Here is a 72,089-nt window from a genome sequence, read left to right on the forward strand (position 1 = left end):
ATGCTCAGGGACAGGGGAATAATCCAATCAAGATAGAGCACCATGGAGGACATAGATGGGCCTTGGCTAGGAAAATTCGTTCACCAACACAGAGCTCAATTTCTCCCACATGAATTGCTTTGCTGGTATCCTAGGGATTTGTCTCCTGTACTTCACACATAGTGTTTAATTTCACTAATTCCACACCTCTACCAACCCTTTGGGAATTCAGAATGATCATTGCTGACGATGGCAGGTCACACATGGACAAAAATATACAATGAGATATTTTTGCAAAATTGATTGGGCAAGGGTGTAGAGATTTGTAGAGGTATAATGAGTAATGCTGGTATGATACTACTAAATTTCATCTATGCTAATTGATCATAAGATGTTCCATTATTTTATGTATCATTAAGTAAGAAAAAACACTGTCGGTTAAACTATGATATAATGACATCCTTTAAAAAAAAAAAAAAAAAACAGTGCGTGTTCAGCAGCCTGACAAGCCAGGGTTTATATGCCAGCTCTTTCGTTTGTAGCTGTGCGGCTATGATCATGTGACCTAACATCTCTAAGATTCAGTGTCAGCTTTTGTAATAGGAACACAGTAATACTACCCGCTAAATAGGGCTTGTATGGGGATTAAATGAGATTGTAAATGCAAAGTATTTAGCATGGTATCTAACACATACTCAATACTTGAGATATATTAGCAATTTTAGGATTAACAGAAAGTTTGTAACAATACTATGGAATGTTCTCATGGTATAACAATGATAAAAAAGCAAGATAAAAAATTACTATTATTTAACCTCAACCATGTTCAAAAGAAGTAATGCATAGAAAAAATGCTACAAAGGAAATATGCCAAAATGTTAACATGTGTTAACGTATATAACACACATTTGAGGCAAAGCTATGGGTTATTCTTTTTACTTTATTTTTCTGGCTTCCTAAATTCTCTATTAGAGTCATTTTAATGGTGAAAAAAATTGATTATTTTTCGATTTACTCCTAGATGCTTCTTTTATGCTTGAAAGCTTTTCACATTCTTCACTGAATGAGTAAGGAAATGCACTTTCCTTAGCTTGTAGAGCCAACAAATGTCCCTACAAAGCATCTGTCCTATGATGTCTCATTCCAGCCCAAGAAGGACAGTGCTAATCAAGCATAGCCTCCTGTGATTCTCCCCCGGAATCTTACCCGAGATTACAATCCTTCTCAATACAATCATACCACTCTCTCTTTCTAATCAACTGAAAGAGCACAGTGGGTAAAGTGTGTCTTGGTCTCACGCATCATTCCTCCCCAGGATATTTACATGTTAACTGTTGACATATTTCAATACAAGATCAAAACTTTAGGCCAAGAACAAAAAAACCCAAGGTGCCCAATATTTAGGAGAGGAGATTTGGAAAGGAGGGGCTTTCAATCCCAAGAACTTCATTTCCGTTTACCAAAAGATGTAGAATTAATGGCTGAGTCCCCTGTCTTGAGCCTATCACAGAATTCCAGATTTTCCTAAACAGTCATAATGCTGAATATTCTACTACTTGTGCTGGTCAGGCAATGTGTTCCAACCTCGGTTTTGTCTCTAAGTTCCTATCCCTTTCTGTATTCCAAGCACCTGGCTCTCAACAGGTTCTAACTCAACTGGTTGTCTAATGACCAATTTCTCCAAGTGAAAAGGAGACCTCTTTCTTTCCCAGCAAAGCCATGAATTCTTGCTTTCATACTTCGCTCCTCACCTCTTCAGATCTACTCTACCACGACGGCACAGCTCAGGTGACGGACACATGAATGAGTCCTCCCAGGCATGTTCTAAGAGCCCGTTTCCCAGGAGACAGGACAAGGGGTCGGGCCATGCCATGCCCAGGCTTTGGAAGTGACTGTTGGGTGAGTCACGTGGCTGTGTCACTGTGTTTGTTTATAGAGACCAAAGCCACATTGGTGTCCACGCTTGTAGTTTCAGAGAAGAAACAACCTCATGAAACAAAACAAAACAAAACAAAGGCTCATATTATTCCAAATTGCCTGCAAGAGATATAGAGTGTTAAGCTGCCCTCAGAGGGAGGTAGCATAACCTTGAAACTCCATTGAACGGCTGCAAGGTCCAGTGTAGTGAGTAGTTTACAAAGAGATGTTTACCTCTGAAGGAAAGAGGAGATTTTGTCCTTCCATCACCCCGAGTGGAGATGGGAAGCAGTTCTAGGACAGCCTGTGGAATTGTTCATTGGTACGGCAGAAAGAACACGTGACTTGGTTTTAGAAAACCTGCATTCAAGTTCCACTTCTGTCGCCTAATGACAGTATGATCTTGCATGAATCTGAACTCCCCTGAGTCTCAGTTTTATCATCTGTACGATGGTGGCCATAATTATAGGGTGTCCATATGAGCAATTGAGATAGCTTATATGGATCTCCTGGCATGTAGTAAATGCTCAATGATCATTTCATTCCTTATCCAGTTTTGTCAGATATGGAAAGTAGGGCTTGGAGAGATTTTATAATTTGCCAAAGGCCTCCCACATCAATGGTGAATGACACACATTGTTTTCCATCTGGAAAGTGGGAGAACTGGGACTTCAGTTACTTTTCTGATTTAAAATCTAATTTTCTGAAAATTCTTTTTGCATTTGTGTCTATCAAGGCTAGCTGGTGGGGACCTAGAGGAGAAAACCCATGAGGAAGAGCCAACAGAGAAAAACCCTTGAGCTCTGTGGCAGCATGGTCCACCCCAGCCAGAGAATTGGGCAGAGGCAGCACGTGGGAAGGTACAGTCAGCACCATCGCGTGTGGGAACTCACTATAGTCACCTGGCACTGCTGACCTAACACCGTGTCACTGTAAAGTAATAACCATATAATGACAACTCCCACTGACTGATTGCTTCTCAAGGAGCCAGTCATGGGCCAAGTATTCCCACCTCACAAAGTTGTTGTGAAGCTGCAATAAGGCAACTCATCTGAAAACACTTAGCAGAACTCATGGCATATAGTAAGTGCTCAATAAGTGTAGCTGCTGGTACTTTACATACACGGTCTCATTTCATCTTTCCAACAACTGATGAAACACGTATCACTACTCTCTCTGTTTTACCAATGAGCACAGATGAAAAAACAAGATTAAGGAACTTGCTCCCAGTCAAAAAGCTGCAATCAATGGAAAATAGGACTTAAGCTAAATATATAGGAGTCCAAAGCCTGTGCTTTTAGTCACCAGGGTATACTGGCTTTTAGCTTGCTAGTGGGAGTCATGACCTGCTAAATAATCTCACTTTAAGGTTGCCCAGTTTTCCCATTTCCCATAGGACTGAGCCCTGAAACTGAGCATAGCAGGAGGGCAGCAAATGCTGCATTGAGCCAAAGGAAGTCTGGATCCATACTCATTCTTCCTTACCAGGAACCCCCAAGACTGAAGGCTGATGGTTCAGAGGGAAGGATCTGGAGTGGGTTTTTATAGTAGGGACCTTAGAGGTTACCTAATCATTAAGGTCGGTGGACCTGTTCATTCCAAGTGGACTTCATTCACTTTGGAAAGGCTTTGCTTAAATGAATATTATAGGAAAGTCCAAAGTGTAAAATCAACAAAAGTAGAACCCATCTGTCAAAAATGATGGGGAGACCCAGAGCCTCACCTTCTCCAAGGAGCCCTAACATATTCACCCCTTAATTCAAGATCGTTGCCAAAGATGGTGGCTAAAAGACTGTGTCATCGGCGTGTGGGTAGTGGAACGTGTATGGGGCTTTGAAATCCTCAGTTCATATCTTATCTCTACCCTTTCTGATGTATGTGGCTTTGGTGAAGAATCTTCTGAGTGTATCTCCTCCTGTGTAAAATGGAGTTCTGATCCCAACTCAACAAAGCTGAGAGAAAAAAAATGAAGTCATAGATAAAAATAGCCTCAGATGGTAAAAGACATACAGAAGAAGAGAAACAACTGCTAGCTATTAGATCACCAATCTGAGTTTTAATTTTTTTTTGTGGTATGTTTTCTTTTGTTTTTGCAGAATGAGGAAGAAATTTTTAAGGGTTAAAATGAATAAAGAAAACATGTCTTAAAACAAGCATACGTAGTCTCTGAAGCTGAAAGATGCACATCATTGCCTTCACTCAACATTTACCCTGTCCCTAGAACTGTGTGGTACTGACGAGGAATACACAATATGACTCTTACCTGCCCTGGAGGAACTTAACGGTCCACTGTATGCACAATCGTACACACACAATCACACACACATACAGGAAATTTCCAAACTCTTCTCAGTATGGCAAATCATGACAGCACAGCAGCTTGGAGTACTGAACCCTGGGAATCTCTATCCTGGTTCTCATTGAAGCAGGAAAAACACCAGAGGCTTCTCACATAGGTTTTCTTAACAGGCTGTACTTTTTCCTTGATCTGGTTTGACCCTAGGATTCACTACCAACCTCTGCCTTGATTTTTCCCAGGTCCTGGTGTAATGGGATGACTTGAAAAGGCCTTTTTTTGGTTCCCACAAGTGCCTCTTCAACCCCAGCCTACCCTCTGGAAAGGAATATGAAGATCAGAATGGAGTCATTTTAAAATGGTGCTTCCTTCAAGAGCTCAGATATAAGATTTCTGTTAATGTGTTGAAATTTGTAATGAAAACAAGCCCAGAGGGAAATAATTCCCATAGCTTCTGGATGCATAAAAAGGTCAGGATTATTCTCTCTTAAGGAAAACAGGGCCAGTCATTGCAGTGGATAAGAACCAACCCAAGTCAAAGGACCCACCCACAGTCTAACCATCTTGCCATCAGGCTGAAAGCAGCAAAAGCAGTAGAAAGACCTGAGGAAATGCCATGACCAAGAAGCAGAAAGATGATTCACTGGTATGGAAGAGGCAAGTGTGGTGTCTTGAGAAAGTTACTTAATACATTGAACTTAGGATGAGAAACCAAATACAGGTGCATTAAATTACTCCACAAATATTTATTAAGCATATATAAGGGTGTATTAGTATTTATTGCTGTATTAATCTAAAACTTAGCATCTTAAAATTAGAAACATTTATATTGTCACGTGGTTTCTGAGGATCAGAAGTCTAAGAGCTGCTTAGTGGGGTAGGTCTGGCTCACAGTCTCTCATGACATTGTAGTCAAACTACATCATCTGAAAATCTTGACTGGGGCCCAAGGATTCACTCCCAAGCTCATCAAGGTGGCCATGGTCTAGAGACCTCAGCTCCTCACCATGCAGGCCTTTCTGTGAAGCTGCTCACAACAGGGCAGCTGACTTCTTTTAGAGCAAGGAGTTCAAAAGACAAAGAAAGAGAATGCCCAGAAGGGAAGGCTTGATATCTTCTGTAGTCTGACATTAGAAGTGACGTACCATTAATCTGCCATTTTCTATTGCTCCCACAGACCAAACCTGGTAAATTGAAGGAGTCGAATATGCAAAGATGTGAGTTCCAGGGAGTGGGGATCACTGGGAGGCCATCGTAGAGGTTGGCTACCACAAGGTGATACAATCCTCAATCCCTGAACCAGACTATTATACTCCCAACTTAGACACTGTAGAATTCTAAGGCTTTATTTATCTGAACAAAGACATTTTTGTTGTCATTCATTCAACAAGAGCAGAAAGGCAAAGATTTTAGATGCAATCTAGTGACAGTGCAAATATCCCTTTCATTTATTACGTGGTCACCTGGTGTTGGGCAATGTGCAGACTTTATACCAATTACCACTGGGCTCCAGGCATCCCCAAGAGCAGGGATTTTTGTGCTCCCAGATATAGGAAAAGACCAGATGGTCTTTTCATGTCCTTTCCAGACTAGGATAGTTTTTCTTCTTCCCCCAGACCTCCTTTTAGTATTAATTTTACTGTAGGTCTGCTAGTAGCTCATTTTATTTATTCTGGTTTGTTTAAAGTCATTATTTGGCCTTAACACTTGAAGGATATTTTTGATGGGTATAGAATTTTAATTTGGAAAATTTTTTCAGAACTTCATAGAAGTCATTCCACTCTGAAGTCTTCTGGGTTCCATTATTTCTTAAGAAAAGTGATGGAACTAATTTTTTTCTCTCTGCTTACATTTAAAATTTTCTTTGTCTCTTGTCTTTGTTTCTTGTTTTTCAGATGTAGCAGTGAAAGCCTAGGTGTGGTTTTCTTCTGCTTCCTTCTTCTCAGAGTTTACAGGAATCACTGACTCTGTGGGTTTCATGCATTTTGGAAAATTCTCACCCGTTACCTCTTCAACATTGCTTTGGTTCATTCTCTCTCCTCTCATTCTGGCACTCCAATTATACAACTTTTAGACCTATTTACTGACTCCATACATATTTTCTATTGCCTAGATTTTTTTTCCTGGATTTTTGTTATTTGGTCCTAGTAATATTTTTTGAAATATGTCTTTTTAAAAAAAAAGAAATATGTATGAAAAACCATCAAGATGTTGAATAATGTTATCTTCTCCTTGAAAAGATTCACTCTTTCTTTCGTAAACCAGACAGATTAGGGTCTATCAACTTCTGCTAATTAAGTACTTAGCTGATTTGAAGTATATTTGCAATTATGGTGAGGAGTTACCACTTTGGATTTATCTCCACCATCTGGAGTTCCCAATAAAAGCCTCAGATGTTTATTGAAGATTTTTCTACCTGCTTGGTCCTGAATCCTAATCCTTAGCCCTTTAGCATTAGGGCTAACACTAACAGCATTTTCTTCTGCTTTTCAGAGTCTAGGTTTATTCATCTCTTACCATAAGCAGTTTCAGAATTTGGCAAATCCTGATGGGTGGGGAGCCCTATGGAGTGTTGGGATTAGTTCTCCAGCCCTGTCTTCTCATTGTTATTCTAATTCCTTAAGCATCTGTTTTTTTGTCTCACCAGTCCTACAAGACTATTAAAACCTCGATGGTTTCTCTGACTCTCAGTAGTGCCTCCTACCTAGGCTTTTTGTCTCAAATCCAAACTTGAAAAATGACCTGAAATTAGAAAGTCACTCAAAATGACAACTCACCTCGTATGATTCCCTCTTCCTTGGGACTTTGTCTCCTCAAGTCCTGATTGGCTTATCAGGTCTTAGTGTCCTTCAACTTCTCTAATCCTCCTGCTATAAACTACTATATTATAGTTGAAAATAGAAGTCTACAGTGTTATTTAAAATTTGGAGAGTTAGACCATAATTTTATTTTATTTTTATGAAGGGTAAGAATGGAAACATGCAGCTAGGGTTTGATTGGTAAATGACAGGAAGATTTTTTTTCAAGATTTTATTTATTTAAGAGAGGGAATGCCAAGCCCAAGTGGCCATAGGTGCAGAGGGGCAGAGGAAGAGGAGAAGCAGGCTCCCCTTTGCACAGGGAGCCCAATACAGGGCTTAATCCCAGACACAAGGGATCATGATCTGAGCTAAAGGCAGATGCTTAGCCTACTAAACCACCCAAGTGCTCCAATATTGGGAAGATTTTGAAGATGTTAATGCCCAGTGGTTGCATGACTGGAGCTGCATATTACATAGAGTTTCCTGGCAAGAGTGTATGGGCTATAATAGAGGTGACAGAGGCAGAAAATGGAGATACTGGCAATTATTTCCCTACCTCTTGTATCTGCTTGGGAAATAACCCAACATTTTAGGCTCCTATTCCCTGCTCTAGAAAAGTCAGAAAAAGGTGTTCTTCCTACAACAGTGAGCTTATGAGTGCCATCTCCTAACAGAAGTGATAAAAGGTAGCTGAGGGATAAAAATAAGGACTTTGAAGCCAGATTGACCTGATTTAAATCCTATCTCTGCTACTAACTTTATGAATTTGGTAACATCACAAAATCTCTGAACTTCATTTTTTAATCTGTACAATGGAAATACTAATACTGCATAGAGTTACCTTTTAGGTTAAATTGGATTTTAGGATCATGCTTGTGCCAGGATTCAAACTCAAGCAATCTGGCCCTGGAGCCAAGTATTTAAGTCCTACAATATACTGCCTCTCTAAGAATCAGAGATTGTTGTTGAAATTCCCTAAGTCAAATATTCCCAAAGGCAATCTGCTTGTGCAGGTCAGTTTAGGGGCAAGAGGGATCTTGCACAGTCATCCAAGTCCTATGGTTGTTCTGGCTCATAGTTTCAACCAGATCAGAGATCAATGGCTCCAAAGATGGACTCTTTCAGGAGGTTAGAAAACAAGGCTTTGTCCTGTAGATAGACAAACTACCATCAGACTTTCTGATAAAAAGTCAACACCTTCATTGGTATGAGTTAAGTTTGTTCTTACTCAGGATTTTGTCTCTACTTGTCCCAGAAATGAATTGTAACCAATGCCTTAAAACATTCCACAAGAGAATGAAATGAGCTTCATCTATTTGCCAGGACAATTCCTTTCCCTCATTTCCCAGCTCCCCCATCAAGTTCTTCTTGGCTTCTTTACATTTTCCCAGCACCAGGTAAGATTTTCCTATAAGGAGGGTTCCCTGGGTGGCTCAGTCAGTTAAGAGTCTGACTCAATTTCAGCTCAGGTCATGATCTCAGGGCCCTAGGACAGAGCCGCATGTAGGGATACATGCTCAGTGGGGAGTCTGCTTAGGGATTCTCTCTCTCTCTCAGTCTCCCTTTGCCTCTCCCTCTACTTGTGATCACTCTCTGTCTCTCTCTTTCTCTAAAATAAATAAATCTTTTTTTAAAAGAAAGATCTTCCTATAAGGAAATATACTGTGATCGGCAAGTTTTCACTCCAAGGTTCTACTCCTCTTTAACAAGAATAAGATCCCTTGCAACCTGAGAAAAACTAAGCTTCTAAAGACTAAGTCAGGGGCAGCTCTGGTGGCGCAGCAATTTAGCTTTGCCTGCAGTCTGGGGTGTGATCCTGGAGACCCAGGATCGAATCCCACATCAGGCCCCCTGAGTGGAGCCTGCTTCTCCCTCTGCCTGTGTTTCTTCCCCCCTCTCTCTCTATGTCTCTCATGAATAAATAAATAAAATCTTTAAAAAAAAAAAAAGACTAAGCCACATGCTGTCTGTTCTCTGGCCTCTGAAGCTTTGCTCATGCCTTTACCTTTATAGGAATGCTCTTGCCATTAGTTCCTGTCACCATCTATCATCACAATTGCCTTAACTAGTACTCTTCATTTTGCAATCAAGAGAAAACTCAGAAATCTAAAAGAAAAACTTATGCTCCTATAACAGAAGTCCAGTGGTAGGAGGGCATCAGGTACAGCCCAATCCAATGTCCATAATATCATCAGGGATCTAGTGTCAGTTCTCTGAAATTTGGTTTGTGCAACCCCTCCTCAATGTAGTGACTTTATCCTCAGGCTAACTTTTCCTTTATGGAAGGAAAGACATAGTTGCAGTAATTCTGTGATTCACATCCTCACATCACACAATCCTGAGGAAGAGAGTTCCAATCCAAACTTTCCCAGAAAAATCTCCTGAGACTCACTCTGAGTGCAGCAGGTTATGTCATAGAGATAATCCTCATCAAGGATATAGAATACTCTGATTTGCTCAGCTTGGGTCATGTGCTCCATACCTGGAGTTCAACGAGGAGCTAGTTTCCTCAGAACTACATGGATCCCCAGTGGAAGTCGAGAACCTCTAGAAAGAGAGAAGAATGCATACACAAGAGGGATTCAAAGGAATCCATTACATTATGAAATCCAGACATCTGAGAGGTGAATCTAAATAAAGAAATAAATACAAAATGGATAACCAAGGTAGAAAACTGATAGCAAACATTTAACACACTTAAATTTAGATCTAAGACTAAACAACTTTGGAGTCTGGGTTTTTATTTTATCAAAAAGCATAAAAGTATTTAAACTTCAGTGATATGAAAATGCAAAAATATTAATCAAATGAGTAAGTGGGGGAAGGGAAATATGAGGGAAAACACATGTGAATTTTATCATCTTTCAGAACAAGGAGTCAATCAATTCCATCTAATATGGGAAGAGCCCTGGATGTTATACACAGCTGATGAATTATTGAAAACTACATCTAAAACTAATGATTACTATGTTGGTTAATTGAATTTAAATTTAAAAACAGAAAAAGAAAAAAAATCTAAAAACTAGAATGGAAACCTGTACCTTTAGAAAACATAATTCCTCCAAGGTCAATATTCTTACTTTATTGTCATCAACTTAGGAGTATCTTTTTGAGCTAAATATTTCATATTAAAGAAACATTTATTTGAATTCAGAGATCCTTTTCATTTCTTTTGCTTCAAACTGAGTTCAAGTCAAATTGAATGTTTTTTTATTGTTAAATAATACTTAAGATCACATTTTTTATAAAATTCTGTCTACACACCTATTTTTTTATTCAGTAGCTAATATATGAATATGGTTCAGATATAGAGTTTTACAATGAAAAGTCTTGTTCCCATATCCTCCACCCTCCTAGTTCCCAGCTCTCAATCCATTTATCTTTTTATTATTCTAGAGACCCGAAATAGTGTCTACCAAATGTGTACACTGGTTATTTTGAGGTTGGAATTTGAGGAGTTTTTTTTAACTTTCTTTATATATATGTGTGTGTGTGTTATCTGATATATATCTTAGTATATATCTAATATATAATATATGCCTTTCTTACTATACGTAGTAAGAATATATATGATTAAACATCATTTTTAAAGTTCTGTTAGACATTTTTAAAAGTTATATTAGACATTTTTAAAGTTATATTAAAAATGAAAATACTTTCTCTCCTTCAATGGCCAATTATATCCCACTCTTGTGAAGGCTTTGCAGGTGGTCGGCACTAGAAATGACCATTCTCTTCTCCATCACCCTGTATCCTATATCCCTTACTTTTTTTTTAATATTTTATTTATTTATTCATGAGAGATACAGAGAGAGAAAGGCAGAGACACAGGCAGAGGGAGAAGCAGGCTCCATGCAGGGAGCCCGATGTGGGACTTGATCCCGGGTCTCCAGGATCATGCCCTGGGCCAAAGGCAGGCGCTTAACCGCTGAGCCACCCAGGGATCCCTCCTGTATCCCTTACTTGGCACCACTCACACAGCACACACACATTCTCTGAGACCACCAATGTTTGTAGACATGGAATGCGTATCTCCTACAGGAGCTCCCTGGGAGTTCAATCTGTCATTCCACCGTTAGCATTATTAGGACCAATCAGACTCAAGAAAAGACTATATCTCTTGTGAGTTTTGAATCTCAAATTGCACTTAATGCCTCAGGGACCTGTTTGTTTTTTGTACTTTTGGCAAAATCCCACTTCCTGTTTCTAAGAAAGCCTACTCAACAGTTGAGACTTCACTTCCTTTAGTAGTGCTTCCTTTAGTATCTTCCTTTAGTAGCTTAAGAATTCATGTGATAGAAACATCATTGCTTGGGAGCTGGGTTCAAGTCTTAATTCTGCCACTTGGCCAATGATGTAATCCTTCTGGTCCTCACTATCCTCATCCCAAGGGAAAGATGAGAATAATGATATTACCTACATCATAGGATTAAATGAGATTATATAAGCAAAGCGTATGGTACTTTGCCTGACACAGTAAGTACTAAATAAATATCAGCCATCACTGTCACTGATGAGCCATTTCCCCAGGGAGCAGCCTCACTAGGTGGAGACACAGCTCTTAGATCTGGAAGGATGGCTTCTGCTGAAACTGCCTACATATGTCCAGGGATCCAGACTCTACTGTCTCCACTCCCTTCCCACTTCCATTGTCCTATAAAACCACCAGAGACACCTCCATGTTCACTATAGCAACCCCACCCATCCCAGGGCAGAATCATAAACATTTTTTTTTTAATTTTTTTTTTTATGATAGTCACAGAGAGAGAAAGAGAGAGAGGCAGAGACATAGGCAGAGGGAGAAGCAGGCTCCATGCACCGGGAGCCCGATGTGGGATTCGATCCTGGGTCTCCAGGATCGCGCCCTGGGCCAAAGGCAGGTGCCAAACCGCTGCGCCACCCAGGGATCCCCAGAATCATAAACATTTAAATAATATTTGGACTAGACTCAAACTTATTTTCATAAATTCCTGGAACTTTCTATTTGAAATGACTCCGGAGATGATCTAGTCCAACCTGCTAATTTACAAATAAGTAACCAGAGCAAGAGGGTTTAAGAAATTTTCCAAAGGACCATGGCTAATTGGTGATGAAGCCATGATGGGATTCCAGGACTCATCTTCTTGTATTTTCTTATCATTGATCACATATCACATTGCATGTAATATCCAGTTATTTGGCTGTCTTCCCCATAAAGCATAAGCTCCAGCTTAGGAACTCCTACTTGTTCATAAGGAAGTTGGGCTGTAAAGTGAGAAGTTAAGTCAGTTGGCCAAAGTCACCCAGCTTATAGGAGAATAAATGAGGTTTGGAGCTGGGGTTGCTCCCACTCAAAAGCCTATGTGTGCTTTTTACTCTGTTGGCCTGTTTTCTAGTCCCAGTACCTTCCTAAAGAAAACATGGACATTGATGGAGACAGCACAGTAGAATAGAACTGGAAGCAAAATGAGCTCTCATACTATCTACAGTGTGAACCTGGACCTGTCATTTGATTTTATCTTTAGTCTGTCTTGTGTTCTGTGGCAGCACCTGGTACACCTTGGCTGTAATCATTATGGACTTGGAAACAGGTGAAGTACTTTTTCCTCTGCCCATCCTTTACTTCTTGCTTTCCCTTTCACAGGCAACCTCAGTGGAAAATCCAACATGGACTCGGGATCCTATGTATCCCCATTCAGGTGAGACGTGTCCTCAGGTCAAACTTAAGAGATCACCTCTGTTTTCACAGCTTTGGCAGGGATCACTGACTCTATCAAGTGTGAATACACTGTTTGTTTTCCTTCTTCTCTTTCTGTTTGCCATTGGAAAAGTCCATTAATGCTGAATGACATGACTAAACAGTCAAGGGGAGAACAGTTGATGTGTTAATAACTCTTAGGTAAATACCATTTGTTATTGTCACCACTGAGGCTTTCAGAGAGGTGGCACTATTCCTGGTCCAGGACTGTCCTCTTGTCAGCCCTCTGTCTTTCAGCAACCTGGAAAGACAGGTTTGGAGCGGGAAGGAGTCTGAAAGGGACTGTTGAGGAAGAGGAAGGAAAGGTATGGGAAAAAAATGAGAACTCTGAAAGAGACACAGAGTAAGAGTGAGGAAGGTGCGTGCACACACACACACACACACACACACACAATGAAGCTGAGAGGTCAGAAAGCTGATGATTCCTTGGATCTTTCACTAGATTCTCTCCTCTCCTGTGCTCCTTCCTCAGCAGTGCCAGGAACCTTTGCATTTATGGTTCCTTAGCAGCTCTAACTTGGTCTCATCTGCTCTTCCACTAACATCTAGGATGTGTGGATTTTTTTCCTCCCAGACCTGGCTGGGCTCCAGGCAGGAAATGATATTGACTGGATTCAAAGAATCAGCATAAGAAAGTTGCATGACATCACCATGAAGGCAGAGGAAAAGGAGCTTCCTTGAGGAGGTCCCCATGTTGGAGATGGAAGATTCCTGTGATTATAAGAACCCATAACATGGGATTGCAAGGATTCATGATTCACCTCCTAGCTAAAAGCCTTGACTTTGGGTCTATGCATTAAGCTCTCTTTGTCCTTAGGACAGGGGTTCGCACCAAATGATCTTCTAGCTCTAAGTGTGATTAGGAAAGGCAAATTTTGAACTGAAATCTGCATGACTGGAAGTTGCCAGCCACATGAGGCTCAAAAGCACATTTTAGGCAGAGAGAAAAGCTAAAGCAAAGTCCCTGAGGCAGCAGTGAGTTTGTCCATGACCTTCAACGGAGGATTTTCAGTGACTTGATATGAACAGAGGCCAGATCATGCTAGTTAATAGAAGAGATTTGATTTATAAGGAAAAAGCCAATGGGTCAACTAATGATTCGAGAAGTGAGTCTTGGAAAAAAGGAAGAAAATGGCATTAGTGTTATTTGTAGCAGACAGTGGGGGTGCCAACCGTTCCTACTTAAGGACTTTTCATTTCCCCACCAATTTCAGTGATCTTCCCACAATGCCAGTATTCTCAACCAGAAAGCCACATCCTTGGAACACTCATATTAATGACTGTAGGGTATGTGTGGGGTTTGGAGATAAGAATAATAAAATCCTCCTACTCCGAGACTCCACTGACAGCGTCAAACTTGTTTGCACTCGCAGATATTGTCACCATTCCAGCAAACACAGAGATATTTGCTTTGGATCTTTATTTTTATTGTTCTCTACAATTCAGGGTCACCTTTGGTTTCTAAGGCTCACCGGATCTAATTTCAGCTTGGGTTAATTTTGCTCACTCCCCTTTTCACCCTCACCTCCTCCTCACAGTCACGTTCTTGAGCACACAAAATGAAGCTGCTCAAGTCGTTCTCTGCTGTCTGATAGATCTTTCTCTGATTATGAAAATGTTCTACAACTGCACTGTCCGGTAGGGTAACCACTAGCCCTTTGTGGCTGGCCAGCACTTGGAATGTGGATAATGTGATTAAGGAACTAAATTTTCAATTTCTATATTTAACTCATTGAAACTTGAGGTAGCCACATGGGCTAGTGCCTGTAGTTTGGGACGGGTCTAAATAGCTAAAATCCAGGAGGGTTCACAAGTTCCCAAAGAAGAGTCACTTGGCAAGTTTGCTGTGATTGCTGAGAAATGCATCCATGCAAATAATGCCCAGGGCAGGGAAGGAATTTCTTCTCAATGAGAAAAAAAAAAAGGAATATATTCAAAGTTGGCCAAGTGTGATGCGCTTGAATATTATCAGCATATGAATTTGGCCCAAACATGAAAATACAGTTTCTTCTAAGTCAGAAAAGTAATCTCTACATATCTTCATTTCCCTGGGAATCTAAAGGGTGCTGATGTCATCAAGTCTGCCTTGATAAAAAAAAAAAAAAAAGGTCCATTTTACACATGTTTTGGGAAGTTAGGAAGACTTTTCCCTCTCTTATAGATGCATAGTGCACACCATCTTCATAAAGGCTCTCAGAATTCCTGCAGTAAATAACTCCATAAGACATTGCTTAACTCAGTATCACTCCAATATATTTAACCATGAAACCGTGTGTGCATGTATGGTGCAACGCTAGCATTTTGATGAACTTGAGAATATTAGAATTAAGAATATGGGCTTTGAGGGTGCCTGGGTGGCTCAGTGGTTGAGTATCTCTCTTTGGCTCTGGTTGTGAACCCAGAGTCCTAGAATCGAGTCCTACAACATGCTCCAGGCATAGAACCTGCTTCTCCCTCTGCTTCTGCCTCTGCTTCTCTGTGTGTGTGTGTCTCTCATGAATTAAAAAAAAAAAAAAAAAAAAAAAGAATATGGGCTTCAAGGGAATGAGAAAAAAAGAATATGGGCTTCTGGGTGAACATGACAGCTTTACTGCTTATTTCTAGCTGTGTGTCCCTAAGAAAGCCACTTAACCTTTCTGCCCTTGGTTTCCTTCATTTGAAAATTGGAGATCCTATCTATATATCAAAGACTTGTGGGAGGATTAAATGTAATAACGTAGATAAATCACGTATCACAGTTCCTGGCATCAAGTGGGTCTTTCCCAAATGATCACCTATTATTATTTTCATATTCTTGTTTATGAAGTTAAGAATCGAATGACTGAGACTTTCTGGGCCACAGGAGAAATATGTTATGAATTCATAGAGCCTACCTACTGCCTTGAAATATTTGTTAAGTATTGTATGGGGAGCCTGAACGTGAGTGTGAGCTCTTCTACCTTCTTTTGTTCATCCTTCAGTAAGAATGTATCCTCGTCGTTGAATGCCTCCCTGCAATTCGTTCTCAACACTACAGCCGGAACAGGGTTCTTTTAGACCAGAAGTGAGAGCATGTCACTTCTCCATGGCTCCCCACTTCACTCAAAAGAAAACCTGGAGCCTTCATAACATTCTCCATGTTCTATGTCATCTCACCTACCAGTGCCTCTTTTACATCATTTCCTACTGTTGCTTATTCTGCTCTAGTGAGTAGACTTCCTTCCTGCACCTTGGACATGTCAAGAACACATGTGAAGAACCTCAGGAACTTTGCACTTGCTGGTCCCTTCAGTAAAGTCTTACTCCCTGTTACCTGCTTGGCTCTTTTCCTTACATCCTTTGGGCCTTCACTGAAATGTTTCCTCCTTACGCCTGCTGAAACTTGCATATATCCCTACATACCCCAGCACCCTCTACTCCTCTTTGCTCTACATTTCTTTACTACACATCTAATATTTGCTTGTTAGTGTTTTGTTTCTTATCTGCTTCCATCCAGTGAAACATAAACTTCATGAGAGTACTTTGTCTCTTTCATTCTTATCATAGCTTAGTGTCTAGGATAGTGCCTGACACGTAGCAGATGCTCAATAAATGCTTATGGAATAAATATATGCAAGAAGTGCGTGCATTCTGTCGCTATAGGCCAAGTGCATCTCCTCAGAGCCCAGTTTTGGATGGTTTGTTGAAGCATGAAACACAATTACAGCCTGGTCTCTAGGGTTTTTATTAGTGTGTCCTGGGACCCATCAAACAAACAAACAAAAAAAACCCATACTTTGAAAAATATAATTCTTTCACAAAACAAAATAGTTTGAATTTCACATAAAGGGTAAGATTTCAGATTAAAAAAAAAAATAGTGGCAGTAGGATTGTTTCCCACAAATTCTGTTGACCCAGAAGCCAAGTGGGAAGAAAAGCAAGGATTATGTAGATAGCTACAGAAAGATTAATCCCAGTTAGGCTAAACTTGTGAAGGCTCATACATTTCAGTGGTTCCTAAGGCACAGTCTCAGTGGGTTTTTATTAAGTGCTCTAGCTTCTATTCCAGAAAAGGAATCCTGAGAACCAATGCTGAGGTTAATTCAGTTCTGATATCGTGACTGCTGTGCTGTTCCTTCTTTCATACCGTATGTGTCCATGCATTAGGGTCGCGTGGAACATCTCTTACATTCTGTATAATTAAAGAAGCTCCTCACATATATGGCTCCATGCTGTGGAGTAGGCACAGTAGGCACTCAACAAATGCTTTTTTTAACGATAAAAGAAGATATATAACTGCCTTTCCCTCTTACTATTTTACCTTTCCTTCTATTTCATACATTTGAAAAACAGCACACTTGCAAAATTAAGATCTAATGTGCATGATTAACCTTATCAAAAGAACCCTTTTTTTTTCCAGAAAGACAAATATGTATATAAATCAACCCCAAAATACTAAAACTTAGAACTGCTTTACACTTAAATAGCAATTTACATCATATAAACACATTCATAACCTTCATTGGTTAAAACAGGTCAAAGTTCCATCACTGGCTTCTTGTACCAGATAAATCTCACAGCTCCCATTTAGGCAACAGAATTCTCATCCAACATATATTGGCTTGTAGAACCAAACAACCTGTCTGGTTTCATTTCAGGACAAGTAGGAAGGAAAAGGAAAAAGTCTCACAATAGAATCCTCATATAATAGATAATATGTCCTTGACGTTTTGGCCATTGTGCTCTTATTCCAATGAAGAAATGATCTACATCTTAATTATGGATATGAAGAAGGCTTCCAGAAGACATTCATTCATTAGTCAACAATATTTACCAAGGACCTAGCCCATGCTAGGTGCTGGGAAACTAATATGGATAAGATATGGTCCCTGCCTTCAAAGAGCTTATAGTCTAGCAAGGCAATAACTTTGAAGAAGGACCAGCATGTTCAAAGAAAAACTCATCACCTGGTCTGCCCTGTTCAGAAGGCAAGTTCAAGAAGCTATAGGTGTATGTCTCTGGCATCCAGGGCCTTGTTCCAATTTCGTCAAGTCAAACATCCAGGAGCCTCAGATTGGTGTGAGTCTGGCAAAGTCTTAGCAACACATTTCCTGCCTCAGATTCCCATGAAAATGGCAAATTAAAGCCTCACCCTTAAGAGCTCAAGGAGACCAGGTGTAGAGACCATGTGAGCAACCAGCACAGATAAGCTTCTTGAGTGAGAAGCTGTGAGTCTCCATGAGAAGGGGGGCTTCACCTGATGCTGGCTTATCTCTGGGATTTTGCTCTCCCTTGCAACACCGTGGTGGGAAGTATTCTGTTCACACCCCAAGTTGGCATGGCTCAGTTACCTAGGGTTCTCCAAGTCACGAACAGCACATAGAAAATGCATCAACTCAAGCCAAGACAATAGAGAGATATGCTGAAAACTTAATACTCTAGCCTATTTAAGCAGGAACTGGGTGCCAAGAAACCGTCACTTTCAACAAATAGCACAATCTGTTAATTATCTGCAGAGCTGTTCCAATCGGTACTCCCCAGATTTACTTACTACCTAGCAGAAATTGCTCTTCCATGGGGAGGGTGCAAAAAGAGCCAAGGCCAGTTTGGAGGACTATGAGAAACTTGCAGGTTTGGAAGTGGGTGAACTCAGGGCAGGATCTAGGCCCCTTAGATGATGAAAAGGAAAAGCCGGGGAAGAAAGAGCAGGAGCGAATCAGCAGGTGTCCCTAAAAACTCCACACAATGCAGATGCACACAGACATGCAAACATTCATGCATTTGCACCAATTCGGATATTTGGATGTTTAATTTGTTCTGGGTGAAACATAATAAAACGCTGGGAAAGCCTCAGAGTTCTTCAGCTCTGCTTGGAAAGCAAGGTGTGTCTTTTATGCAGGCATGTCTCAGGTCTGTGTTGCTCGTTGTTATTTCTCTCAGTTCCCTCAGTAACTGTTACTTGACGACACTAAACAATACCTATGTGGCGGTGACCAGGCCAGGCAGAAATAAAAATGACTTAGTTATACCTTCAGAAGATCATCTCAGTACATTGGCGCCCCAAGGTCACCATCCATAACGGTTCTCATTATAACCAGGACAATTCTTAATTCCTACTTCCAACTTCCTGAATACATTACAGACACTTTCCAACCTTTGACTATGAATCGCCCTCCTTCACTGGCTAAGACACCAGGGTAGGTGCTCCATTAGTCAATGAGATTAGTTGTCCTTATCCCCATATTATTACTCAAAAGATACAGGGGCAAAAAGAGGGGAGAAAGCTAGGATAAGGGGAGCCAAAAAAAGTGCAAAAGGAATCTGGGTATTTAAACTCATTTTCAAAGTGTCTACAGGCTCCCGTTCCTCCCAGACTACAGGGTCCAGCGATATCTCCAGGTACCCCAGAACAATTCCATTCCACTGAAGAAATCCCCAACTTCTTACTGATCATAGCCCCTGAGCTAAGCTCTCTGTTCCTCTTCCATCTTACTTTCTTTTCTGTCTTAGAAAAAAAAAAAAATATATATCCTCGGGACACAAATCTAGGTAATACACCATTCACTTTGGAGAGTCTAGATAAGACAGGAAAGAGATTATTCAAAAGAGGAAAGCCTTTAAGAATTAACATCTGCAAACATTTTCCCTGGAGCACACACAGTCTCTCTGTCTCTCTGTCTCTCTCTCATTCTTTTCTCAGCATTTCCTTTTGCAATGTATTTTTTACTCTGCTTTGTCATTCTAGTGAAACGCCTTCTATTATAGTTCTTGCTATGTTACTATGCTTAACTTCTCTGACTTTGGCTTTTATCTGGTCTCCTGAAAATTCCCTCTAGATGTCCCATTTCTGAAATTCCCATTGTTCCTAACATTTTAAAACTTAAAAATCGGTTGACTTTGAAATCTTGCTTTTACTTCACTCTAGGGACTAAAAGATCTACACGTATTTTTGTTACGAGAGCAAATCACCATCTTCATCTTGAGGGACTACCTCAGGGGTTCTCAGTCAAGGACAACTTTGCCTCTCAATGGATATCTGACAGTGTCTGAAAATGTCACAACTTTGGGGACGAGAGTGCAACTGGCATCCCATAAGTAAAGGTCATGGATAATGCTAAACATCCTACAATGCACAAGACCGCCAAATAATGCACAACAAATAATTACATGGGCAATAGGAATACAAGAGCAAACTCATCACCGCCTCCTTCTTCCCATTTATTTTGGTACAATTGGGATAAAAACAACCAAGGCTAGACCCTCTCTTAAATACCTATAAGTGAGCAGAGATGGCAATTGAAGTTTTTTTTCCCCCAACCATTGAAGAGGGAAGGAGAGAGACAGCCTTGGCATCAGGTAAATCATTCTTGAATGAGTAGAAAGCCCTCACCATTATTCTTGCTGATTTAAGCATTGCAAGTCATTGTGATTATGCAGTGATTATAGTCCACTTGGATTTTGGAAGTCTTCATGCTCCACTCACCAGCTCCCAAAGGTCAGGTTAAACTTCCCAGCATCCTCGGGTTCATCCTATCAATCTCAGACCTTGAGTTCATCCTAGCAACCAAACCCACCTGTCTTGATGAGGCCACGTGAACGCTCATGCGCAGAGGACACATCACCTTTTCCTAATCATTTTGCATATAAAAACATTTAATGCCCTCTAATTTTTTTTTCTTTCTTTTAGCAAGAAGCACAAGGCTACGAATCCTGCTCTTCTTGCTGTGGAAAGGAACTTCACAATAGAGGCAAAAACAAATCATGACCACGTACAGCATCATATTTCACAGAAAACTGTGTACGTTTGTTCCCCATATAGAACATACTTCAAAGTAACAAAATAATTTCATCAACTGTAGTGTTCCTTCTTCCCATTAGAAGTGGATGTTTTTCCCTCTCAAGGTACATAAATATCAGAGAAAAGTAGTCCTGGGGATACTTATGTCCAGGAGTTCTTGACTTGCTATCATTTGGGGAATGTTTTGGTTCATGTTCAAAGGGTTGGCAGGTTCAGTTTTCATTTTCTCGCCAGCCACGTGCATTCTTCCCAAATTTATATACCAGCCTTCGTCCATCTACACGTTCCAGAATTTCCCTTTTGTAGTAATATCTGTAACAAAGGACAGTGCATAAGGTGGCTGGTCAGACTAAGACTGCCAGGGCAATAAGTGGTCGTGGTCGGGACTGGAAACTCCTCACCTCATCGCCCGGCTGAGTTTTTCATAGGTCATGCTGTTGTTGTTTTTCTTTTTGCCCCATAGCTGAGCCACAGCCTCTGATTTCAAGAACCTGAAGATGCCCTCAGACCGGTCTTCCCACTTGATTAACCCTGGGTTCTTGTCTGGGTTCAGGAGGATGTCGCGGATAAATTCCCACAAGTGAGTTCCTCGTGGATCTGAGGACAAGTTGGAAAAGGAATTTATGAATGGCCTAAGTCACAGCAAAGAAGGCACAGAGGAAGCCTTGAGTAGCAACATCTTCCCTCAAGGAGAACGAATTCATTTTTCCCCTCTCCACCAGCAAAGTCAGATCACAGACTCATCAAATCTAAAAAAAATAAGCTTTTTAAAAAATTTAAAAATTAAAAATTAAAAAATAGGCTTTTTGAGAATGAAATAGCATACTTTTTTAGTTTATACATCAGGAAACTGAGACACGGAGAATTTAAGTGATCTAACCAAGATCACCCAATTAGCTAGTGGCAAAGCTAAGATTAAGGAATAGGTCGCAGACCTCCTATGCCAGGGGGTGTCTCTTTTAATTACTGTTGACAAATTGCTCAGGATTCCTTGTAATCTGCCATTTCCCTGAAGAGCAAATTTCAACCACTTTCATTTAGTACCTCAGCCCAAGTACACCACTCTTTAAAAAAAAAAAAAAAAAAGATTTTATTTATTTATTCATGAGAGACACAGAGATATAGGGGGAGGGAGAGTCCCTGCTGGGGAGCTGGATTCAGGACTCGATCCCTGGACCCCGGGATCACGCCCTGAGCCAAATGCAAACACTCAACCACTGAGCCACCCAGGGGTCCCCCAAGTAAACCACTCTTACCCAGTGACTGTACTTCAGTCCAATGCACAACAACAGGACTCTAGAACATTAAGTCCTAAAATATATTGGGACGGGATCTGGTAGGAGTTAAGGGGGGCAATTTGAAAGTGAAGCAGCTACTCTAATCAGATTAGCAACCAAATCCTATTTCACTCCTACTAGCCCTGTGCTACACAACACCTCCCCTCTATTTGACGTGCTGTGTTCATTCAATTCTGTGGAATGGCATGGAGTAGCAAATAGTAACGATGTTCAATTCCAATAATTTGTAGATTATGCCATCCTGATTTCTTTCTGAGCCCTCCCCTCAATGTCTCTGAGGGTTCATATATTTTCATAAAGTTTTATTATTGGGGGAAAGACAACTTCCAAAGGGCACTGTTGAATATGAAGAGTAAACACTCATTTCTTGAATCAATAACTCAGCAAAGGTAGGAAGCCAAGGGTCAACAAGAGAAAAAAAAGACTACATTTCAGTTGTTTCTATCTTCTCTTCCCATCCCTTTTTCTGGAGAGAGGGAAATTGTTAACCTCATGCCTACAAGAAGTTCTCATTCACTGGGTGTCTCAGTTTTAGAACAAATAGAACAGCACAGGGAAGAAATATCTGGTGGATCTCCACTTTAAGAAACTGCAGAGTGGCTTACTTTGCCAGCGAGTGATGCCCCCACTGTCTTATCCTAAACAGGCTGGGATAAAGAAGTGGAGGTGACAGGCCAAGGCGGTGTTTGCCTAAAAACTGGTGGTCTCCAGGGACACCCACCCTAAAAGGAAGGGGCAACAGCCAGCCAACTTACTATGCTTTTTGGTGTGGGATTTTGCAGGGTGCTCTTGCTCCTTTTTCATCTCAGGTGACTCTGCTAAAAGGAAAAATGAGAGCTGCTTAATTCACCTATTTCCTACAGTCATCATTTCCATTCATTCATCCACTCATTTAGCCAATATTTATTGAGCACCTACTATTTGCCTGGCACTATTTGCATATGTGATATACGAGCAAAACAAAACAGAGAGGCTAAGTACTATGAAGAAAAATCTTACAGGGTAAGGAATGGGGCTAGAAGAGGGAAGGTGGGAATAATTTGCAATTTAATATAAGGTGCTCACAGAAGACCTCTCAGAGCAGGAGACCAGTAGATGCGAGAGAGACAGCTAGCCATGCAGAGAGCTTGCAGAAGAACCGTCTATGAATAAGAATAATAAACGCAAAGGCCCTGAGGTCAGTATGTGTTTGGAACATTTCACGGAATAGAAGGAAGCCAGCATGACTACGAACAAGGGGTAGAGGCTGAGATCAGTAAGGTTTTGTGGGACTCTTTTTGGATTTTTAGCTTTTATTCTGAGAGAGATAGGAGCCATTGAAGGATTTAGGTCATTGAAAGAAGTTATGTGTGTGTGTTTCTTTACATAATACAAAATGTAAACATTTATAACAAAGAAAAATGGCTTTTAAGCCAGAGGAGTGCCCTTTTTTGGCATGCAAAGTTACATTTTAATCAGTCTGACAAAGGGACCATTGACTGGCCTGAACTCAGTACAGAGGGCCACCAGTGGACTATGGAAACTCAGATTAGTTTAACAAATGACTCATTATGGTAACCCTTGTGAGTATCACCAAAGAGAAGATGTCAGAGGCAGATCAAGTGAAATAAAACTTCTTAAAAAGAAAAATAAATGGTCCGGCAGTGTGTGTGTGTGTGTGTGTGTGTGTGTGTGTGTGTGTGTGAGAATGGGTACGTCAGGTGTTGGGAAGACCAAGGCAGATGTTACCAAAAATCAGTCATCACCAAAATCTAAGAGTAATCTCCCAATTTGAATACAGAGTAGTCCCTCAATGCAAGTCTATCCTGCTAAGAAACTGGGCCAGTAACACACCTCTTCAGTGCACAGTAATCAGGGCTTCCTAAGCTAGGGTTCACTGGCTCCCGTGTGGCCTTCAAGGGCATTATGGACTGGCTGAAACTGCACGCAGATGGACGGGATCCATGGCATTCATTTAATTGTCAAGAGTGGTTCATTAATTTAATGTTCATCAAAAACATTAAAAGAACCATTAGCTCCTAAATCAAGCGGTTACGAAGAATAGCTACTGTTCACTGAGCACTTACTATGTACCAAACACTGGGCTAAGCTTTTTACAGGAATGCACTCACGGACTACACTCAACAACCTTATGAGGTGGGTACTATCATGATCCAAAGGTCTGTGGAGTTGCTGAGGCACAGAGAGGTCGGGTGACTTGTCCAGAGGCACCCAGCCTGAGCGTGGAGCCACCATGTGAACACACACAATTTGCATCCAGAGGCTGTGCTCATAACCACCCTCCTGTGCCATTTCCAGAGACGATGGCACGTAACAGACTTCACAGAAGAAGCCTTCCCTGCCAAGAATCAGGTTCAGATCTCCAATGCTCTCGTTAGTGGGAACCAGTAATTCCAACTTGATGATTCTGTTTTCCAGCGTGCATGGGCACATTCAGCTACAAGAGCGCCCAGCTTGTCACGACTCAGCATTCCCGGCAGTCTCTGCAAGCCACGAGGGCAGGAGGACAGGGTTTTCATAAGTGCTGGTTCACGGAGAAACCTCTTATTCAGGTGAAGAATCTGTCCCCTGGCACTGTCAGCAGGAGAGCCTGCACCTGACTCGGGTTTCTCTGAAACCTGGAAGGGCGAATTCGCAGGAAACGCAAGGAGACTCCACTCTCTCTCCCTGTAGGTTTCAGGGTGAGGTTGCGACATCCCATCAGGATGTGACAATATTGCGACAGGTCTGGCACCCACCCCGGTTTCCAAGTGATACATCACTCTGACAGGGCCACGTTGTTCTGCAGACAAAGAGTGGCATTTACCCAGTAGGCCACAAGCAAAGCTCTTTTTCCAGTGGCATCCAGGAGGGATGGCGGCCCATGATTTCAGAGCCAGGACTGAATTCAGAAAACCCCAAGCGTTGCTGGGCTTATCGGCCCCCACCACTGTTTAGGGGTTCCCAGCTGACACAGAATCAGTCACACTGGGGGTTAGGGGACCTTTGCAAATAAGACGGGATCATGGACCCACTGCCCCAGAAACGTGCACATGCGTGTGCGCTCGTGACAATCTGCAAACTGCTCCCGGGGCTTAGGCTCGCCTGAGTCCCTGGCCTCCAGACTGCAAGACCCCAGACCCGACAGATCGCGGGGGAATTTTCTCTGTGAGATGTCGGCCACTTATGCAGCCAGCTTCCAGAAAAGAAACACAGCTGGAAAACCAACGACACCCCCGGTACAAAGGTTTCCGTCCCAGCACAGGGGAATACGCAGCCAAAGGCAAAAGAAAAACTCGGGTTTCTTGCAGCCTCCTCTCGGGGCCCAGCTGCGGAATCACCCACAAGAAGTCCTTTGATCTGAAGCCTCACTTTACTGCGATGGCCTCTCCCCCTGTGTCTTCCCCTCGCCCCAAAAATAAAAGTCACAACCTTTGAAGTGAGCCGTGTGGTTAAGTGATTCATTCTCGTAAAGGAATGGCCTGCTCTGGGGAAGTCGTGGGGCCCGGGCTTTCTCTCGCTCTGCTCCCAGGCACGGCCGGCCAAGGTCCAGTCTGGGCAAGGGGAGCACCAAGCCACAGGTCGGTGACGCAAGTTCCAGACTATGACTTCAGCTAAGCCGCTTCGCAAGAAGCAAAGATTAGAAGCATTTGCATGTGATTCAGCTGTGAGCCATTCCTTTACGGGATATACAAATGTCCGTGTCCTACCAGGGCGAGCCTCCCTAGCTCGAGGCTCGACAAGTCAGCGAATAAACACGTCGGGCCCGAGCTGGCGTGATTGGCTTGGGGACTATCGGGCCCATCACGAACCCTGGCAGCGGCCACTTTGTGACCTGGGCAGCTGACACAGAAGTCCAAACAAAGCCTTTATCGCAGAGGGCATCAGTGTATGCTGGGCCCTGCCTTCGCCTGGCTTGCAGCTTGCATTAAAACGTAGAGAGAGGCTTAACTGCACTCGATTTCCTGGGAACTAGAAATCTAAAGACTCAGACAAATGGCAGAGGTCCTTTTTTTTTTTTTTTTTTTTGAGATGGGTGGTGTTCTGGTCCCATCCAGAAGAGACTAGGCCTTTCTGGAAGGAACGGCCCCCTACAAGGCTGTAATGGACTACCCCTCTGGAGGTGGCTGAGGAATAATGACTCCAAAGAAGCTGCCAGCCCCGGATGCCAAGTTGGTTCTATCAGTAATAATTCTGGTCAAGGTCCTGGCTGGCTTCCCCGTGTCAGGGTCGTAGGACAGGATCAGAAGGCCGGGGGGTCGGGGGAGATGGGGATCCAGGGGAGTAAAGAATGCAGATCTGGAAAGGCCTTCTTAAGGGTTGTTCAAAAATGGAGTAAGGGCACCGTGAGTTCTCTGTTACTGGAAATAGAAAAGCAGAACTGGCCCCTAGGGATTCTGAGATTCTAGAAAGTGAGTCAGGATACAGAAGAGAGAAGGGTGGCGGGGCTGTGAGAGCAGGAGAGCTGGGACTATGGCTTTTGATGTTTTCCAGGTGCCTCAGGACCTACCAACCCCCGAGGCTCAGGAAGTGGATGGTGCAAGTTTATTCTCAGCTGTAATCCTTTGCCATAAGCCAGAGACCCAACCAGAAGGACACGGGAGGCGCCACCTTACAAAGTGTGAGAGGAAGTCAGGGTGCAATCGCCTGGTTTCCTCCTCTCTGAAAGCCTCAGTCTTGACTGGGTGGCAATGACTGCTGCAGAAATTCCCCCCCCCCCTCCCCCCGATTGGCTCAGTTCCCCCAGAACGGCAAACCCACTGCAGAGCCTTTCCAGTAGCTGATATGTTTCCTCAGTTCAACTTAGAGTGACACAGAACTCTGTGGCCGCTGGGGGCGGGGGATGTAGATAAATAAATTGGCCTTATTCCAGATTCTTCATCCCAGCCCCGCTTCACTCAAGGGGTTTGACCCGAACAAAACCTCAAACCTCGTTATTTCGTTTCTTGAAAGCACAGACAAGGTGAGGTTCGGGGCGGGGGGCGGGGAGAGGCTGTACAATCCCAAGTTCTTTCACAAGCGCTCGTTTAAATCCCCAATCCTGAAGATGCCCCAACTTCAGTTCCGGGAAAAGAGCAATTGACTCATGACAAGTCTAAGCTCCAAATTTCACAGACCCAAGCAGATCTACGAGTTCGCATCCAGGTCAAGGGACACCACAATACCCTTGTGCGCTCATTCTCACAGGGCACGTGCCAATGCGCCTCTCCGTAAGGGTGGGGGGTGAAATACCATCCGAAAGCTCCTCTCTGGACTTCCGACGGATCAACCTCTCAGGGGAATCTTGTGTAAGCGTCAAGGACAACCCCGGGGTGCACCCCATTATAACCGAACACAACTAACATGAACATACTTCATGAAGCGCAGGTGGTCTGACTAATCAGAGAGTCCTAATGAACCATCAGGGTGAGGCTTAAAAGCTGATCTGTGATAACCAAGGTTCTAGAAAGTTCTGACAGCTACCCTACTACCCAGCAATCATCACTGCAGTTTCACTGATCTCTGAAGGCCAGTCTTAGGTATTCTTTCTCTAGAGTCAGACATAGCGTATTGAAAATTAAACATAGCCTTCTTCCCCCAAAAGTATACCCAAGTCTGAATAGTTCTATCAGATAATGTCCTAAGAGTAGGTTTTTGCTAAAAAAGAGTTTTGTTGTGTTGTCACTTGGTTTCACAGGAAGACCAACACCTTTCCTAGAGGTTTCCTTGCCGGTCATCTTCAATGCACAGATATTAGCTCAAAAGCAGATCTTTTAAAAAACAGTTAACTCCATTTCTTTCCTAATCTTTTCACGAGAAAGGCTCTAACGGAGTGGAAACGTAGGGTGTTGTAATTCTCATCAATCCTCAGTCAGCACTTGCACGAGGCACGCTCAGCCCCTGATGTCAGGATGTCACTTACCCACAGGAAGGTGACCCGTGCTTGTCATGGAGATCTGGGCCCGGCAGAAAGTCTTGCTGTCCAACAAATCTGCAGCAATGAAATGATGAAGGACGTTAAGAGCCCCCTCCTTACACTATGACTCTGTGGTTGTTAGAAAACAGAAGAAGAATGTCCAGGGCCCTTAAGTGTTGGGGAGTTAGTTACCTACTGTGCTACCATAGTTGGTGTCATATAAGTAGTTCTCTTCTTTCCAGGTGTTCATGATGGAAGGGTCTACAAAAGATAGAAAACGGGAATGATCAGCAATCATCTTTCCCTGGGTGATGAGTTTGCATCTTCTGACTCACAGCTCATCAGAGAGGTGGGTGGTCCTCAGAGAGAAAGGTCAAGCTTCTGCCTCTACCACATGTTACTTTATAAGATTGTGAACTCATTTTTTCTCCCAGTGTCCTGTGGGAAATGGGTTTGGTTACGGCCCCCACCATGTACTCTACACCCATTGCCTCTTTAGGGAACTGAGGGAAGTTAACTGCAGTGAGACCTGTCCTAGACCAATGCTTTGGCTTCCAGGCAATTTTCCCAGGATGCACACAGTGGAGGGAGGAGGGAGGGGGAGCTCAGGAGCCTGGCATCACCTTGTGTTCTACTGTACAATCACCAGAATATTTTTATATTCGAAAAAGAAAGAAATTGTTAGTGACAAATAATTCCTAATTCATGAGCGTTGTCCTAGAAATATCTTCCTGGGAGCATTACGGTTTCTTTCAGGAAAGTCTAGTCAGTCTTATCATGGTTGTCTTCATGACTGAAATTCCGAAGTCCCCCCTTCAGTCGGGGGACAGTCCCTGCCCCTTCAGGAGTTCTCCAATTAACTTATGGGATGGACATAAAATTCTCAAAACAAAACAGAGGAGAAGGAGAAGAGAGTGTCACCAAATCAAGCAAACAACTTTTAAGAGTGGGGCCCCATTGCCTCATGTTGGACAAGAAGCGTGCACCCTCTCCCCCTCTCATCCCACTCCTGCAACATGCTGTGTAAGCATGTCTGACTCTTCAGATTCCAGATTCAAAGGAAACTCCCGTCCACCTACCCCAAATGAAGCCCAACTCCTACACAACCCCCATGTCTGGGCTGATCTCCAACAGAAGCATTTTCTTTCCTGGCCAAGAGCTCTGAGACCTGGCAGGAGCTCTCACCTCTCCCCACCAGGAACTTCCTGCTTTCCCCTCTTCACACATGGAAGCTGCCCTCAGCTCCCCTGCTGTCTGCATTCTGAATTTCAGGGTCAGGGTGGTAAGCCACTGGCCTGAGTTACATTTTGTTTTTATAGCATAAATAGTATAAAACCTGACTCACTGGCTAAGTCCTCCTGTTTACGACATAGGGATTTAGCTGGTATTTTAACTAATAGCTACGTGTTTGGGCACCCCAAGCCCAATCTCATGGGGTTACACCCTCCCTCCTTGTTGGGTCACCTTGTACACCTGTTGTTGTCTCTGAAAACAAACTGAACCGAAAAGGTTTGGGGAGGGGGGGTGTTGGCCCCTCTATGAGCCTCTTCTCCCCTCCTCCTAGGGTGGACCTTCTTCTCCACCCCTTGGCTCAGCTTTTCTGAACTGGCGGCACAAGAATGTCTGGATGGTCAAGGAGGAATTACCAGGTTATTTGGGCCCTCTCCAATACCAGCTGGCTCCTCCAGTGGGACTATCTGTCAGGTCCCGGGGGAGCTGGGGGTGGAGCACCACCTCTGGGCCAAGTCCTGTGTCTGCCTCTAGGGCAATCAGGCCCAGGAACACAGGCCATCCGGAGAACCCAACCCCTGGCCTCTGCAGGGGGAAGGGCAAGCCTAGGAAAACCTAATTAACATGCTTAACAGCGATTGCTTTTTCTTTAATAATGGTGACCAGCCCCTTATAAAAGAGTAAATAACTGCATGGGGCCAATTTCAGCCCCTAGCAACTCACAATCACCCCGGGTCAAATTCTGTCCTTGGTGGCTGGCACGCAACCCACAGGGAGGCCTGTGGCAAACTCAGCCATCCCACGTGGCTCACAATCTCACTGATGGGGATGTGGGGAGTGACCCTGGAACGGTCACGGCCAGGGGATTCTAGGGGCTTGCATAGTTCTCCCCAGCCCAAGAGGTCATAGTCCAAAGGTCAATATGCAAGGAGCCCTGATGGGTGAGAGGCCCTGAGGTACATTTCTCCCCCCCACCCCTGCAAGTCCAACAGCCCCATAGAAGGTCCCCAGGGAGAAAGATTTGGGACAGAGGAAGGAGGGGTGATTGGACTGGGGACAAAGAACAAAAAATAAATGTAAATACTATGAAACTGCAGACCCTGCTCAGAGCCCAGAAGAGTGTCATTTGCCTAAAAGTGCACTTGAGGCAGGGCATGGGTTCTACAGCTGCTTTTGGATGTCCCCCCTCCCCCCCCCCCCACCTCCAGCCCGCGGGAGCTAAGCAACTACAACAGCAAGTCTGTGGCTTCCTCCTTTTTGTGAAATGCACTCCCACCAAGGGGGGATGAAGGGAGGAGTCAGTGGACATTTCTCTTCTCCCCCCTTGCTTCTCCTAACTTGGCCCGGCCCAAGGCCAGGACTCCCTTGATGTGAGAAGGAGGCCCTCACTTGATGGGATGAGCACTGCGTGTTATTCTATATGTTGGCAAATTGAACACCAATAAAAAATAAATCTATAAAAAAAAAAGAGAGAGAGAGAGAGAAGGAGGCCCTCCTCGAAATCTGCATTTTCCCCAGTTCCTGGACCCGAGCCCAGGTGATGCCCCAACCAGCAGTGGGAAACACAGAAGCACGGAGAGCTTCAGTCTAGATTAGAAATACTTGGCAGTCACTGGTCCCCAAGGCCAGGAACAAGACTCATGGCGGGGTGGCCCATCGGAGGCAGCCAGGGAAGAGCATCCCTTGCCTTCTTGCCGGAGGCCTGCTCCCACACTCTGCTCACTCCCTCCCAGCTGCCCTCCCCCGGGCTTTGCTACCAAGTTGGCTCCCTTTGTCTGCTGCTACTCACCACTTTGTTCCGTCTTGACAATGACGTTGTGCGTGGACTGGAACAGGTCGCTGCTGCACTGGCCTGTAGGGGACAGATTGGGAAGGTCAGAGCCAGCCCACAAGGAGCCCCAAAAGCTTAAACAGGAAGACGGCTGGATTCTTGGAAGAGCTTCTGTGGGTTCCTGCCACTTGTCACCTCTGTGTGCCTATGTGAGAGGGCTTCCTTCTCCGCATCTCCACACGCGAGCCTGGAGCCCCTGGCCCAGAAAGTCAGTAGGTACAGGGCATCTACATCCGATGGAATTATCTGGCCTGGTAGTAGGGGAGCCATCCAGGATGGTGGAAATAGAGCTGAGGCCGTCAGAAGGCCAGTTTTCCCACTCGTAGCCACAAGGCACTTTGTCTTTCTGGGTCTCGGCTTCCTCACCTGTAAACTTAGGGGATTGAACTAGATAAAGTCAGATAAATGGCCCCTAAGGCGCTTTCCCCTACTAAGATATGATACAAGATGAAACGGAAATATGGAAGAAAGAACCCATTTTAACCAGCTTGATTCTTCTTTGATCTTAAATGTAATCAAACCATTTTGATTAGATCCAATCTATGAGCTATGTCTGGATAAATGAAGTAATTCCCCTCTTTTTTATGCCTCGCAACTCCTCTCTCAGCTGTATATATATATATATAATATATTTTATGTGTATAAAATACATATAAAAATGTAAAAACATATATACACACACATGTGGATGAGTTTAGTATGTTTTTTCCTCCCCAGACAGATTATAAATACATCAGGAGTAGAGGTCATACCTTTAACCTCTCTGACCTTCGGGTCTCTGATCTGTAAGATGGGTACAGTGTTTATTTTTTTTCATCAGGTCATTAAATGAATCAATTCACTTCGAGTGTCCAGTATAAATAAACACTCAGTGAATATAAGCTAATAGAATGTCCACAAAAAGGCAAACAGTGAAGCAAAGGAGAGAAATCTGCTCAGAGGCACCAACAGCATGTAGCAGGGCCAAAGAAGTGATGGAAGGTCAAAGACGGACAAAGGGGGCCACAGCCCCTTTGCTCTCGGCCTCCCAAGTCTCCCGGGCTCAGGCTTCAGTCAGGGTAAAGCTTTAGAGGAGTGGATCTAAGTGGAGGTAGGAAGGCCAACATATTTAAGTCTTCAAGCATAAGTCTGCGTCTCCTGAAGATTCCTGGGAGTTGTTTATAGAGCTTTGTTTGGGTCGCTCCTCATCAAAGAAAAGTGATCAACCACCCCTGTGAGGTGAATGGGAAGAAGGGAGTGCCCGGGAGCTGAATGAGGTCGTCCAACAAGGCCACCCCAGCTACCAGCTTCAGGGCCAGACCGTGGGTCCTCCTGGTGATGATGGAGCTGTCGGGGTCTGAAGCTGGTTCCTAGCCCTGGAACTCATGGTTCCCAAAGTTCCAGCTACCTGCCCCAACATAGGTTCTGCTAAGACAGACACGCCCGTTCTGACGTGGACAGGCCAGCTCACTACTCCTGTATAATACCACCGCCTTCCAAGGTGCCCTCAGTTCCCAGAAGAGCTCATTGCTTTTACCAGCATTGTCAGGAGAACCTTATGTCAGTGTCAGAGACGTTCTGCAGGATGGGCTGTCCGCCCTATTGCGTCTCACGTGCCAGGATGGACCATGTGCAAATAAACCATCACCGATGGGCAGCGTTTGAAGTGATAGCTTGCCTGTGTTCCAGGCGGGGCCTCAAGAGAGACACGTCTGGGGCTCTAGGGCACCTCTAATTCCAGGAATCCCTGCAGAAACATCCCATACATGTCCAGACCATTATTAGTTCTAACCCTTTCTCTCTCTCAATCTCTCTCTCTTTCTCTTTGTGTGTGTGTGTGTGTGTGTGTGTTGAACCTTTAAAGAACCTGTTGAGATATTGACAGCCTCCTCTTCCCCAAAACACACACAGACCTAACACTGCATCTTCTTACCACGTGTAGGTCCCATCTTAAGAACCTCGGTCTAGAAGTTTATAGAAAAGAATAAGCCCCCGTGAAAATCTTAACAAGCCAGTGGCTGGGGATCAGGCTATTAAAACCCATTTGCAGGGAGAGGGAGGAAAGGTTTTCTGAGAGCAAGTCTCCTGTCAAGACCCAGCTAGCCTCCATCTCCTTAAAAAATAACCCTAAGGAGAAATGAAATTACTTTGGGTTTCTGTGGGATTGGACACACCTGGACCCCTAGACTTGTGCCCGTCCTCTCGTCCCCCTTCTCCTTCCCTCCCTCGGGAACCAGTAATTTGGAGGTGAGACCATCCTCTGACGTCCCTGACAAGGAGCCTCCTCGAGGGGGAGGCCGAGATAGTCACCGTTCCACTTGAGGTGCTGCAGGTTGCTGTAGAGGAGCTGCCCTGCCGTCCCCGCCGCCCGGGTGAACTCCTGCAAACTCATGCTGCAGAGGTGCTCGCCGTTGACATCGAACTCCTGGAAAGGGATGCAGCTGGCATCCAGCTGGTTGGTGTCCAGGAGGTGCTGGAGCCACTCCCACACCTGGTACTTGGTCCAGTACTGAGGATGGATTTCATGCCACTGGCCTCCGAAGAACCCGCTGGAGACTGCAACATAGGAGGTGGTCCCGTGAGTGACCCATGGTTCTTCTGGAACATACCCTCAGACGTGGGCCGCCCTGCTGCTGCCAATGACAGCGGCTGGGAGTCAAGGTGCTGGTGGGAGCATGGGACAGGCTCTAGGGAGGAGGCTCTCAGAAACGGGGTCCTTCTCCCCAAACTTTAGCCTCCCTGCATCATGACGTCCTCCCTGGTACAGTACTTAGCCTCGGTGCTTCACGGGGACACAGGCCTGGAATGCTCTGAGATCATGAGCTCACCCCCTGCAAAGCACCGTGCAAGCTAATGCGTCGCTATAGTTTCAGCAACGTATTAGCCTGTTGTCCACACCGACACGGTTCCCTTCCTCTCTTTTCTCTCTCCCATTTTTAACTCTCTCTTACACACATGCACACACACACACACACACACACACATACATCATCTGAAATTCAGACCATTCTCAACAAAAAATGAGGCTTGAGAGTAAGATTCCTTTTCTCTGTGATGCCTTTGCTTCTCACCAGAGGGGCCTGGATTAGCCACCTGCTAACTGTGCGGCTCTAGCCCAGCCCCACAATGGTTATTCCAGCCACTGCGACGTCACTTCCCTACTCAGCTACCTTCAGGAGCTTCCCCTTTATTCACCAAAATTAGATGCAAAATGGCCAAGCTAAGCTTTGAGGCTCTTCAGTGACTATTCTTCAAGTGACCTACCAACTTCTGCCTTTTTCCTCCGGTGTTCTTTCAGCCTGGTTTGTATCCTGCCAATCACTCCCTGTTGAATACTTACCAGCCTGCAGACTCTGGCCTCCCCATAAAGCCATCACAGACCCCCACCCCTCCCCTGATGTCCCCGGAATCTCTAACGGTTGTGCTTAGTTATTTCTTCTAATGGCTTTTGTCGTGTTCTGCTTTTCTTTACACATCTCTAGGTTTTGTCTTACTCTCCTTTGTAAATTGTACACTCAAGGTCATGGACTCTATCTTAGTCATCTTTGCATCTCCTACAAAAACTACCTCAGAGACTATGCCGTCGTCGTTGCTCTCTCACTAGTTCTCTGTTGGAATTTATTGCTGAAGGAGAGATACTGTAGAAATCTAGAAGAGTTTGTGGTGCCCTCACAAGATGGTTGTATTAAATACCAGTGAAGCAATCGAGTTCATCCAAGCCAATAAATAGTGCTGGACTGGGTATGAGCTAAACTTGTACCTATGTGACTCTCCTGTGCTCACTTAAGAGAACATCACAAAGTCAGCCCAGAAGTCCTGGGAGGGGAGGGAGAAGAGAGAGCCATCCTCTGGGGACATGGTAACAGGGCTGAGACCTTCCAGTCCCCTTGAAAACAGAGGTCAAAGGGAAGTGCTTTCATCCAGGAAAGATGGGGGGCAAGGAATGAGGGGAAGACACTACTGTAGCTCACCAAGCTGAAGCGGAGGAAATCGAATTGAACAATGACATAGAGATACTCCCACAAACTGAATGATGGACCAACAGGGGAAAACATAGTACAAGAAAACTGTCCCTGAAAAAAAAAAAAAAAAAAAAAGAAAGAAAACTGTCCCTGAATCCTTTCTTCAAAGGCCTGCTAGATCAGTACTTCTCAAATTCTACTGCGATTGTCAATCACCAGGGAATGTTGTTCAAATGCAGATTCAAATTCCATACATCTGGGGTGAGGCCTGAGTTTCTGCATTCCTAACAAGCTTCTACATGACAGTGATGATGATGATGATAATGATGATGATGATGATGATGGTCCATGGATACAGGTTGAAGGGCCGGGAGCTAGAGAGCTCTAAAGTTCTGATTCCTATAACGGCCATTACCTACCTGGCCTCAACACCCCAGAGCAGCTGAAGGGGGAATGTTTCCAACCCAACCCCACTTGTAGCTCACCCCCTCTGAATCCACCCCCCTGCTTCCAGACCTCAGGAGCGCTAACATCAGGGGATGGAGGTCATTAGGCACAAAGATGGGTCACACCTACCAGTCTCAGTTTGTGCTTCATTCCTCACACAGCATGGCCAGACAAAAGCAGCCCTAAACCCTCTGCTTGGGCCCTGGAGGGAAAGCCAGTTGTGGTGGGAAACAGGGGCGAGGATTGGAACAATCTAGTCCCAAAATTTAATCACATAGAAATATTCCCAAATATACAAACACGCACCTTAGACAGATATTTCCATGTCCCTCTCATTTTTTGGTGTCTCACAAAAATAGCTGTTTAAGGATAGGATGTATTTTTGTGGCTCCCTGGGGCTTTGGTCTTTTTTTTCCAAAATAATTACACTGCTATGACAGTATAGCTCTGAGTCTGCAAATAAGAAATAATAACTCTCAATAACCCAACAACAAGCCTTTCTATTTTCTTTCCCAGCTTCACATGATCCAGAATAAAGGACAGCTCCTGATAATCGTATCCTGTTAGAGCTTGGGCAAACCAGAGGATTTCGTCTAAAGTTGACTGGAGGATTCTTTCCACCTGCCAAGGGGACTCCTCAGATTGCTGAAGTTTTAGGAGAAGATGTGAAAATCCTGTGAGTTCAGCTATTGTCTGTTAATCAACTGACCTCCCTCACCCCGTCAATCATGGCCAGGAGCTGGGCCTTCTTTGGGGCCTCTGTAAGTTAAGATGTGAAAGGGGCGCCCAGATTCTCCTTGCTGCTAAAACCCACTGCCCCAGTTTTCTCCAGAGCACGCAGGAGGAACACAGCCTTGATCTAGGGATACCAAAGGCTTTCCAGTCTCCAGGAACTTCCTACCCTATTTGGAATGTTCCTTTGAGGTCCTCACAAGGAAGCTGAGGCTTGCAACGGAAAATGTCACTGCCCAGAAGGGATGGCAGTTTTGTGGACAGGTGAGCAAGTAAGGGAAGGTCACCTGACCACACTTCCCAACCCTGTTTGACTGGGGTTCCCAATCGAAAGGGGGTGGAGCTGCACTTGCTCATTGGAAAATGCAACCCTTCCATTACCCTCCGGCCCCTGCTTTGCAGACTCTGCTTACCGACGGGCCATTTTCATTTCATTTCAGGGCCCTTTGCAAGCAGATTAGCTGCAAGTATGGGGCCAGAGAAGGCCAAGGGCTTCTTTGACCCACTGCCCTCTGATGCACAGCCGTCTGCCTGGACCTGACACCTTCACGGGGGAGTATGGGGCCTGATTTGTCAACATCTGGATTCCGTGTGCTTCTACAGTACACCCTGGGCTCCATCTCCAAACCCCGCCCCCCGTAAGCCCCAGCGGCAGGCCCTCCCTCTCTAATGGAGTGGCTCCAAATCAAAGCACCAAAGGGAGTCTTGGGGGCTCCTGACAAATCTCTCCCTTTTACAAAGAGAGGTCACTGGAAGATGAAACAGAAAGCATAAGCTGCTCTATCCCCATCTTCCTTAAGAAGGAAGCCAAGGAGCTAAGTTCCATGCGTCTGCACAGCACACATGTGCACACAAGCGCATGTGCACGCGCACTCACACAGACACACACCTTTCTCTGCCATCCTATCCTGATATACCAGCCAAATACTGTTAAGAGCATCAGCAGGTGGCCTTGCCTTTGGGCAGAACTTCCACCACCGTCTCTGCCAGGCTGCCTTGAGTATTGGGAGGAAAAAATGGAATATCTCGAACAGGCTTCTGTCTCGAGCCCCAAAGAACCCTTCGGGACCTCCAGCATGAAGCGTTGCCCATTTCCCCTCGTCCCCCCACCCCTGCTGAATAAAACCTGTATTTTTCAAACATCAAGTTGGAAAACCTAATTAAAGCGGGGGGGGGGGGAGCTCCAGGGGGAGTGACACTGACCCCTCTTGGTCCCCTTACCACTGCACGTGGAGTAGCCGTCTGTCCAGGCTGGCTGCTGGTGAAGGAGGTTGTTGCTGGGGTTGAGATTCATTACACCGCTTCCTTCCAGAATCATGATCTGTAAGGGGATCAAAGAGTTCGTTCAGTCAGCGCCTTCTGGACAAACGTCACTGGAGACCACAGATCATAAAGTTAGTTCGGGAAGAAGAAGAAGAAGGAAAAGAAAAAGAAGAAGAAAATAATAATAATTTGTCCTTCCATCCATCGCCTCCAAAGCATGTTACCACAGCCCTTTCAGTAAAAGCAAAACTCACTGGCAATTAAAAATTTCCAGTTTCAACTTTCATATGCATGAGGCAAGTTTTTACAGCCACCCATTCATAAATGAATAATCTCTGATCAGGAATGAAGCAGGAGGAAAATGCAATACCTGCTCACAGGGCGAGTCTGGCCAGCAGCCACGATTTTTTTTTCTTTTCTTTCTTTTTCTTTTCTTTTCTTTCTTTTTTTTTTTTTTTACAAAAGTGAAAATGCCAAAGAGATTTTGCATAAAGTGGAATTGTAATCAATAAAGATCCAGGCGGGAAGCGGCTGGCCGGGCCCCTGGGCAGGAGCTCGGATCTGAAGTCCGGTGTTGGCGGGGCGGGCATCAGCGGCCCTGCTCTCAGCCACTGCCAGGCTCCGCGTCCACAGCTCGGCTGGCAGGCCTGTGTCCCCAGCGCCCCTCCAGTATTTAGCTCCCTGATAACATCAGGAACCAGTCGGGATCCCTGATGAGACACTGCCCCTCTCTTTCCTTCCTGGTGAAAATTCTGATGAGCTTTCTCTGTCTGATCAGAGCCCTGGAGACTCCCATGGGAGTGGAAGCCCACCCGGGAGGGACTCCTTGTCTCAGTAAAAGGCACAGGGGAAGAAGAGCCTTTCTCACCAGGGACTGTTTGGATGTTTGTAAATGCATAAAAATGTTGCACTTTAGAAATATTGACCTCATCCTCCAGCGTTTATGTGTGCCCTACCCTGAAGCCAGACACCCTCCTCCTTTCCCACTCGAGCCCTACAAGTCTGTTCAATCATTCAAAAGAAGAGTGACCTGTTTCTAGAAGGTGACTGAGTGTTAACCCAGGGCCTGAAAAGATAACTTGCTCTTTCTACTTTTTAAGTACTTCTTTTTTATATATAAGATCCCATTTATTTATTCATGAGACACAGAGAGAAAGGCAGGGACACAGGCAGAGGGAGAAGCAGGCTTCCTGTAGGGAGCCCGATGTGGGACTCGATCCCAGGACCCCGGGATCACGGCCTGAGCTAAAGGCAGACCCTCAACAGCTGAGCCACCCAGGCGCCCTAACTTGCTCTTTCTAAAATGTTGGGGTGGGGAGAGGAGGGAGCCTTATAGCAGCAGCTCATGGCAATTTTTCTGCCTGTTTGGGGGAAATCTTGCATCCTTGGGTGTCACCAAGGTCCCCAGGCTTGAAACTGCTCAAGCAGAGTAGTTCCAGCCCTCCAAGGCCCTTCCTCTAACGCAGCTCCTACCTCTCTGGTTCTAGGTGGGGCTTCAGAGGCAAGAAGAGGTATAGAAATTCATTCCTGTATTGATTTATTCAACAAAGATGTACCAGCCCTACCATGCGCTGGGTACATGTTCCAAGGACCCGGGACAGAGCAGTGACTAGGAATCAAGTGAGGCCAAACAGGAACATTTGTGATGATTATTAACATTGTCATGGTTGTTTGGCAAATAATTAGGCCTGAATCCAGCCCAAGTAGAAGATGGAGAAGGGACCATAGGACCACAGCAGGCCACGAGCCGGGAAGAGCGCGGAGCTGGGTTCTGTGTAATGGCACCATGTACGTGAGCCTCAAAGCCAGGCTTGATTCCAAGCTCTACCCCTTACCAGCTAGTTAGTTAACTCAGACAAGTCATTAACCTGTGTCCTCATATGCAGAATGCAAATCACCACACCTACTGTGTGCGTTGGTTGGAGATGAAATGAGTCTCTACACCTGGAGCGCTCGGTGCAAAGTAAGGCACGGCTATATGGCAGGTGTTATGATGAGGAGAGTCACTCCCCCACCATCTGGTCACCCCAACCAGAAACAACCTTGGGCCTCAGTTTCCCCATACGAAAATTTAAAGAAGGTGACTACGCCGATTCTTAAATTCCCAACCAGAAACCTTTTTGCTTCTCACTCTCAGAGAAGGAAAACCAACCCAAGCCAAACCTTCCTCCTCTTTTTCCCACTGAGCTTTCTAAAACAGTCGCCTTCAGCTGAGAAATCCAATGGGGGACTCCAGGGCAAAAAAAAAAAAAAAACAAAAATAAAAAAAAACAAACCCTGCAGGTCCCCAGAGGGGTGGCTGGGGGAGGGAAGGGGCATGGCCCCGTCTCCTGTTTGCTCAAGGCTGGGCTTGTTCCTCGCCAGCATTTGCTCAACCACAAGCAGTAGAAAGGTTACTGTTTAACCCTGAAAGAGCTGAAGCTCAGGGCCCAGCCCAGCTGCACCGAGGAGGGAGGAGGGTGGAGGGATGGGGGCCCTTCAGCCTGGGGTTGGGGGGTGGGGAAGGCTTCCCTGAAATGCTTTCAGAATGATTTGCCTGCAGGGCTGTTTCCAAGTGGCCATTCAGTGGGAGCAAGACCTGCCCTGGGCCAACCACCCGCTACTCCTCAGCCAGTTGGCGGTTTCTGTTCCCCACTTCCCACAAATCTAGAAGGCAGGTGGATGTGAGGGCTAGGCGCCCTGGCTTTGGATTTGGGGAGAGGCGGGCTCAGATCCGAGGCCCCCCGCTTGTCGTGCATGACGTTGAGCAAATTCTAAGCCCAAAATTTTCTGATCCTCACTTTCCCCAGCTATAAAATGAGAACAACCCCAAACTCAAAGGGCTGAGGGAAGCAAATGAGGTCGTGCTTGTGGAAAGCTTGGCTTGTAACAACAAGGAATTCAATAAATGTCGCAGGACCACACAGGCCAGTTCTCTGTGACCCAACGCCCACAAGCCCCCTCCCTGGGGGCAGGTGTCTCTTCTCTCCGGGATCCCCTGAAGGCATCCAGAACGCTCTCAACCCCCCAGAGAAAGCCTTTAGGACCAGGAGGAGGCCACAGCGGGCCCCATCACTACCTGCCCCCTCCCCAGAGGCTGGCCAGTGCTCCCCAGCCCTGCTGGCACCCCCTTTGCTAGGGAAAGCAGCCAGCACAGCGAGGGGCCCTTTTTTACAGGGCACCGTAAATGGTTACTACTCATAAAAGAGTTTATGTGTCTTAACCCTTACTGAGTCAGAGTTCACTTGAGCTCACCCAGGCTTGTGAGAAAGAAGGTCAGCGTCTCCACCGTCTCCACCGCCGGTGCCCCAGAGGCGGGCCCAGGAGGCCCGGGGGGGCTAGTGTAGCTGCAAGGCCCTACTCCCTCCGAGGCCCAGTTCCTCAGGTGGAAAATGAGGACATTTGCCCCCCACCGACAGCCTCCCAAGAGTCTTGAGGACATCAAATGAGATAATAGATAATAAATGTGCCTTGAGAATTGTAAAAAAGCATTATTAGAAGCAACTCACCCACACTCCCATATACACTAATGTAGACTTTCTACGGCACAGAGTGATTACTTTATGGGGTTTAAAAAGCAATCCTTTTAATTACAAAGTTGGGGGATTTTTTTAATGCTCCCCTCAAGCTTCCCAGTTTACCCGCAGCATAGTTTTTATTGTTTGTTTAAGAAAAGGTATCGCGTAGATACAGGCAGAGACTTTGGAACCTTTGAGGTCTGGGTTAGAATCCAGACTCCCCGTCTATAAGCCATGTGACCTTGAGCATGATACCTTTCCAAATTCAGTTTTCTTTTTTTTTTTTTTTAAGATTTTTTTAATTTATTCATGAGAGACACACAGAGAGAGGCAGAGACACAGGCAGAGGGAGAAGCAGGCTCCATGCGGGGAGCCTGACGCAGGACTCGGTCCCAGGACTCCAGATCATGCCCTGAACCAAAGGCAGACGCTCAACCACTGAGCCACCCAGGCGTCCCTCAAGCTCAGTTTCTTCTCTGGCCTTAGAGGGGCATGAGGGGAGTGACGATGCCCTGCTTTGAAGGATGAATGATCTAATGGCCTTGAAGATGTGTAGTCCAGAGGGGCACACATGCCCTCAAATTAGAAATCAGTTTCTTCCCCTTTCTTTAAACACCGCTTCTAAAGGTGTTGTCCAACATGGTTAAGTTCTTCCAACTAAGAGCCTGAATAGGAATGATTCCACCTTTCAAGTCAAAAGCAAGCAAAAAAAAGAATCCCCCCCGCCCCCCCCCCCCCCCCCCCCCCCCCCCCCCGGTTCTCCTCAGCCACCCGTGTTGGGGGTGAGAAGCAGACTTTCTCAGCGTCTGCGTGACTGCCTTCCTGGGCTGGGAGGGCTCTGTGGCCGTCAGGTGCATTGCAGGATGTTAGCTGCATCCCTGGGCTCAGGCCACCATGTGCCAGACACATCCCCCTCCAGCCCCCTCCTCACCCCCCACATGTCCCCTGGGGCCAAATCACCCCCAGTTGAGAACACTGGTTAAAAGGGAGCCCGTGGAGGCCGCAGCCCAGGCTTTGATCATGCTGGCGTGGTGACCTTGGGCTGTCCGCTAGCTTTTCTGAGCTGTTGTGTCCTCTCCTGGGAAACAGGCATGGCCTTAGTACCTACCACAGAGGTTTGCTAGAGGATTTAAAAAAGATAAGGGGCGGGGATCCCTGGGTGGCGCAGCGGTTTGGCGCCTGCCTTTGGCCCAGGGCGCGATCCTGGAGACCCGGGATCGAGTCCCACATCGGGCTCCCGGTGCACGGAGCCTGCTTCTCCTCTGCCTATGTCTCTGCCTCTCTCTCTCTCTCTCTCTCTCTCTCTCTGTGACTATCATAAATAAATAAAAATTAAAAAAAAAAAAAAGATAAGGGGCTTTAAAGCCCCCAGTGCAGTGCTTGCTACAGAGAAAGAGTAATTGCCTTAGAAGTGGAGGCGAAGAAAATACATGGGGAATCCAGGCACCTTTGTCTAGTCCTAGGTGCTGCGTGTCCCGGGAACACAACATCAGTTGTGACTTGGGCTGTTACAAACTGCACACACAAACACACACACACACACACACACACACAATCTGTGCATTTTATTTCAAATCCAAAGTAAAATGCAATGTGCATTATCCAGAAGGTTTTTTTCACCTGCATTCTCTTATCCCTCCCTCCATGGGCAGCAACAGTCAGAGAGAATGGTATTTGACTGCACCCCCAGGGACTGAGCCGACTTCCTCATTCACCCAGGACATCACCCTGGATAGGTGATGCATAGCAGTTTCTTTCTTTCACTCTCTTTCTTTCTTTCTTTCTTTCCTGTTTTTTAAAGATTTTTTTTCAATAATCTCTACACCCAACACGGGGCTCAAACTCACAACCCCAAGACCAAGAATCGCATGCTCTTCCAACTGAGCCAGCCGGGCATCCCCTAGCCACTCGGTGGTTTCTAAGACTGACACTTCTGGAGATAGGAGTTGTTCTTTATTTGAAGAGGAGGAGCTGTGCGCGCTGCCCAGTAGACCGTACAGATGCATGCCTCATGCTAGGCTCCCAGTCAGGACCTATTTGACCTGAGGCACCAATTCCCCTACGAATGATGAGCCACTACAGTTTGGCCAATCTGCAATGCAGTTTTACAGAGACAGCACCTGCAAGGTGCTGGAGTGGCCACAGTCTGGATTCTGGGGGGCGAGACAGACCACTTTCTGCTCCCCATTTTGTTAATGGGAAGCTGATGGTAAAACACAAACCACCACAGTGCCCCAGTTCCTAAGGATTTAGACCATTTCTGCGCCACTCACACAGAGACAAGCCACTCTCCTTGTGGCCAGTCCTCCTCCAGACTTCCATCAAGGGCTAAGTTCCCATCTAGCTTGACCGCCATGCATAGGGTAGGGCAGGGGGCGGGGAAGGGGGGTAGCCAACGGGTTAACAGGGTGACGATGGAACACTTGGCCTAAAGTTTAAGAGTCTCACATTTTGGCGGCTGCTCAGAGACACACATGGGAGACGGTGGGGCCTAGCCACAGAGACTGAATCTCTCGTATATATTCAAGGTGTGAGGAGCACCAGACCTAGCTTCTCATTGCTCCACATCTCGAGAGTGGCTCTTAGGAGGAAGAGCTCATGCCTCAGATGCTAAGGGTTGAAATCTTGATTCTGAACCTTGGCAGGCTGTGTTGACCTCAGGAAAGCACTATTTTCTCTAAAGCCTCAGTTTCTCCGTCTGACAAAAAGTGGGGGGAAATAGAGCTAATGTGTGAGTAAAGTGAAGACGTTTGTAAAGTTCTCACGTATTAGCTCGGACACGGTGAGTGCCCCCCACATGTCAGCTCTAAAGTCTGTCCCCGAGTCTCTCTTTCAACTGTGTTCGTTGGCTTCAAGGACACTCTTGGGGTCAGGGTAGACCCTTCAGAGGCAGGACAGTATAATGCTTGGGAGCTCCGGGCTCTAGAATCAGGCAAACATGGTTCACATCCTGGCTTTGCCAATTTACAGATGGGGCAAGGTTGGACAAGTTATTCAGTTTCTCTGGGCCTTAATTTTCTCATTTATAAACTGGGGATGATATGAAAAGGGTTGTTGAAAGACAAAATGAGACGATGCCTGTAAAATCCTTGGAAAAGTGTTCCATACATAGTGAGTACTTGGTGAATATTAGCTGCTTTTTTTATCATTATCATTATTATTATTATTATTATTTATTGTGTTATTACTAGGATTTTATTGAATCTCTGAGGACAAAATTGACAGCCGAGTTCATTTCAAGCAAGGCCTGGAACTTCTACTATCTATACAACACTTTGCAATTCTGGCTTTGGCTGGCACAGTCACGTCCAGGCGGGACCGCCCGCCTCCCCACCTCCCATTCCGGGGCTGCTGTGTGGAGATGCTATGAGGCTGAGCTGTGAACCGCACCTCTTGGCCCCTGCTCACAGAAGCCGTCCTGTGCTCCTCAGGACACTGTGTCCACTCAGGGACTAAAAGCCATCCTTCCTCCCTGCAGATACACCATGCTTGGGGCTGCCAGGAGCAGTGGGAGGGCACAGCCCCACAGGCTCTGCATTCCTGCCTCAGCCTTGCACTTTTCACACGGTTTGCAGGTGCAAAGGGAAGCAGCACATCTGAAATGGGAGCTCCTGGAAGAGGGTGGCCAGAGAGAGTCTCTATCCTACGAAGTCCCTTTGCACAAGGAACGCCCAATTACTGCAACACTGGGATTTGAGCTTGCAGGGACAGAAAAGCAATGGGAAGGAGGCACCACTGTGACTCTGGCAGGGAGCTGACACCATGCACCATGCACCCCCAGAACCCAGAACGTTTGCCCAGGCTCAAGGCCCTCGACAAGACCAAGGATTCCTCAGTTGCCCTCTCTTCTTAATCATAAAGAGAAAAATCTGCCAGCATTGACAAACGCAACGCAGCTTGGCTCTGAGGGGAGGTATGTCTTCGGCTCTGTGGTGGTGCTGCCGAGACCTAGGACTGAACACCATAAAAACAAACAAACGAGCAGATAAATAATAACTATACTATATGGTAGCTAGGGCTTATTGAACACTTAAAGTGTGTGAGCTCTGGGCCGGTATCTTCAATGCGTTATCTCAGGCAATACGCACAATAGCTCTGTAAGGCATGATGTCATTTATCAGATGGCCTGTCTAAGGCTCAGAGAGGTCAGGTAACTTGTTCAACATCACACAGCTCAACAAGAATTGAATTCTTAGCTAGAAGAGAGCTAGCAACACACCCTGGGAACTGAGCCACTTTCTACAGAGAGGAGGGCGCTTTGCCAGAGAACAAAGTTGCCTTCAACCCATCCTCACCACCGTCCCCTTTCCATACACAGTCACATCTGGGGCCTTGCACCTTTCTCAGGCTTCTCCAAGATTATAAAACTCTCTGGTTCATTCCGTCACCCAGGGACCCCGATTGAGCCCCTCTTCCCTCTTTGTCAGATCAACCCGAAGCCATGCCTCTTGGCAGTATATCAGAGGGATCCTTTAGAACGAAAGAATAGAAAGCTGCCTTCATTTTGCCACTTCATAGTATGCTCAGGGAGGAATGTGTTAGTGGCTTAAAAGCTGAGCCATGATACTTCTTCAGCCATTAAAACAGACCTATGCATATATACATATATGCACACAAATACATGTGTACGGACATGTATGCCATACATACATACATATGTGATATAAATACTTTACCTAAGACTCAATAAAAGTATTTTTATTTTATATTTTGGACATAAACTGGCCCATAATTATTTTCTTCCTCTACATTAGAGCTCAGGACAGAAAGCTGGTTTTCGCTGTGAGGGTAAGAACACACCAGGAGCAAGAGAGCAAGGCTTGGCCTGAGTTTCCTGTCCCCAGCCCCAGAGGACTGAGAGTCAAAGTCACGGTCTGCCCTCATCCTAACAGCTTTATTCGGTCAACCACATCATCCCTGAACTGCCACAGAATTGGCTGCCTTGTGGGTATTTTTACTCCTCAAGCCAGAGGAGCAATTAGGCATTTTAAATAATTACTTCTGTGATGACAGTGATATCCAGACCATTCTCAGTCCTTAATCAAAGTTACCAGCAGGTGAATTCACAGCATTTGCCCTAAGGATATTGCAATAGCTTCCTGACTTCCTATTTCAATCTGACTGTCATTTCAAAAAAAAAAAAAAAAAAAAGTACTCCCAAAGAGGAGAAAAGAAAATCCATATAGATGTGAAATTTAACTGAATGTAAGGCGGGCAATAATTTGTGTTTTCCAAATGAATCAAAATGTGAATCAAGCTTGGGGAATGTATTTGATCCTCTCGGGATTACATCACAGGTAATTTCATACCCTCATAATGTGTTTTGAAATAGACATTTCATGTTCCCAGGGGCAACATCTGAAGTATTATTCCTGGGCTTTCAAGCGTTTTCATGAGTGATGATGCAGTGTTGGGAAGCCAAGTGTTGATCCATTATAGATACACTTTACTGACTGTAAGCCATTTGGAAATATACATATTATGCTGATCTTTATCATTCTTGGTGCCAGACCCAGACAAGATGCAGATACTGGCAGAGGACAGGCACCAAAGTTGATCAAAAGACTAGATTGCCTTACATGACCTCCAGGGCCCTTATCAGTCCCTTTCAGATGTGACAAACTAAGAATAGGACAAGCTTTGACTCTTAAAAGGTCATACAGCTATTTGAAACTCACCTACCAAAAATGCACATTCATCCATACATTGCTTTGCATATATTTTGTGGGTGCCAGGCCCTCTGAAGACCATCTCTAAAGACCATTGACACCTACAGATCTATGGACACCATGGATCTTTAAGAAATCTCTCTGACACTCACGTTGGATTGAAATTTAAAGAAAACTTTGTAGTAGAGTCAGGGTTAGGAGACATAAGTTTATTCAGACCTATGACAGAAAGCCTCAGAGATTTTATTCTTGTCCTCTTCCTTAGCATGGGTGTTGCCCTATTCCCCTATCCTCCTCTATGGTGACACCAGGAAGAGCCCCATTGTCCCTCTCCATTGACAGCTGAAGTAGGAACCTGGCTGCATCCCACAGGGCCATTCTGGACCTCTGTTTGGCAATACAGTGACAAATTCACCATTTTCCCCACATCAGTGTCTGTCTCCCTGCTAATCCCCTTTCTCTTTTCTAAAACCAAATAATCCTAAAATAGAGAGGAAGTGAATAGTGGAAGAAAAAGAGGCCTCACTTCCTATTACAACCATAGGGCTCTGTAGGTCTTTGGAAAGGCACCGGTGTGGAGGCTGGCACATAAGGGACTACTCCTAGGGTGCTTATTTTCCAACCAAGCTGAAGAAGCCATACAGGTGCTTCTCAAAGTTCAATCTATAGACTACCTGTATCATCATCATCACCTGGAGGGGTTAAACTTCAAGTTTTCTGGGGTCCCACCCCAAACCTGTGAACCAGAATCTTCATTTTAAAGAACCTCCCTTAACCAACCCTTAAGCACTCTCATGGTTGAGAGCTTTATCTACTTGCCTTCCCTTGGTTTTCAAACTAAGATAACTGACTCCAAGAGATATTAACTTTGAAGGAAACATCTATGAATGGAAATCCTTATAAAGTCAAAGACAACACATTCAATCCAGAGAACTCAAGCTCCAAACCGTCTGTGGAGACTGTCACCAAATTATTTATCAACTTGAAATAAAGCAGTTCCTACTGCTCAGTACCACCAAATTGTGAAATTCAACAATGCTCAACTGCTCACAAGTATGAGTCTCTGAATGCTGAACAAACAAATCTGGCCTCAGAACACAGCATTTGCCAAGGATTTTTACGACAATCCCTTCCATCCAGAGAATCTCGTGGCTGGCTGAGTCACCCCTTACCCAATCCCACCCCCATCTTAAGCCTTCAAAAGATGACTTAACCACCCCAGATTTTAAGCCACATACTCAAGAAAATTGATGTCTTAGCCTTCAGTGGAGAGAAATGGTCATCAAGAAGTGCTTGTCTTGCTAATATAAATATTTATTCATCCTCTCCAGTTAACATATATTTATTGAATGTGTACTAGAGCTGGGCACTCTGTTAGGTGCTGGGGACACAATGATGAACGCAACACAGATGCTGCCCTGCCCTGATGGACTATTCAGCAAAGACACAGCTTCCAAAACAACGATAGCTCTTTCCAGAGTCGTCTGAGCTCATTCCCCATCTCCTGTTGGGGATTTAGTGAAGCCAGTGCAGAGAGAGCCAGGCAGCCTGTTGGCCTTTGGAAATAACCAATCTTGGAAAGAACTGTGACTATGTTTGAAAGCAGGACCTATCCCCTTCTGCCCGGCAACCCCATGCTCTTGCCTTCACAGAAAACCCTTACTAAGACATCGAGTTGGCAGACAGGATAATGCCCCCGAGTTTCACAAAGCAACCTCAGCCAAAACCAATCTCCACTCAGGACAGAATAAAGTAGTAAGTTGTCTGGATGGTTGATTGTCTCTCCCTGAGACAATGGCGTGTTTATGTGTGGGAGGGTGAGGAGCAGGTTGTTAACATAAAACCCACCGTAAACAGAGCTGTTAATTCAGTTGCTGGCAGGGTCTTCTGTTATCTTCTGAATACCTCCCAGAGGGTATAAGCCCTACCTTTTCATTTGAGTTGGCAGCAGAGTTATTTTTTTGCACCTGTTGCTCTGCTCCAATAACAACGCAGTTAAGCATTGATTTGTTGGAAAATAAACAGAAAAAAGCAAAGAAAGGCATCTGCCCAAACAGCCTGAGCTGGTTTGACTGAGCATTCATGCCAATTTGTTTTTCCTATAAAAACCAAAGAAAAACCTGTGCTTTCAGTTTGGATGCTGCCTCCCCACTCCCTCTGAAGAAAAGGAGGTATCAAATAGACCGGCCAGAGCTGGCAGGGCCAAGAAGCCAGAAGACACTGTACTTTTCCATTGGCTGGCTGTGTGAGGGCACTGAGGGGTGTCCGAGATCTGCAGAATGACATGGCCAGCCTCCAGTCAGCCCAGGTTAAGATCATGAATCAGATTAACAGGAGCAGAGAAGGGGCTGCCAGGATACGGTCGAAACCCAAACCACACTCTTCCCAATGGTTGACTTCTGAAAGTCAACATGGCTCAGGGAGTAGGTGTGGTCTACAGGTAACCTAAAGCAGAGACTCAAGCGTGCCGAGTCTCAGTCCAGCCTCTCCCACAGGCTTCCTACGTCCAGCCCTGGGCAACAAGAAGAATTGGAAAACCTCTGGTTCCTGGACCAGTTTTTCCACAGGAAAAGTGAGGCTAGCCATACCTACCTCAAAGATGGGCTGTGTAGACTCACTCATGTCCTGCCAAGTGACTTGAGGTCCCACGTCCCAGGTAGAAAGGACCTGAGATGTTCAGGGTGTGATTTCTGCATTAATTCAAGCATCATTGCACTCCCTTTCTCATTAGTTTGTCGATATCACATGATGAGCTCAAGCCAGAAAGGGTCACAAAGAGCTAAACAAATCACTCAAATGCAGATCACAACAACACTAATTAAGCAATGGCATCATCACCCAGTCTTCAACACGCACAATCAGGGAAAGCCTCTCAATATCTCTTTTCAAGCCCTGAGAAGAAAGCATGGGACATGGGCAATGTGTAACGTTCCCCTAGATTACCACCTTCCCTTGGCTTTCTCTCAGCCATTGGGCTCTCAATTATCACCAAACCATTGGCTTGATGGGGGAGTCACGGCAGTCAGGGGAGGCCTCAGAAATGCTGCTTCTCAAGGAGCATTAAGAACAGGGTGTTCCGACAGGGGAGGGACATGGCTGGCTGAGCATTCCCCAGCATTCTTGTCATGAGCAGGGCAGGGAGTGGAGTGCCTCGGAACCAAACCGGGCAGCCAGAAAAATAAAAGATTTAACAACACCCTCAGTTGACTGAAAAATAAATAAGGCCAACTGTGCAGGAATGTGGGAAGGGTGGAGAGAGGTAAGAGGTGGGGATTGGAGCCAGGGAGGGATGGGATGGACTGCAACAATGGATTTGACCATTTTCGAGATTCAAGTTTCTTTCCAGGAAAAACCAAGACGCTCCAGCAAAGAAAGATCAATAGCCACTAAATGGAATCTCACAGACTAATTACAAAACAACAATCAAAACTATGACAGCAATGATAGTTTCTATTTATCGTACATTCCCATTGTGCTAGGAATTGAGCTAGGCTTTACATAAATGATCTCATTTAATCCTTGCCATAACCCCTGGATTGATACTAATATTATCCCTATTTTATAGGTGGGGAGGCACAAGAGGTTAAGCCACTGACCCAGGGGCACAGGACTAGTAAATGGACTGGATATGTTACAATAGATAAACTGGGGAGTTGGCAGGGGTGGAGTGGGGGGGGCAAGAAATGACAGGATATGCAAAATAATTCTCTGTAACTGAAAATGGATCCTTGTATTTCTTTCTTTTTTTTTTAAGATTTTATTTATTTATTCATGAGAGACACGGAGATAGAGGCAGAGACACAGGCAGAGGGAGAAGAAGGATCCCTGGATCCCCAGACCCAGGATCCCACCCTGAGGGACAAAGGCAGGACGCTCAACCTCTGAGCCACCCAGGCGTCCCGGATCCTTGTATTTCTGAAGCAGAAGAGGATATCTTTTAAAACACCACACTTTTGTTTTAGAAATTGGGATCCTTTAAGAAAGATGGCTCCCAGATTTTTTTTCCCTAAGTGTGAATAGGAGGCACACCAGTCTTCCTTGTGCCCAACTATAAAACTCCCCTTTAGTGGCCATCAGTCCTGATGCTACAGAAGCAGCAGTTCATGGCCACTCCAACCCATCTGTCAAAACTTTAGTTTGGCTTCTTATTGAAAACCCTGGATTGACTCAGGGGTTGGGCTTGGCTGCTTGAAGCCACCTCAGACTTATTAGCAATGATAAAAGAGCAGTAACAATAACAAGGAAAAAAAAAAAACCATTGAGAAGTTAAGGGGAAATTATGGCTCCTTTGGCAGAGCACCTGATGCCTGAGCCATCACACATGGATCCTGATGATAGACCTGCTGTGTTGTAGACATCACACCGACGAGAGAGAGACTGTGGGTGTGTCATTGGGAGCCTGAATTCCATCACTTTGATAAATAAATCCAGGAAAGTTCCTCCTTCTTTTACCACGTCCATGACCCTGGAACAATTTGTAAAAACATAGCTGCAAAATGCAGACAGAACCTCTAAGATTTATTCCATGATCATCTTTGGACATGAGAGGCAACTTCTATCTGAATTTCCTCACAGTTTAGAGGATCTCCTCTTTAGAAGAAGCAGGGTCTTCTTTTTGCACAGATAATCACTAAATGACATTAGACAAGAAAGCAAAGTTCATTCATATCACCTCCCTCCAAGAATGACAGACTCTCGGCACACCTGGTCTCATTTTCCCTTCCAGAACACACTTTGCTCTGCTTCTCCTAGCTCCCTGTCTGTGTAGTAAGTCCCCCTGGAAAATAAAAAATGAAAAAACCCAACAGCGAGATAAGCAGTTCCCTACCAGAAAGATTTTCCAAGGAATCAGGTACCTTCCAACCAGTTATTCGGCTATTCCTCCAGTTGATTTGGAGGAAGGAAACCTTTGACATTAAAAAAAAAAAAATCATAAAACTCACCAACTCAGAAACTACAGCATCCCTCTTTGACAGGCCTAAGCTTTCCACCAAAGGTCAGCTAGATGAGTAAGGGGGATCTCCAAGCAGATTCCCATCTTCCAGTATCAGGAGTCGTCACATCTCACAACAACTTCATCACATCTAGAGACCGACCAAGCTACAGAATTTGCAGGGCTCAGTGCAAAAGGAAAACGTGAGGCCTCATTTTCAAAAGCTATTGAGAATTTCAAGACCATAATGGCAGAGCATTAAACCATGCCCAAGGCCCTTCCAAGTGTGGAGCACTGTGTACCCAAGACCCTGGCCCTGTCCAGGGGTCAGTCCCATCCTTTGCCTTCACCTGCAGCAATGCTCTATCACCGTGGGGAGCAGGGGGAAATCTTTGTCTTTGCGCCATGAATGACCTCCTGAAGTCGTTGATAGTATTAAACAAAATATGACATTGAACATGTCTATAATAACATCTGGCTTACAGCAGGCATCCAACAAATGCTAGCTGTTATTACTATTATCATTATTAATTATTATCAATCATTATCTTCATTATGCCAAAGTCCCTCCGCAACTCCAGAGCCACCACAGGCAAAAGCAATGAGTGTGGGAAGAACATACATGCTTCTGTTTTGACGGAGACCGTCTATTAGCCGATGTCATTCAGAAATCATTTCATTGGCCCCAAGCAAAGAAAGGCTAGGAACCTTTCATTTATATACATGGACCCATTTTGCAGTCTGGTGAGACCTGTGGATCCCTTCTCAAAATAATGCTTTCAAATGACAAATTAAAATAACAAGATTAGAAAGGAAATTTATATTGAAATACAATTCTCAGTATACTTTTTAAAATTAATGTGTGACATCATAATAATATATGTGCTTCTTGACTAACACATTAAATAAGAACATCTAGCGCAGGTCGAATGACCTCCATGAGGTCAAAGTAGTGATGAACATCGATATTTTGAGACATTGGCAACTGGTGTAACATGATATGAAAATGTCTATTAATTTCTCTTGGTGACAGTCACAGCTAATGCTACTGGAGAGTCTTGCCTACATTTACATTGAGAGAAAATGTTAAATTTTAGCCATATTATTAAGAATAAAAGCATCATTCTTTTACACACCCAATTTCACAAACTCCCTGAATTTTTTCCATGGACATCAGGAGCCTCTTGGATCCCAGGTTAGTCTTGCTGTTTTATTAACAGCAAGGACTGCCTGGTCAGCTCAAATAGCTTCTAGAAACCACTTCCACGTGACTACGAGTGTCATTTGAACAATTTACCAAGAGGCTGACCCCATGGTGTCTTGGCAATTTTTTTGAAGACCCTAGAATGCCTAGGGTAGTAGTCAGTATACATCTGAAGACACTATCAAGAGTTTTAGGGGGTGGGCAATGGTATATGATGTGGTGGTTAGTCAAGTGACCTGCCTGGAGGGGAATCAGTTTCTTCTGGAGGCCCCTGACATGCCAGGCATCAAGACACATGGATAGGAACATGCTGTGTGCCCACACCAGGTCTTCCTTGGAACTCCTGTAAGTTGTGGTTTGAAGCCAGCTCAAGACAAGCTCAATTTCAAGGTCCTTCATTAACATAGTTCATCCCATGTCCCTGCTGCCCACCTTCCCCAGTGAAAACCTTATTGCATATTTTCCCCTAGGTCACAGTGCAGAACCAATGTTGATCGCTTTGAAAAACAAAATTCCAGAATTATTCATCCAATCCTGATCCAGTTGAGACTCTCTGAGAACACCCATGTTGAGGACTTACCCTCAATTTCCATTCGATAAATTACTAATTGTTTACTCACAAGCATTTGTCCAGGTGTTTTCAGATTTTTTTGGTTTAATTTAATCCTGACAACAGCCATGTGCAGATGCTATTAACCTCATTTTCCAGATGAGGAAACTTACAGTTAGAGCTTATATAGCTCACCCAAACTCACTCAGCTACTCAGTAACAGAGTCAAATCTGAACCCAGGTACTCTGACACTAAACCTGATATTCTCTGTACCACATTCCAGCTGCTTCCAGGCAACAAAAAACTCACAGCCTCCTGCTCATTCAGACACACCAGCGGCCAAAGTCTACTGTTCATCAACGTTGTTTAACCCACAGCCTTCTAGTTGGTGGGAGTTAAGATGGGTCAAAGGAGAGCTAAGTGCTGTCTGAGTTTCTAAGTGAATATTTGACGGAACTTGGGACCAAATCTAAAGCCCACTGCAAAGATAGAACAAGTCTGATGAGTAGTCCCCACGAAGGCAGCACCGGAAATAATCTTCACCTTCCAGACCTCACTAACCTCATCCACTAGAATATATCATTCGCCCTACTGAGGGAGTATTTTCAAAGGTTCCCAAGAGGGATCCCAAAATAATCTCTACAAGACATCCATGGTCTCCAAGCTCCATTGTCATGTACAAAAAGTAGAAGGTCCTCTTTTTATTCCAAAAAAGATCCAAAAGACTTTTAGAAGAAGTTTGTATCAAGCTGATAAAGGGCTGACAGAGTGACGGAAATTTCTCTTATCCATAGTTGGGCCAATGAGGGCCCAGCCCCCAAGATTCCTTATTGTGTGTCTATGACATAGAGTGAGGGGGAAGTGAGAAAAGATGAATTTTAAGGTTATCACAATCACAACAACTTCAAAAGAAGTGTACATTTAGATGAGGTCATTCAAAAGTAAAAATAAGTAGCTATGTTAAAATAATGGGGTTAATGAGGTGGTCTATTAATGTAATAATCAAAATATTATAGTAGGCATGTAGGTTCCTTTTTATTTTTGGCTTTGTTTTCCTTAGAAAACATGTTTTTTTTCTTTTAGTATATGTGCTGCCAATGCAAGCACAGAAAACATGTTTTATATGCACACCTATGCTGGCCATATTTTAAAATAGGCAGACACTCTTAATAATGATGAAGATGCTTCTAAGAAAGGCAGGGAAGGAGGCTGTAGGGGCCAGGGTGTGCAGGAAGATTGGAAGAGAAGAGATAACATGAGTCCAATGAACCAGAACAAGGGGCCCAGCCCATAAAACAAACCAAAGACAGAGTGTAGTTAGGAGTGAGCGAAATCAATTTTCAAAGGAGTATTTTCCAGGATGTCTCTTTTAAAACAAGGCCAATTAAACCCCCTGGAGCCTCTTTAAATGGGCCACTCTGTTTGACTCTGTTGCAAGCTCTGGTTGCTCTAGATTCAGGCCGAAGCCCTCTGACAACACCATGTCTCCAGGTTGGCTGCCCAATGGCTGGGCCAGCCTTGCTCTCCTGATTACGTCTTGGTTCTTCCTCGAGGAGAAGTGAGTCCATATCCATCCAACTACCCAATAATCCACCTGACAATCAGTGAAGCAAGGTGATTAGTACCCCACAAATGGAGTAGATTCCACTGGTGCCTAAATCTTTTTAGCAGGCTGCTTTGGGTGTTTTACAGAAGATGTCATTAGAGTGCCGGCTTGTGTACACCCGACTGCTCCCTGTGGTCACAAAACAGTTGGTTTCTTCCACTTCTACACTCCCACCAACTCTGGACACATGAGACAAATTGATAAAGATGAGATGTTGTCATGGGACAGACGCCAATACCCTTAATAAAGACTCTAGGAAGCCGGTCTTAGTATCTCCACCAGACATATGCCTTGAGCCAAGTTCCAAAGACCTTAAGAAAGCCATGGAAGGGCTCCTATGGATCTTCTTTCCTGGCTCATCCTTAGGAGGGTAGCCCCTACCCCTACTCAGCTGTTGTAGACTCCAGCTAAACCTGCTGACCTCTAGGCTTACCTGCTTTCTCCCAGTTATCAGAATCTGAAGGCAGAAACAGATCTTAAAGATAATCGGGTTCAAACCCCTTTGTCTATATGAAGAAACTAAAGCCCAGAGAGGTGGAATGTGCTGCTGTGTGCACACAGCTTTGCCAGGGCTAGAAAACCAGGTCTCCTGACTGCCGGTCCTGTGTACTGCCTTGTGCACACTGTGCTCTAATCATTCAAAAATGTAAGTCTGAAATTCTTCAGGGAAGATTCTTGAAGAAATCTCCTTTTATTCCCCCTCTGAAGCCCAATGGATTTTTTTATCAAATAACTCTAAGGGATCCATGGAAATTTCCACTCCAACGCATCTCAGCTTCCTGATATCAATGCCATTTAGCTTGAACGTACGTCCCATCCTAATAGTAGCTACTGTGGGAGCCATTCTCTCCACTACACTATTTGTCCCTGCACAGCCCAATAGTTTGGTCCTTCAAAATTCCATCGAGGGCACCTGGGTGGCTCAGTCACCTAAGTGTCTGCCTTTGGCTCAGATCATGATCCCAGAGTCCTGGGATCGAGCCCCACATCAGGCTTCCTGTTCTGCAGGGAGCCTGTGTCTCCCTCTCGCTCCACCTGCTGCTCTCCCTGCTTGTATTCTGTCAAATAAATAAGATCTTAAAAATCAATCAATCAATCAACAATAAAATAAAATCAAACCCCCCTGAATTGAAACAAACATAGTAGTCACCTATTTCTAACAAGAGCCCATCACCTACACCATAAAGCAAATCATATTATTTAAAAATCATATTACTAGAAAGTAGACAAGAAAGCACTAAATACAGTTTATCATAGTCCCCATATCTTCAATTATTCAGCAACAGATTTAAGAGAACACTGGCAAGACATGACTGCTGTCCTCCCTCTGTCTTCAGATGACAGTCCCCTACCGCAGCCTCGGTTTACTCAAGCTGAAAGCCTCTGCACTCCATCAGTTACCCAGTAACAAAGCCAGGGTGAAAATGCATAGTCTCGAAACACAGAGCTCACAGTGGACTCCATCCCTCTGATCAGAGCCCCATCCACAACAGAAACGACTGTCATTTCAGTTTTGCCAGAAAGATCTCAAACAAGAGAAATGGGCTGAAACAGCTGCAAAAAGGTGTCACCAAATATCAAGTTCCAGGCTCATATTTGGTTTCTTAAAACCATGGCACCACTCCTCCAACTCCTTAGCAGTTTCTGCCGTGGCATTCTTGGTATCCACCCCACCCCACCCCGTCTCCCAGAGGTCTCTCAAAATCACATCTGATGGAAAGGGCATAGAGATGCCTTCATCTGGCGAAAGGGAAACAGACTGAATGGCTTTTTAATGATTTCTATAAACCTCTCTGTCTGTGCCTGCTGCTCTCCCATTGAGCAGGGCTCTCCCACTGGACTTTCAGACAAGGAAGGTGGTCTAAAGCATACAGCTTTGTGCTAAAATCCCCTAACTTGGGAGGTAGCGGGAGGAAGAGGAGGACATAAAACATTACAAGATTCTAGAAAGTTAAATTCGACGTCCCAGAAGTGAACTTTGGCCCAAAGCACTCACATGCTGACTTAGGACCTGATACGGTTCCTTCCAGTTTCCAATTAGCTAATTGACTAACCTCTCAGTTTCCTTTTTGTCTCAGCCTCTCAAGGGGTCAAAAAGACATCGGAAGAGGTGATTTAATGGGAGCATAAACACAGAAACATAAGTGTGAATTTAGGGCTTCTCAGAGGTCCTGAAAGACCCAAGACATTTCCATTTGGGGGAGAGAACTCACAATATATCAAAAAATGGAAAAAGAAATTTAAAAAAATGTTTGAATTTAACAAATAGATGCTTTTTAACACAAAGATAATTGAATTTGAGCTCTTCCGTACATATGTGGCCTGAATCAAATCATTGCCCTGCCCACAGTCACCCTAGAAGGGGCCTGACTAGTGCTGCCACCCTGAACAGCAACACAAGAGAACCTACAGCAGGTCCTCCCTCCAAGTTTTTTTCTTTTAAAATGCCTCTGTAAAATACTTCAGAAATGTGGAGACGGATTGTCTCCATTACATTTGCTGTTTTTTTTCAAAAGTGATCACAGACTCCTCGATGACCCTCATTTCAGGTTCCCGTGGATTTTCAAATCTATCGCCATCAGCCATTAGCAGTTGGTGTAGAAACGATAGATTCCACACAAGCGTGGGTTATAAGAACATGGGATGGATGACTTCTTTCATAACCTCAGAATTCCAGATCTCAAAAAGAGGACAAGGGAAGCCTTGAACAAACTCCAAAGACAGATGTTAAAACTATTCTTGAGATCTTTTCAGAGACATTTTCTGGTGGCACCTCTTACCTATGAAGTGCTCCCTAACGACTTCATCTTTCCTATTGCAAATCAACGTGTCCCCTGACCTCAGTGGCATTAGCACATGGCCACTCGTGATCCCTGACCATCCTTTTACACAGAGAAAGGCTCTGTCTGAACACATTCTCACCCCCATACCTGCAAAACCAATTCCTGAATTAGTCCTTCCATTGGAAAGTTCTCAATCCAAACCCTCACTTTCTCCCCTTTACTGAGGTCAGTGCAGATAACTAGCAGAGACACCTGTGACTGTAGGTGCCGAGTCATCCACTTCATCTTAAACAGACACATGCTTCCACAACCCTGGGGGTAGACTAAATCTGCTCAAAGACAGAGATGGTGGAAAATGTGACTTTCCTGACTGATGTTATTATTTACCAACAAGATTAATTCCACACTGTTCCCAGTTCTACCCACACAGAGGCCAACACTTCTCTACAGTGTCCAAATGAAATTAAAAGAGCCCCCGCTTTGGAAGGCATTAGACGGGGCTGATTCACATCTGCCTGTCTGGTCTTAGTATCTCATGATGGCACAGACGAAAGGTGAATCTGTCCCCGTTGCAATATAGCAAAATTCTTTGTCATTTTTTTTTTTTCCTGGACAGACCCATTTTTAGGTGTGCAGCTCTCCCTACTTGGGCTGCCTGGCCATTTTTCCAGTGTGGGTGCATACGCCATTGCCTGTTTCCAGCCATTTCCCAACGAGAGATTATACCAAAGTCAAATCTGCCTTTCCCTCCAACCAGTGAGTCAGAAAAATTACCAATAGCAGACATCGCTAGAAAGCGAGAACATGTGCTCTGAGCCCCAACAGCTAACCCACTTTTCACTGAGTTTTATCAAGGGCAACTATCCCTAGCTGCCTTCTTCTTTCAGAATTCAACCCAGGGAAATGGCTTTGTCACACAGATAGAGGGAAACCAGGGGGCTTTTAAATTCACAGTGGTTGGAAGTCCAGACTGAATGCAGCGAATTCACAGATCATATCCGAAGAAGCCCAGCTGCCTTCCAAAATAAAATTCTAATAGGACCCAGTGAGGTAAGCACAGGTGGGGTGAGCTGCACTTCCTGCCAGCTGCCTCCGGGAGTCTGTTTTATTTTCATCTCTCTGATTCAAGGCAGGCTTCTCTTTCCACTCAGGTGTTTGAATTCCAGATTCAAAAGAAGGTTTAAAAATAAGGACTTACCTCATTTACCTAAAGATTCTGGGTGGGAAATCCAATAGCTCTGGCTAATGGAGGGGAGGCAGCAGGCAGCGCGCACACCAGCTCCCACGGGGATAGGGAAGCAGGGGTGTTATCACGTCTGAGCCCTCATCAGAGTGAAGATAAATGCATATGACAATAATTTTAAATCATTTTGTAGGATGTTAAGCAATAAGCCACCAACCGGGAATTCCCTAAGTCACTTCCCCCTCTTCTGATTGGCTGCCGGGCTCTTTAAAAAAATAAAATAAAGGATTACAAACATTGGCTCATTTGCATTTGGCCAACTCACACGTTAGTGTTCAAACAAAACAGGTCTAACCAGGTTATGCCTGTGTCTCAAGAACAGAGAGACGACCTGTTAATGGATGAGGAATTGATTTGGTGGTGACTGTTCTTTTCAGCTTAGAGGCTGTTTCAGGTGAAAAGTGCCATGCCAGCTCCCCAAAGACACCATCTCCCCAAAGACACGTAAAAGCAAACTAAACGGAGGCTCTGGAGGCTCGCATATGGAGGAAATGGTGGTATCGGGGAGTGGGGAACCTCCTAAACACCTGTCTCGTGTACTAATCTGTAGTTAGTCGACTCTACTTTGGCATCAAGATCTGTGCCCTGGCCATGGTTCCAGGTACCAGGTTCTGAAGGGGCTCTCCCCAGGTGCCATGACTGCCTCTTTGACAGTGACCCTTGGCAATCTCAATGGATTTCAAAGAGCCAATCTGTCCCCCCAGATAAGAGCTTTGGGAAGGGAGAGTCCTGAGGGGGAGGGTCCACTCAGTGTAGTTCAGGTGGAGCAGACAACTCTCAACAATGCAAGGGCTGACTATCTGGTTGGCGGATTATCCAGGTTCTTTATTCCTTCTTGACACTTACATGGTCTTTTTTATGTCGACACTCCCTGTAGGAAGCAGCTAGAAAGAAAAAGACCAAGATGCTGAAACTGGAAATAAAACAACACGGCGTGGACAAGAACAAAGTAGAATCCCAGAGAATATCTATGGATTTCAAGTGCTCTTGCAACCCCCAGCCCCCTTGAGCCAAGGGCCAGCTTCACTGGGTCACAAACACATCCCACCATGTGGGTGAGAGATGGCTCCTGGCAAGGAAAATACCATCCCCTAACCATTAACTTTCTTTCTCGGGTCTTCCTGGATACTGGCCTGGCATGAGCTAAGCATCCAAGCAGACTTCTTTAACTCATCAGAACTCCCCTCTGTGGGAAAGAAAAGGGAAATTGAGTTTTGGCAAAGAAACAAAGATTTTGTGATCAAAACCAAGAAGTTCCTTGTATAAAAGAGAAAGTGTGTGTGGGGGCAAAGACTCAATAGACTAAAAAGCAAGTGGTTGTTCCTACTCAGGTGGAATGGTGAGTGAGTGGTGGTAACATTCCTTTCTTGCCTGTGTTCCTAGTTTATGTAACATGAATGCAGAGGTTTTTGAATGTGTGGAAAAACTTGGTGGGAGAGCAGGGGTGCATTGGGGAGGGTCTTGGAACTCAAGCAGGTCTCTCGGAGGTTTGGAAGGTTTGGGGAGCGCAATTTAGGCAGCCCCAAAAAGCCCCTTTGCCTCTGAGCCTTCGCCAAACATTGCCACCCTCTCCTATTGTCAAGCTGTGTATTTCCCAAGGGCTCTGTTAAAATGCAAATGTCTGATAAAAACAGTAAATGTCATTATTGCGCATTATCACATTAGCCCCAATTAGTCTATCGGCTCCAGATCTGAGAGCAGGGCCCTGAGGGAACAGACTGGTGACGTTTTGCTTGAGAGATGAATCAAGAGCAATCTAAAGTAGCACCTCCACCCACTCCAGGGTATTTGTGCGTGCCCATGTGTACGTGTGCATGTGCGTGTGTGTGTGTGTGTGTGTGTTCTCCTGCATGTGTGTGTTGGGGGTGGGGTGGTGTGGGCTGTTATTAATGCCACTGTGACTCCCAGAAGTAAACTTGGGCTTCTTTGCAATTTTGCCTGAGATTGACCTGAGGCAGCGGCAAGGCAGGTGGCAGCTAGGGTTTGTGTGGTCAAGAGGTAGTATACTTCAAAGGCAACCCCAAAAGTGAGGAAGTTCATTGGTCCAGTCCCAACCATTTATAATTTATAGTACCTTTCATTTCTAGCTGAAGATTTCTGGTTATATCTCCATTCCTTCATCCTCTCTTCCCCTGCCTAATTTAGGCCAAAGGACTGCGCCATTCAGGCATTCCTAACACGAGTCATTGGGGATGGTGGTGGTGGAAGGGGATGGAAAGAGGTCACCTCACAATCATGAGCTACTTTATTTGTGGAGTCTTCATGCATATAAAGTACCTAACAGTGTGTCTGCACTTAGTGGATTCTTGTTAAGTATTGGTTCTTTTCTTAACCTGGGTCTTTCTTGAACCTTCTAGAAGAAAAACAAAAACAACACCTCCCCTCTCCAAAAAACCCCAAAAGACAGATACACAACTATATTTTTTAGCATGTTAAATCTGTAGAGAAATTCCTTCAGAGTATAAGGTCTTTCACCCTATGGTTAACTTCAACAAGGTAACACTTGCATCAAATTAGAATGATAGATGATAGATAGAAAGGTAGATAGATAGATAGATAGATAGATAGATAGATAGATAGATAGATAGATAGATGATATGGATGGAAGCCCTAATTTTTAAATGAGAACACTACAAGTTGGATTTATTTTATTTTATTTTTACAAGTTGGATTTAGTGCTGAGATATTCTGTTGCAAGAGTCTCAAATACTTCAAGCATGTCTCTCATGGATATGAAATTTAAAAATATAACCACAAAAACATCAAGTGCACCGGAACCTTTATATGGATACATCAGTTGTTTCCTAAAAGTCAACCTTCTTGAGGATGAATCAGGCAAGGGTCTCATTACCATGTCAGACCTCCAATCCTAGCAGATTACTTCCATTCTGTGTTCCCGGGCAATGCAGGTTGCCCTGAGGTCAAGATCAAGATAATACTGGAAAAAAACCCAGCTCTACAGACCCAATTACTCTTCTTGGTCTTCCCTGCAGGCCAAAGCCCTATCCCTGTCCCAGATCCGCACAAAGACACTTGAATCAAGTCTTGATGCTCATTCCCACAGAGGAAAAGGAAGGCAGAGCAAACTAGACCACATGGTGTGTAATAGCCCGGGGACCCTGAGTTCAGTTGGGTTGTCTACTAGAAGACTCCACCTTTTCTAGTAGACATAGAACCAAAGAACCCCAAGAGACCTTACTTCCTAAATCAAGGCCAAGACAAAGAATCTCTTTAAGCCAAGTATCAAGCCCTAAGGGGTCTGAGTCTTAATACCAACACAGGCTGTGGTTACAAGGTTAATGAGAGTTACGTGCTTGCTTTGCAAGAAAGAGGATGCTTGCTTACTTTACACAGTGCCTTTTAACTAGAGGCCCTATATTTATTTTTGAAAGCAAGTGTGTGTTTGTATATGTTTCTGTCTATCATTCCCTCTTCATGACATGGAGTTACCTCCAGGGCAGATTGACAACTATTTAGTGAGACCCACACAAGAATATTACAGTAGGTAGGCCTGACAGGAATGAGAACTGTCTGGTGGTGGAGGGGAGGTTATATAGAGAAGAACATTATCATCGATCACTGTGACTCGGGTCAAATAATGAACGAGGATTAATAAATATTATCTTGCCTCTTACCCTACTCCCCTCTAAAAGCCATGTTTTTCGGGATCCCTGGGTGGCACAGTGGTTTGGCGCCTGCCTTTGGCCCAGGGCGCGATCCTGGAGATCCGGGATCGAATCCCACGTCAGGCTCCCGGTGCATGGAGCCTGCTTCTCCCTCTGCCTGTGTCTCTGCCTCTCTCTCTCTCACTGTGTGCCTATCATGAATAAATAAAAATTAAAAAAAAATAAAAGCCATGTTTCTAAAATCCTGAGGAGAAGCTGCACGGACTCTGAAGGTAGCTCCTGAGTTCTCTCTGGGAGGTCTGATGCTCGCAGCTATCCTAACAGATTTGCATGGCACCTCTGATCATGCCTTTTGCCATCACATCTGTGCCTACATGCTGAGCAAATCCTCCACCAATGGCACATACCATTGAACCACTCAGGTGGGGGACAACCCCCATGTTGGAGTGGGAGAGGGTGGCTTACCATTTCTGGAAAAACATGACCCATTTCATATACGCATGTATGTGTACACAGAAAGAGAAAGAGAGAAAGACATCTTCGGGCATCCGAATAAGTCACCAGTCTTAGCTATGCACGGACTATGAGTTTTCAGAACTCCCCCTTCATATTTAATTATTCTCAAAACACTCATTCTTGCCTAACTTAAGTCACCCTGCTCTGTTCCTTCACCTATATGTTATCACGCTCTTTCTTACCTTATCTTTCCTCACAAACAGCTCTACACTCAGTGCCAACCTCAATGTTGAGATAAGCACTTTGGTTCTCGAACCAAACTGCTTTGAGTGTCGAAACAGTATTCTCATCAGGGTCTCCAAGAAGGCACATTTCTTAGTCTCAGGGGAGGAAGGAGGACCAGGTAGAAGTTGGCCACTTCCAGGCAATCTGTTTGCAGCCAGTGTCTTCTTTTTTGTCTTGGGAAGTTTCTTATAATTATAGCAGGTGTTTTTATGTATTGTTTTGGCATAAGAACTTGTTTCCCATGCTCCTGGAGCCCTCAGACAGAAAACAGAATGAATAGATGCTGTCGTGTATGGATTGGGGATGACACAGCTGACGTCTCCCCAGTCCATTGCCCTTCCTGGCATCCACTGGCAGCACACAGCTTTCTCTGCTAGATCCTCCTTCTGACTCTTTTCCTTGCCCTAAGCCTATGGAGCATCAGAACCACCTTCACAGATCAGGAGTCTCTCCTCATGCCCACCAAAGTAACACCTGCAGGGTTGGGTGACAGCAGATAAAATAATCAATTTTTTGATCCTCATGTTCTCATTATATTTTGTGGGCTCCCATATTATTGCACTAATGATAAGCCAGAAGACTGGGTTCCTATCATCTAAAAGAACATTCTAATGGAGCTGACTTTGGGTGAAGATCTTGGCGCCTGGTCCCTTTCACCCAGGGACTACAAGAGACAGCAGACTCTTAGATCCAAGGAGAAAATGTGTAAAATAGCCATCTACATGCCTAAGTATTTAGGAGAACACGTCATTTTTGGAACGTGCTCAGCATTTTGGGGTGCTCAGAACCTATTCTCTCACCCTAATAAAACAAGATAGCTCAGCTTTCTCAGGAGCAGCCTGGTATGATAGAGAGGACATGGATTTGGGAACCAGGACAACCTTGTAACATCTATGTCAACCTTAGATCTCAGCTTCCCCATCTGTCCTATGGGAATGTTGACTTCTCAGGGAGCTGTAGGGAGTTAAATGAGAAGTTGTACAAAGCATTAGCAGAGTGTCTGGCACTTGGTGAGCTCTCAGGAAATGTTTATTGTCTCCTCTAAGAATGAAACTTCAATCTTAAGTGATCCCCTTAGGGACACATGAGGTTGCATACAGTGGTCAGGACACTAACCCTCCATGTTTCAAAAGACAAAAGAGGAGAAGGGGGTGATATTGGAAACCTCATAGGAAGAACAGAGAGGAATAATGACTACTCACATTTATGAAGCTTTAGCCATGTCCTGGTCTCTAGACCAAGAATTTAATTTGCATCTGCTTATTTAATCCCCTCAAAATTCCATCAGAAAGGTGCTATTACTATTCTTACTTTACAGATGAGGCAATTAAACCTCATAAGCCTCAGAAGTAATCTGACCAAGGTCACACAGTGAAGCCAAAGGCTGGAGCTCAGAACCAAAGTCCGCGTCATTCCAAAAACGAGACCTCCTAACCACAACCCTCTACCAAAAAAGAGAAGCTTAACAACTTGCTGAAATTTGGACTATAATACCTAACGTAGGCTTGGAAAACCAAGCTCCATTCTGAAAAGCAATTGGAAATGTGACTATTTCTTGGAAGGATGAGATAGTAACGTTGAGATGGGAGAAGCATGAAATTAGCAAACAGGTCTGGATCTTATTATGAAAGTCCTCAGCCCCCGCCCTTCGGTACCAAATACTTGAAAAGCTAAGCGCTCAGAGTAAGAGTTGAGGGGAAACCCATTGGAAAAGTTGTGACTTGGTCTCGCCTGGGAAATCATGAGAATCTTTTGACACAAAGGTCATCCTGCCACCCACCAGGCTTAATAGCACAGGGAAGGCTAAATACCACAGTGAGAAGCCCGTAGGCATCTGGATCCAGAAATGGCAGAGGCACAGATCAAAGAGTGATGATGACAGCATTAAGTATGAAAGTTGAGTGGAATCTAATTGAAGGTGCAAATTGCCATCAATTCCTAGTTTCTTCCATCCCTTTTTTTCATAAGCAGTTGAGAGAGTCTCAAGGTAACATGAATGCTAATCAACTAGATTTTGCTCCTAAGTGCCTTCCGGATAGACATTAGGAATTCTGAGTCTGCTCATGCCTCTGGAAAGAATGCATCTAGACACCTCCTGGAAATGATATCTGAGAGTTGACAAGCACATCCATTAGGACTGTGCAAAAAACCTCATTTGCATAAATACATTATCCATTCAGTCCATTCAAAACATGTGCACCTGCACATTGGTGGAATGTCAAGAGAGAAGCCCTGAATAATTATTCAGAAATAATTCCATATTTGGGGAAAGTCCAGATGAAATTTTCCCTCATGTATCATGGCATATCTATGGTTTTTCTCCCCTATCTCTCCCCCACCCCCATTCTTAGCAACTACATGTGAGCTCAGGGCTTGAAATTAGTCAATCTGTCTTCCTGGACAAGGACAATATACCAAACAGTCATATTTTGACTAGTCCTAGTTTCTTTTATGACAGTGCCCCAGGAAAGTTTTATGAGAATACAGATTTAAGGTTTGAGGTTAATGGCTCTGAAATTCTGAGAACCAAAAATTATTCTGTAGGTGGGTGTACAGTAAAACTGAAATAAGGAACTCCTTCTCTGCAAACTTAACCCCAAAACTGCAATGTCGGCTCCTCTGAAAACTGCTCTGTCGGAGAGGACAGCCCTGCTTTGAGAAGAACCAGCCACGGTCTACACACTTCCTTACAGTGGAAAACATGGAAGCCGTTGGGTTCTATTATGGTAGAAAGAAGGGGATATGGAGGGTGAGGGGCGGGAGCCACCCCTGACAAGGTGACTGCATGAGAACGTCAGTCTTGCTAGGAACATTCTCCATCAACAGCAAAGTTTACTGTGGATGGATTTTCTTCTCAAAAGACATCAAAGTCTGCCCAAGGCTCACAGTCCCCAGCCTCACCAGTTTGTGGGTCTCCAGGCTGCCAGAGCCACCAGAGCAGAAAGCCTCAGGGAGTCCAACTCTAGATCTCACAATTGTGTGTGGCTGTGGTGGAGGAGGGGTACCCTTGGCAAATGTCTGATTTTTGCTGATCCTTTTCTTTCCAGCGTGGCAGGTCACCTTAACTTGGAAGTTGAATGCACAGCTGGGGAAAATAGGCTGGTTAAGGGATGGGTCAATGCTCTGCGAACTTGAGCCTTGGCCGGGGGTAACATTCTTTGAACAAACAGGTAAGACAAGTCCAGGAAGCCACAACATTGTGTTAACGTGGATACAATCAAGAGGCGTCCAGCCCCACCACGGGTGGCTACACGGCCCACAGCCTCACTCAGAGTGCATCATTCGTTCCTCTTACTGCAGTCCTCCATTCCCCGCAGAGCTGCTGGAAGCCAGCATTAGGCGGTAGGGCTGAGCTGCTAGGAAATAGGGTGAGATGAGATCAGGAGGGAAAGAGCAACTTCTGCATGTTTTATCCTGATGCCCTTAGACAGACTGGAAGATGCCCCACAGACTCACCTTGGTAATATTTCTTACCATTTTTGTTATGAATGTACCAGAGTTTTAGACACACGTTCCCATTCTTTGTGTTTGCAGCCTTCCCAGAAAGTCACTAGATCCTTCCCTCTTGCAGAAATCTCCTCTCCCTGGAGGTGTTCCTCAGAGAGCAGTCTGCCTTACAGAGAGGGTAGTAAGCAAGATGACTTCAAGTGCAAATAATAATTTTTATTTTAAGGGTTATATGTTTTTGACGCAAGAACAAACTTAGTAAAGTATAAGCGGTATAAGTCAATATGAAAATTATTAAGTGAATAAATAGGAAGGAATAAATAGGAAGACATGGCAAAAATAGTGTTCAGAAAATGTTACGTGATGGAAATCGGAGAAACAGGGGCTTCAGGATGGACACATCCTGCTTCCCTGAGGGCACACCACTTACTGGCCCTCCACCACTTGGTTCCCACCAATGCCTTAAGTCCGCTGGCCCCCGACTATACCTCTCGGGGTGCATCCCAGACGTGGTGGACCCACATCTTTCCTGCGCATGCATCACGTGCTCCCCAGCTTCCTGCTTGTTCCTCCACTTGGACCATCCCTTCCCCATCTTTGCCTGCTGGGATGCAACCTATTTCCTCCCTTTGGTCTCCTACAACTGCTAAACTAGGATTTAAATCTCCAGGGACAGTCTGCTTGTACAGATGGTCCCCAACTTCCCATGGTTCGACTCAATGATTTTTCAACTTCATGGTAATGCAGAAGTGCTACACATTCAATAGAAACCACACTTCAAATTCTGGATTCGGATCTCTTCCAGGCTAGTGATATGTGGTCCCATCCTGTCTAGTGATGCTGGGCAGGGCAGCCACGGCTCCCCATCAACCACAGGATCACAAGAGTCCAACCAATACACTCACAACACTTCTGTACCCACATGACCTGTTCTGTCTTTAACTTTCAGTACAGTATTCAAGAAATGGCATGAAATGTCCCACACTTTATTACAAAATAGGCCTTTTGTTAGATGATTTTGCCCCCACTGTGGGCTCATGGAAATGTTCTGAGCACATTTAAGGTGGGTGAGGCTAAGTTAGGATGTTTGGTAGGTCAGACTTCTCAAGTGCATTACAGACCTCATGATTTTTTTCCATTTCCAATGGGTTTGTTGGGATGTAACCCCACCTTGCACTGAGGAAGGGCTGTATTTGGAACCATTCAATAGCTGACAATGAACAAATGTTTATTGAACTTCTCTCATGTACCAGGCTTTGAGCTAGTGATAGGGATGAAGCCATATGGGGGGGGGGGCGGACAGGAAGGCACAACCCCTGCCATCACAGAATGTAGATTCTAATGAAGCAGGATGTCAGCGTGTTTCCTATTCTGACAGGGGGCAGGGGGAAGCCCACTTTGGACCACTGCTTTTCCCTCCCCCAGCCAGGCTGCATCATCCAGACAGACAGACAGGGTCTTAATTGTCCTATCCCCAGAAAGACTTGACATGACTCCATCTCAAGGAGCGGGTCATTGAACTGACAGTTTCTGGAGGTTGAAACCCCAGAGTTGGGGCTCAGGTGTCTAGAAGCTGTGGTATAGCCCACACGCTCCTTGTATCTATGGTGGTTTTGAAACTGTTACCTCTGGGAATCTCCTTAGATCCTCCCAGCATCCCGGAGATGTGCGATGCACACAAGATCATTAAACTGATTGACCCTACTGGGCTCAGCATCTTTCCAGAGTTCATGCAGTTAGTGCATGGGGCAGGCAGGGGCCTGAGGTGAGATGCACGGCTCCCAGGGGCTCCTCCTGCCACCGTGATCACTCTCCTCACGCCTCAGAGAGGGACACCTCCAGACACAGACAATTCTACTTCCCAATGGAAATCAACTCCACAGAAGCTATTGAGCCCCTCTGTGCAAGGTTCTGTAGCAGCTGCTGGAAAGGAGAAACTCCAAGAATCCTGTCAGGAGCAGGAAAAGCTCTGGACATCTTTCCAGAAACAGTGCAGAATTGTTCCTGCTGTTTTGTCACTGCATCTCCCTCTTCTCCTGTCACCCCCCTGCCAAGCCACACACAGCAGGGAGGCTACAGGTAGAGTAAACAACCCATCCCAGACTTCCCCAGGTTTATCAGGAAAACCCTGTGATCCCAGATGCACCAGGGAAGCCAGTCAACCTAGCTGAATGTCGCAAAGACTGTGCTCCCATCTGCTCTTCTCTAAAGGCTGTGTGTCCTTGGGCGGTTACTGACCATCTCTGCATCCCTATTTTCTCATCTGCAGATGGAGATGATACTATCCCCCAAGGCTGCAGCGGGGATGAAGTGGGGGATAGAAGAGGTCTCGGGGGCCAGCAGTGCACCGTAATGGTTGCTGTGAATACTTCTGCAGGCGGGCTGGAAGCAGTGTCAAAATGGATCGCTACAGTTGCATCAAAGGATCTATGAGCCTGTTGATGGCCACTGAGTGGATCTCTTTTGGAGATCCATGTGCCAAGGACCTTGTGGCCAAAACAGACATGGTCCCACCAGATCTCCTGAATGGGCAGGAAACAAAAAGACTTGCTCGCAAAGCACTGTAAGCCGAACCCCCAGCTCTGCCTTCTTCTTTTTCCTAAGCACTTATTATGTGCCAGATACTAAGAACTGTATTTCCATGCAATTTGTCACTTAATCCTCACACATTCCCTCAAGGTAGCATTGTAATCCTCTGTTTTAAGGATGAGGAAGCCGAAGTTGAGAGGGATTTGGTAACTGGCCCAAGGTCAACCGCTGGAAAGGACAAACAGAAGCCTGTCCTGTTTGTTCTGCCTGGCTTCAGAACCTAAATCCCTAGCCACCACCTGCCTGTACGTAGGAAGCATCCTCTCCCGGGGCCTCAGCAGAAGCAGACTGGCACATAGAAGGAAACTGGCATTGACTGGGTGCTGAGCAATCTGATCAGCCTTGGAGAGAAGGGGAATTAGCAGGTGAGCCTTTGCTTGCTGGGGGATGGCTTACCCTACACCCTGGTGGGCTTCCCAGAATCCCAAATAAATATTTACATAATTGCATTACTTTGCTTCTGGCTTCAGAATGAGAAAAGAACATAGAACCAACCCACGCCAAATTGGCGCCAGATTGGACAGATTGTTTTTCAGTCCTCATAGTTTGATACTTAGATCTATTCCTGTGGACTGTCCATCACAGAAGAAAGGGTTCCTGCCTCAGAAACAGACAGAGGGTTTTTCTTAAAGATTTGTTTACTTATTTGAGAGAGAAGGAGAGAGAGAGCACAGGAGAGTGTGGGGAGAGGGAGAGGAAGGGAAGAGGGAGAGAAGCAGACTCCTTGCTGAGTGCAGAACCCAAAGTGGTGCTTGATCTTATGACCCCAAGATCATGACCTGAGCCAAAATCAAGAATCAGTCTCTTGACTGACTGAGCCACTCTGGTACCCCAGAAATACATGATTTTCATCCCAACTCTACTACTTACTAGTTATGCCCTTGGGACAATGTGAGTCTCAGTTCTCCCACTTGTAAAGTGGGTGTGAATTTTGTCCTAGGTTCATCAGCAGTGGCATCACCCCTCGTGGAGTTCCCACACTGTGCTAAGCATGATACTTGCATCTTTGCATCAACTCCTCCCAAAAACCCTTTGATGCAGTCACTATTTTAATATTTTAAAAATATTTTTAATATTTTAATATTTTTAATCTCTGTTTCACAGTTGAAGAAGCCAAGGCTCCAAGAACTTAGGAAATTTGGCCAAAGTCATATCTCTAGTAAGTTTCAGACCCAGGCTGCCCAAGACCCCTGCCCTCTCCTCTTCCTTCCCTCCTTACCCCTGTGTCCAGTCTCCTGTAGCATGTGCCACACAGTTTTCCATGAGATGACCTGTGTGAACATGCCCGACTCACAGGTTCCCCCGTGGTCGCATCCTCCTCCTGCCCACGGTTCTCAGCCCATCCTTCCTGACAAGGGCCTGGAGAGAAGAGAAGAGAGAGAGGTCCTGCCGTGGGAGCTCCTCCCTGTTTCCAACTGTGTCACCCTCCCATGTGATAGTGAGGGTCTCCCCCTGTCCCAATAAGCACCTGTGAGCCCAGGAGTGCCCGGAATCTGAAGGTACCAGGGGAAGAGCATCTCACTGCATAAGGTGGCCAGGTAGGAACCCGTGGCAGAGATCCTTACAGTCTGGAGAGGCAGCATGAAGGCCAAGGGCTGACTAGTGACACCAATGGATGATGACCTCAAAGACTTGGAGGCCTAGAGCCTCCACCAGACCTCTGGGAGCCCAATTAGAATTTTAAAAGTAAAAACCTCCCCCATCCCGACTAACACACTGCACAAGCTTCTTGCCTCTCTTCCCTCTGGAAGTCCATGCCGAAGAACCCAATGCTAATTACCCCACCCCCGCCCCAGCCTTAACCTATTATTCTCAAGAAAGGATGGGAGGACAGACAGTTGGGGTCACATTGTTGGGAGCTTGATAGAATTGTCAAATATACAAAAATCAGCAATGTGGTTGACAAATGGAAGTCCTGGTTCTTCCCGTTGCCCTACGCCCGGGTAGAAACAGATCCTTTTCAGGATAGAAAATGAACACCCACCACTATCACATCCAGCAATCTGTGACAGCATCCTCCACCCTCCAGGGGAGCCCTGCCATGCCCGATTAGAGGGTCTACTCGCCTTTTTTTTTTTTTTTAAAGATTTTATTTATTTATTCATGAGAGACACAGAGAGAGAGGCAGAGACACAGGCAGAGGGAGAACCAGACTCCCTGTGGGGAGCCCGATGCGGGACTTGATCCCGGAACTCCAGGATCATGCCCTGAGCTCAAGGCGGATGCTCAACCACTGAGCTACCCACGCATCCCCACTACTCGCCTTTTAATTGTGAGTCAGACAGACTCACTATTTGCTCCCCATATCTGCTACTTGCAGCGATGTGACTTTGCCAAGTAGACCTGATCTCTCTGAGCTTCCACTTCCTCATTTGTCAAATGTGGACCATATAACAGCACCTAACTGTGTTGGGTAATCAAGGGGATTAAATCAGATAACGCATGTAAAGGGCTGCCTCTGTCAGTTGTTTTAAATGTTATTTATTCATTCATTATTCATTCATTCATTCATTCATGATAGACAGAGAGAGAGAGAGGCAGAGACACAGGAGGAGGGAGAAGCAGGCTCCATGCTGGGAGCCCGACGCGGGACTCAGTCCGGGACTCCAGGATCACATCCTGGGCCAAAGACAGGTGCTGAACCGCTGAGCCACCCAGGGATCCCCTGTCAGTTGTTTTATGCATTATTCCTGCAATGCTGATTTCTGTCTCCTTATTCCCCAATGCTGAGCCATTCATCTTCCATGGCTTCCCATGGATCACCATAGCCCCATAGACCATCGGGCTTGACTCCCTGCCCCTTCCTGTGGGAGTTTTAAGATGGAGCCAGTTGATGGAGCAGTCAACCCCTGAGTCCTTGGTTATCCCACACATGCCAGCAGTGGGGCCGTGTTGTCAGTAATCCAGTCCTGGAAATTTCCAGTGGCCCCTTGTTTTAGGTTTCACAGGCTAAAGACGCCCCCCTTCCACCACCCCCTCACGTTCCTCTTGCTGCGAGTGCTCACTCTCTCACCTGCACATAGCACCCGAGGTCACAGGCTCTTTCCATGGAAATGCTATTTGGTTACCCAGTGTTTTGCATTTTGTGACACCCAAG

General features: G+C 45.1%; 1 protein-coding gene across 3 annotated transcripts; it reads right to left on the reverse strand.

The window, feature by feature from the left end:
* Positions 1 to 16,414: 16,414 nt before the first annotated feature.
* EHF (ETS homologous factor) lies at positions 16,415 to 58,714 on the reverse strand. Of its 3 annotated transcripts, none has more exons than XM_038563043.1 (9): positions 58,545 to 58,714; positions 37,062 to 37,161; positions 33,010 to 33,255; positions 30,679 to 30,741; positions 27,852 to 27,920; positions 27,666 to 27,734; positions 22,540 to 22,599; positions 20,888 to 21,083; positions 16,415 to 20,798 (listed from the first exon to the last, which is right to left on the reverse strand). In XM_038563043.1, the coding sequence occupies exons 2-9, from the start codon at positions 37,156 to 37,158 to the stop codon at positions 20,699 to 20,701; spliced, it is 900 nt and encodes a 299-aa protein (XP_038418971.1). In that variant the 5' UTR covers positions 37,159 to 37,161; positions 58,545 to 58,714; the 3' UTR covers positions 16,415 to 20,698. The 3 variants fall into 3 exon arrangements, with proteins under 3 accessions (XP_038418971.1, XP_038418970.1, XP_038418972.1); XM_038563042.1 differs by having other exon boundaries at positions 22,540 to 22,602; positions 58,545 to 58,712; XM_038563044.1 differs by lacking the exon at positions 58,545 to 58,714 and adding an exon at positions 35,415 to 35,561 and having other exon boundaries at positions 22,540 to 22,602; positions 37,062 to 37,143.
* Positions 58,715 to 72,089: the final 13,375 nt, after the last annotated feature.

The sequence above is a fragment of the Canis lupus genome, chromosome 18 (genome assembly GCF_011100685.1).
Source record: "Canis lupus familiaris isolate Mischka breed German Shepherd chromosome 18, alternate assembly UU_Cfam_GSD_1.0, whole genome shotgun sequence".
Taxonomy (NCBI): Eukaryota; Metazoa; Chordata; class Mammalia; order Carnivora; family Canidae; genus Canis; species Canis lupus.

Coding starts and splice junctions, on each gene's coding strand:
- EHF (XM_038563042.1), bottom strand. CDS start 37,158: ATGATTCTGGAAGGAAGCGGTGTAATGAATCTCAACCCCAGCAACAAC. Junction 33,256..37,061: donor CGGCTACTCCACGTGCAGTG/GTAAGGGGACCA, acceptor CCTATGTTGCAG/TCTCCAGCGGGTTCTTCGGA. Junction 21,084..22,539: donor ATCCCACACCAAAAAGCATA/GTAAGTTGGCTG, acceptor ACTTGTCCTCAG/ATCCACGAGGAACTCACTTG.